This window comes from Megascapheus bottae, chromosome 7 (assembly GCF_031878675.1).
Source record: "Megascapheus bottae isolate mThoBot1 chromosome 7, mThoBot2.hap1, whole genome shotgun sequence".
Taxonomy (NCBI): domain Eukaryota; kingdom Metazoa; phylum Chordata; class Mammalia; order Rodentia; family Geomyidae; genus Megascapheus; species Megascapheus bottae.
In genome coordinates, this window is record NC_143515.1 from 77,684,559 (window position 1) to 77,756,198 (window position 71,640).

Here is a 71,640-nt window from a genome sequence, read left to right on the forward strand (position 1 = left end):
ATTTCAGCTCTCTGAGTGGCTAGGATTGCAGGCATAAACTGTCAACACCCAGCTGACAGTTTAGACTCTTAAGTCAAATGCAAAAAAAAATTTCAAGGAAAGACAGGCATCGTTTTCAACAAATGGCTTAGAAATAAGCAGAGAGCCACAAGCAAAGAAATCAATGTTAACCTAACCTAAAACCTTTATACCTTGTACAAAAATGAACTCACAATGAACCACAGGCTTAAACTTAAAACGTAAGACCATAAAACTTTATTTAAATAATGCAATGCTTTCACAGTCCAAGACAACTCAAAGAGCTTTTAAATTTGACATCAAAAGCACAATCCATAAGTTGATGGAGGAAGGAAGGAAGGAAGGAAGGAAGGAAGGAAGGAAGGAAGGAAGGAAGGAAGGAAGGCAGGCAGGCAGGCAGGCAGGCAGGCAGGCAGGCAGGCAGGCAGGCAGGAAGGCAGGCAGGCAGGCAGGCAGGCAAGAGGCAGGCAGGCAGGCATAAAGAGATATTTCCCAAACAAGATGAGCAGTTGGCAAATAAGCCATGAAAAGATGTTCAACTTTAATAACCAAATGGAAAAACCAAATGAGAAACATGGAGCTCAAGCGGTAGAGTACCTGCCTAGCACACTCAAAGCCCTGAGTTCAACCTCAGGGCCACCAAAAGAAAAAGATGCTAAGTACCTACACCTTGGCAGTGAACAGGGAGGTCCTGGCGCCCTCCATGGTGCCTGAGTCCCATGTGACAGGAGAGGTGTCACGGGAAAAAGTGAACACCCACAGTTAAAGGGAACTGAGCACCCCACGGCACAGGGAGCTTCCCACCTTCCTGTTCTCCACCAGACAAAAGCTATCACCGCGTAGATGAGGCTAAACTGTGACATTAGAAAACAGTCTTTAGATGGACACCAGTGGTTCACATCTGTAATCCTAGCTACTCAAGAGGCTGAGATCTCAAGCCCAGGCAAGAAAGTTTGTGAGACTTATCTCCAATGAACCACCAACAAGATGGAAGTGTACTTGTGGCTCAAATGGTAGAGTGCTAGCCTTGAGCAAAAGAAAAAAAAAACAACTCAGCATCAATGCTCAGGCTCTCAGTTCAAGCCCAGGACTAACAACAACAACAAAAAAGGAATCTTTATATTTTCTAGAAGGCAGAAAATGATCACATCAATTTACATACTGAGATTCTCCATCTTATCACTAAAACATAAGCAGGAATTACTCTTTTTCTTCACTGGTGAATTGAAGTACTTAGACTCCTACTGGTATATAGTACATACTCAATAAATGAGGTGAAGGCCAGGAGTTTGGCCTATGGTAGAGTGCTTACCTAGCATGCATGAAGACCCAGGTTCGATTCCTTGGTACCACACAGAAATAAATAAATGAGGATCAATAAATGGATCAATAAATGAGGTGAGCTGGGTACTGGTGAGTCATGCCTATAATCCTCACTACTCAGGATGCTAAGATCTGAAGATCACAGTTCAATGCCAGCCTAGGCAGGAAAGTCTCCAATAAACTACCAAAAAAGCTGGCAATGGGGCCAGGAGTGTGACCTCGTGGTAGAGTGCTTGCCTAGCATACACCAAGACCCAGGTTCGATTCCTCAGTACCATATACACAGAAAAAGCCAGAAGTGGTGCTGTGGTTCAAGTGGTAGAGCTCTAGCCTTGAGAAAGTCCAAGGACAGTGCTCAGGCCCTGAGTCTAAGCCCCAGGACTGGCAAAAACACAAATAAATAAAGCTGTCGGTGGAGCTGTGGTTCAAGTGGTAGAACAGTAGCCCTGAGTAACAAAGCCCAGGGACAGTGACTAGGCCCTGAGTTAAACCCCCAAATTGGTGTGCACGTGCATGCGTACATACACGGTAATGAGGGGACTTAGATGCTAGAACATTCCTTATCTTTAGAAACCTTCATGCCTGCAGATTTATAAATCTTGGCACCAACTTTCTAAGCCCATGTTAATTCTCTCCAAAAGACAATTATTTTGTTCATGATTATTTGATATCAAGGAATAGATTTCACTAGAATTCTACCACTTGAGCCACAGTTCTACTTCCAGCTTTTGTGGTTAACTGGAGACAAGAGTCTCACAAACTTTCCTCCCAGGGCTAGCTTTAGCCGGTGATCCTTAGAGCTCATAGGACAACAGGCACGCACGGCTGGTGCCTGCCTAAGGACAATTACTTTGGAATGGCATGTATTCACCTTCTCTTTGAACTTCTATTTTATTTATACTACATACAATTTCCTACAGGAATAGATAGATAGATAGGTAGATAGATGATAGATAGATAGACAATCATTTAGTTGGGGTGTCATCGTGGATAGGCTTGGGAGATCAATCATTTTTCGAGACAGCTGCTCTGGGCCATCTTCCCCCTTCCCAGCCGGCCCTCCTCACCCCCATCAGTCTTTCTTAGGCCTGGACTCTGCTTCCTGCAGTGATGCCCCCAGCTGCTTCAGACCTGTCATTCATTTTCAATCCTGTGCTACTGCTTTGCCAGGCCAGTTGGCTGTAGTCCCCACCACCCCCTTCACAGGCAGATAAGGAGCATCTCCCTTGCCAGAAGCCACCCAGCAGGATACCCTTGGAGAGTCCTGTTCACTTGATGGCCATTTGGAGTCACCTTCCCACTGCCATTTCCTTCCTAAGACTAGGCTGGGGGCAGTTATCCTGGTGGATCTCTACATTTCTCTCTTCCCCTTCTACACTCCTGCCTCTGTGTTCCTGAGTCAAGCCATAGTCCCACCCCCATCCAAGCTGCCTTGGGCTTCCGGACCCACCCAACGGGATCCTAGGGAATTCCATACCCGACTTCAAACTAATGACAGCAGGGGGTGAGCCTCTGCCTCAGCCTGTGGTGACACAGCTGTGGTCCTTTGGGGGTAGGTCCCTTCCTTTCTGTCAAGGAACATAGCTGACTGAGCTATCAACTGCCCACTAAGCAACTAACAGACCAATATACATAATAGGGCATATTAGGGTTTGGGAAAGAAAGAATTGTAGACATAGCTGGACACTGGTGGCTTATGTCTATAATCCTAGGAGATCTCAGGAGGCTGAGAGCTGAAGATCATGGTTCAAAGCTAGCCTAGGCAGGAAAGTTCATGAGATTCTTATCTCCAATTAACCAGCAAAAGGCCAGAAGTGCAGCTGTAAGTTGAGCAGTAGTAGAATACTACCCCTGAATGAAAAAGCTAAGGGACAGCACCCACGTCTGGAGTTCAAGTCCCAGAACCCGCACAAGAAAGAGAGAGATTTTAGCCCTAACCCAGTAGAGCCAAAGGTGACACTGCTGCTTGCCAGCTAGTGGGTCACTATGGAAAGCTACTTGGTCTGAGCACATCCACAAGGCTGATCAGTGCTACGAGAACCATCTCAGAACAAAGCTCCACCCTCACTGACAGGGAAGCAATGCATGAGCTCCAGGCCAGAGGCCACCAGATGTCTACAAGAGCAGCAGGGCACCCAGGGGTGGGCTCCCGAGGTCATTCAGGAGGTTGTCGCACAGAATCTGTCTCCTGAAGTAGGAACCAGGATGCAGGTACCAGAGAATACTTTCTGGCAGGCACAGGAAGGATGATGACCAGACTTTGGCTGCATACTGTACTGCATCAGAAGACTGGGCACTAGAAGGGTGACTAGCAGAGCTAAGCCTTGAAACACAGTCTAAACCTGTGCTCACACAAGTACGGCTAAAACAGAAAATCGGGTGCTGAGTCCTAGTTCCAGAGCTCTTCCAGCTTCATGCCCAAGAACTAGAACAGAAAGCAGCTTGCACTTCATTCATGTATAGCTACTACACACCAAGAACATCTTTTATGAGTTAAAAAAAATCCTTTTTGTTATTGTTGTTCTTTTGTGCTGGGGCTTGAACTCAGCGCCCTGTCTCTGAGCATTTTATACTCAAGGGTAGTGCTCTACTACTACTTGACTTACAGCAGAGTAATGGGAATGGAAAGAAGACTGTGAGCAAGCTCTGTACCCTTCCTCATGCTTGCCCCCACCGCCCAGGCACCAGAATTGGGTCCTTTGCAGACAAGGGCGCAGGGTGAGGCCAGTTTTCCTACGTGGTAAGAATCAGCTTTGATTTTTTCCCTTGGTAGCAGGTGTGACAGACTTGAGGAAGGTTTCAAGGCTTCTGAGAGGCAGCAGCTCTTCAGGACAGGGGCTGTCTAGTCCAGGGGGTCTGCGGATTTCTCATCTCTTCACAAAGATGCCAGGCAGTGACTCCTCTGAGCTTTACACTGTCACTCTAAATTCTCTAAATAATCCACTTATTGAAGCCCCCATACTGGACATAAGAAGGGAAATTCTACCGCCAAATAAAATGGTCACACTAGAATATCACCAGCAAGGTTGGAGGAACTCAGTAAACTACTGACTAAATGGAAAAAGGAAAAAAAAAAAAAAAAAAAAAAAAAAGCAGTCAACTTGTTTCTTTGTATAAAGAAACCTTCAGCAGAGAACCAGTGGCTCCTCTGGAGGCTGAAATCTGAGGATTACCATTGGAAGCCAGCTGAGGCAGGGAACCCATGAGCCCCTTATCTCCAACTAACTACCCAAAAGCCAGATGTTGAGCTATGTCTCAAGTGATAGTGTCAACCTTGAGCAAAAAAAGCACAGTTCCAGGAAGTGGGCTGCAGCTCAAGAGGTGAAGCCTTGAGCGGGACAACACCCAGACCCAGAGTTCAAGCCCCATGATTGGGGGGCGGAGTGGGAAGTGGGGGGAAGAAAAAAAGAAAAAAAAAGCCCTGAGTTCAAGTCCCAATACCAGCATACAGGAGGGGAGGAAGAACCTTGATGCAGATTATGAAACTCTTATCCCCTGTATTATTTGGAGATAAACTACAAATTACCTATCTAGTAAGAGCGTGCAAGGACTGGTCACTAATTTTCAACATTTCAAACCACAAATAAATCAGGGGCGCCATCACTCAAGGAACACACCCGACTCCATAGGAGGCCCAGGAGGAAAGGAAGACGCCGCACCCACTGCTCCGTTTGGAGACCACATGAGACCTCCCATGGCATTGCAAACCACACGAAGGGACCTGCGGGGGCGACACGAAGGGACCTGCGGGGGCGCGAACATCCCCTCGCTGCCGTCCCAGAGCTGAAACCTGATTTGTTTCCAAGAAGCACACTTTTCTGAGCAGGCTGCGCAGGCACAACCCGGTTAACCTCCATTCTGCAACTCCTCCCAGGCCATGAGGACATCCTGAGAGAGCCGAAGCAGGGGTCCCCGTCTTGAGAAGCGCTGCAGAGCGGACCACCTGGGCAGGGCGGACCCCACGAGCAGGGCGGACCCCCCGGGCAGGGTGGACCCCACGAGCAGGGCGGACCCCACGAGCAGGGCGGACCCCCGGGCAGGGCGGACTCCCCGGGAAGGGCGAACCCCCGAGCAGGGCGGACCCCTCGGGCAGGGTGGACCCCCCGGGCAGGGCGGACCCCACGAGCAGGGCGGATCCCCCGGGCAGGGCGGACTCCACGAGCAGGGCGGACCCCCCGGGCAGGGCGGACTCCCCGGGAAGGGCGAACCCCCGAGCAGGGCGGACCCCTCGGGCAGGGTGGACCCCTCGGGCAGGGTGGACCCCCCGGGCAGGGCGGACCCCACGGGCAGGGCGGATCCCCCGGGCAGGGCGGACCCCACGAGCAGGGCGGACCCCACGAGCAGGGCGGACCCGCCCGGGCAGGGCGGACCCCACGAGCAGGGCGGACCCCACGAGCAGGGCGGACCCCACGAGCAGGACGGACCCCCCGGGCAGGGCGGACTCCACGAGCAGGGCGGTCACGCGAAGGGCGCCTGGGACCCGCGTCCGCCCGGCCTGGAGTGGCGATGGGTCGTTTTGAACTCGCGAGCCCGGGGGCAGAGCGGAACGCCGGTAATGAGGCGGAGGAGAGGGTCCCGGCCTCCCCGGCCTCCCCGGCCGCCTCTCCACGCAGACGCCGTCCAGGGGCTGCGAGCCCGGCTCGGGATGGGGATGAGGATGGGGGGGACAGACGTGGGACGGACGGACGGACGGACACTCGGAAGAGGAAGGATCAGCTCCACCTCTCGCCCTCCAAGCGAGGACCTTCGGAGGGCTGGCCATGCGCCAGGCTGCGCGCCCGCCCGCCCGCCCGCCCGCCCGTCCGTCCGTCCGTCCGTCCGTCCGTCCGTCCGTCCCTCGGTCACACGCGCGCGCGCACGCCGGGGACCACGCGCCTCCAGGCTGGCCTGGAGCAGGACGCAGACGGCGCCCACGGGCGTCCGCGGAGCGCCCCGCGCGGACGGCGCCCTCCCCTCCGGGCGCCGCGCCCCCCGCGCCGCCCCCGCCGCCCCGCCGCCCCTCTCACCTCGGGCCCTTTGTCCTGCAGCCGCGCGGCCCCGCCGCCCCGCGCCCGCCGAGGCCGCCGCCGCCGTCGAGCCCAGCCCGGCCGCGGCGCCCGGCCGGGGAGGTGCGCAGCGCTCGGCAAAGCCCGGAGGTCCGGAGCCGCGGCCCGCGCGGAGCCGCGACCCCTGCCGCCGCCGCCCCGGAGTCCGCGCGTCCGGGTCTTCCGGGCGGCCGCGCGGGCCCGGGCTGGGGAAGGGGCGGCAGGGGGGACGAGAGGGCAGGGCGTGGTGAGGGGGCGGGGCGTGGTGAGGGGTGGGGTGCGGTGAGGGGGCGGGGCGTGGTGAGGGGTGGGGTGCGGTGAGGGGGCGGGGCGTGGTGAGGGGGGCGGGGTGGGGGCGGGGTGCGGTGAGGGGTGGACGTGGTGGGGGCGGTGGCGGTGAGGGGGCGGGGCGTGGTGATGGGCGGGGTGCGGTGAGGGGGGCGGGGTGGGGGCGGGGTGCGGTGAGGGGTGGGCGTGGTGGGGGCAGGGGCGGTGAGGGGCGGGGCGTGGTGAGTGGTGAGGGGCGTGGTGAGGGGCGGGGCTGCCAGGCCCCGCCCCCATCCCGGGGTCCCGGCCCTCCTTCCCTCCCTGTCTCCCTCCGTCCCTCCCTCCCTCCCTCCCTCCCTCCCCATGTGGAGGGGCGCAGGCCGCCGGATTGGAGGGGGAGGAGGGGGGCAGCGCCCTAACCGTGGAGGTAGCCCAGCCATCCCGGGAGCAGGGGGGAGCCTGCTGCCTGAGGGGAGGGACACCTGCGGGCAGGAGCCGGGCCGCCCCAGAAGATGGGGGGGGGAAGCAAGAGAGGGAGGGAGGAGGAGGAGGGAAGAGAGGGAAGGAGGGAGGGAGGGAGGGGAGAAGGCAGTTCTGTGCAGACCTCCTTGAGGATGCACTAGAGCCCCAGGCCAGGAGCCCAGGGAGAGTGATCTAAGGGGGACAGAGACACTGGAGATTCCTCCCTCCCTCCCCTCTCCCTCCCTCCCCCCCTCCCTCCCTCCCTTCCTCCCTTCCTTCCTCTCCCCTTCTTCCCCCTCCCTCCCTCTTCCTATTTATCTATCCCCCCCTTGCTGTTTCCTTCCTTCTTCCTCTTTTTCCTTCCTTCCTATTTTCTTTCTTCCTTCTTCCTCCCTTCCTGTATCTTTCCTTCCTTTCTTGCCTCTGTGTTTCCTGGAACCTGGCAGCAGAATTCCCTTCTGGGGACGTGCTCTGTAGGGCCCTGCCTCTCAGAGCCCCACCAAGCCTCTGGAAGACCACGGGAGACGCCGAGGGTTGAACACCAGTGGTTGGCTGCGGAGTGGGAGCTGGCAGCGCACACCAGCGCACAGACAGGGTAAAGATGCTGCTGGCTCATCCCGTCCCCCAGCCTCCTTCTTTCTGTACGCAGTATTTCAGGGACACACAAAATAAAATGAGGGACGGTATACTAATGACATATGTGCCGAGAATCAGTGCACGCTGACATCTTGATTCAGATGTTTGCCCGAGGAAATGGATGTAATACTGCGAAAGCCCCTGGACAGCCTGGCTCTGGCTCTTCCCTCCACCTAAACCCTCTCCATCCACAACACCTCACCCACGTGTTTAGGATACGGAACTGTTTTTTCCCAGCTTTTCAGTGTTCCCTGTGAGATCAGACTCAGATTTGTAACCTAGTCAGTGGCTATTTTGATTAAGATCATGCCTGTGAGATTGATCTGATCATACATACAGAGGTCTCTCCAACCCCAGTAGGATTCCTCTCTGTGACGACAGCCCAATGTCTGTTTACCTTCTTCTGTGGATAGATATTTGCATTGATCAAGTTTTTCAAGATTATAAACAAAACTGTGGTGATTCCTCTTAAACTGCATTTACATCCACTAAAAGTAAAAGTAAGAACTGGGAGCTTGGCCTAGTGGTAGAGTGCTTCCCTAGCATGCAGGAAGACTCGGGTTCAATTCCCCGGTACAACAGACATAGAAAAAGCAGGAAATGGTCCTGTGGCTCAAGTGGTAGAGCTCTAGCCTTGAGAAAAAGCCCAAGGACAGTGTCTAGGACCTGAGTTCAAGCCCCAAGCAGGACTGGTGGGAAAAAGGAAAAGTAGATTCAATCTGATGTATATTAACATTAACTAAAATGTTACACTAACCAAAATGTCCATTTTATCAGGGCACTGGTGGCTCATGCCTGTAATCTTAGCTACTCAGGGGGCTGAGATCTGAGGATTACGATTCAAAGGCACACCCAGCAGGAAAAGAAAGTCTGCAAGATTCTTTTCCCAAATAAACTACTCACGAAAAAAAAAAAAAAACCAAAAGGAGTAGAGCCTTGAGTAAAAGAAATTCAGGGACAGTGCCCAGGCCCTGAGTTCAAGCCCCAGGACAGGCAAAAAAAAAAAATCAAACAGCTGGGTGCAGTGGCTCACGCCTGCAATCCTAGCTACTCAGGAGGCTGAGATCTGATGATCAAGGTTCAAAGCCAGCCCAGGCACAAAAGGACCTGAGACTCTTATCTCCAATTAACCTGTAGAAAATGAGAAGTGGGGCTTGGCTCAATGGTAGGGCAGTAGCCTTGAGCTGAAGAGCTCAGGGACAGTGCCCAGGCTGAGTTCAAGCCCAATGACCCAAAAAAACAAAACAATACCACTGGTGTTTCATGGCTTGGGTAGCAACTGTAATTGCTAAACCATTCAGGGCTATAAGAAAAGTTCTTACATTTTTCCCCTTATATTTTGACAGTTTAGCTCCCACAAAGTAAATAAAAGTGTACAAAAAAAACAGGCCTGCAAACATTTTCTTAAAGAACAAGAAATAAATATTGTAGGCTTTGACAGCCAAGAGGCAAAATCAAAGCGAATTGCTTGTATGACTATATAAAATGTAACCTTTCAAAATTTTGTAAAGAGTCTAAGGATATAGCTTGTCTAACATTTAAAAGGATCTGGATCTCATCTCTGGCACTAAAAAAAAGAAAAAAAAGAAAAGGGAAAGAAGCCAGGCACAGGTGGCTCTGAGCTCTCAAGATTGTGGTTCAAAGCCAGCTCTGGCCAAAAAAAGAGTCCACAGACTCATCTCCACTTAACCATCAGAAAACTGAAAAATGTCACTATGCCTCGAAGTTAAACAGCTCAAGGACAACACCCAGGACCTACGTTCAAGCTCCATGACCAACAAAGATAAAAGCTAACTGGATGTCAGTGCCTGTGGGTCTTAGGTAATAAGGAGGCTAAGACCTCAAGATCACGGTTCAAAGCCACCCAAAACAGACAAGCCCATGAAGCTCTTATCCCCAATTAACCAGCAAAAAGCCAGGTGTAACTCAACTGGTAGAGCATCAGACTTAAGCAAATAAAGCTAAAGGGCAGAGTGAAACCCTGAGTTCAAGCCTCAGTACCAGTATAAGAAAAAAAAAAAAAACAGCTACTTAGTTCATAGGCTATATAAATAAGCAACTGGAAACTGAACAGAGCAGACTGTGGTTTTCCCACTCTACTGTAGAAGAAAGAAATGACAAAAATATTTCCTTCCACTAAAAAGGTGATCACTTTTAATAAACACAAAAAGATAATTTGTCTCAATGAAATCACTTAGGAAAAAAATTCTTCAAAAGATGACCTGCGTACCTCTTGCAGTAACTTTGGGAAAAATATTTACTCTGCCTATTTTATTTATTTATTTTTTTTGCCAGTCCTGGGGCTTGAACTCCGGGCCTGGGCACTGTCCTTGGACACTTTTTGCTCAAGGCTAAAATCTCTGCCACTTGAGCCACAGGGCCACTTCTGGCTTTTTCTATGTATGTGGTACTGAGGAACATGCTTTGTGCATGTTAGGCAAGCATTCTATCCCTAGGCTATGCTCCTGACCCAACTCTACCCGTTCTTAAAGATCTGTAATGCATTTTAGAAATGCACAGACTTCTACTGATTCACAATTAATTAGAACATAAATGAGATGCAATAGAAAAGTCATTTTGTTATTTTCTAGCTTCATGAATCATTCCCCGAACCTAGTTCATTCATTCAAACACCAGCACACACATACAACTGATTCAACATGTTTTTCTTGGAACTGAATCTGACCCATTTACTTTATGTCTTTATTGAACTCAACCCAAAACTTGAAAAATAGATTTCAAGATATATTCTTAAATGAACTGAATCAAACTGCTTTTTTTTTTTTTTAATGCTGACAAGAATGAGGCCAAAGTGGAAAAACTAGAGCCAACCTAAAACTCACAGAGGTGCTGTCAATCCCTTTGCCCATTCAGGAATCCCAGGCCTTTGCCAGGAGGTCACTGGGTCAGCAAGACAATTAGACATGGTTCCTGAGCATTAAGTCTCCCTACCCAGTGTTATCTTAAAGGAATCTCTTTCTCTTTCTCAGTCTCTCACACACATTCCTCTCTTTTTCACTACTCCACAAACCACATAGTGTTCCTAATCTAGTCTTGTGTTATACGACCACATAGCACACACGCTTGCTTGCACACGCACATAAATGCAAACTTACACGTGGCTCTTTTCTACACTCATCTGTTTCTCAACCTGCCTTTCTTCCCGTAAGTGTTTCCCCACCCCCACCCCCAGCCAGCTTACACGCGACAGCTGCCTCTGAGGATGTGGGCCCCAGAAGACAGGACCCGTCTAGTAGATCCCCTCAGGTGAAACATCACCACCTCGTGGACAATTGAGGAACGTGATTCACTTTAAATTCTCTGCAATTGAGGGCAACCCCAGCAGATGTGCAGCACCAAAAGGCTTCTTGGATTGATACTATTAGCGGGAACGCAAAGGTGAAGGACTCAGGGGGGAAAATATTTGGTGCAATAAATATTGTTCATAGAAGTAGTTCAGTGGAGGACATTTAAACAAAACACTTTTTTTTGAGAAATAACATAGTACATTAAGAACAACAATCATACATTGTTTCCATATCCTTTCATTTAGCCTCTTCCTATATGGCCTTATGTATCTAGATTTTGCCCCGCTGTAATCCTCTGCTAGGAAAGTCCAAGGTTTGTACTAATTATGACAAATGAAGGAAACCATGGAGCCTGTGGTCCTTTGAGTCTGGCTTACTTCACTTATGATTTTTTTCCCAAGTCTTTCCATTTCCTTACAAATGGGGCGATGTTGTTCCTTCTGATGGCAACATAGAATTCCGTTGTTTAAACAAGACACTTTTAACAATCAACAGGTTATTACCAAACTAAATTGTATAGGATTCGAGTGGAATAGAAAGCAGTAATTTAATGCCAGGCACCAGTGGCTCATACCTGTAATCCTAGCTACTCAGGAGACTGGGATCTGAGGTTGCAGTTTAGAGGCAGCCCAGGCAAAGAAGTCCTCCAATTAACAAACAAAAAAATCAGAGGTGGAGCTGTTGTTCAAGTGAAAGAGGGCCAGCCTTGAGAGAAAAAAAGGAAGAGACAGAGCACAGGCCCCCAAGTTCAAGGCCTAGTTAACCCCTTCCTCCCCCCTGCACACACACACACACACACACACACACACACACACACACACACACACACACAAAGCTTTCCATTGGTACAGTATCTGGCTGGCTTTGAACTGCAAACAAACAAAAAACAGATGGCCTCTGGAGTAGGTAGGATTATAGGCAGGAGACACTGGTGCCAGACAAGCAAAAGCTTTTCACAGGTAAATATTAGCAGGCCTGGGCCAGAAACAATAATACTAGAAGCTAGCTCATAATGAAGGAGGTGGCCAGGGAGTGCTGAGCACATGGACATGTCTCCTACCTGCAGAGTAAAGCGGGAGACAGACCCGCATAATTCCAAGTGCACTGGTAGATTTCAGGTGGAGGTGTGATAAGATCAGACTTGTGCTTAGAAAGATCTTTCTAGCCAAGTGGGGTTCACAGTGGTGCTGCGGAGGAGGGGAGAGGCTTTTGTCTAATTTGACAGTGGCAGTGTCCATAGATCTGGTTGTTGGTAAAGAGACTGGAGAAAAGGGAGGTGAGTTGGAGGCTGCTCTGATCATCCAGGCAGGCCAATGCTGGGAGGAGTCTGGATGCTTCCCTGAGAGGAACGGGCCTGCCCTGCGCTGCTGCCTCTGTTGCTTTCTCGCATGAGTTCCCTGACACTGTCAGCCCTAACTCTTCTTTCCAACAGCGCTTTGTCGGCAGCTTTGGGGTACCATTTGCCCTGTGGGTGTCTTTGAACTGCGGCTTTTCCTTTTGTGTAAAGCCTTTTTGCAAAACAGGAGGCAGATATTGTTGCTAAATGCATCTACTGAATTCAAGTCCTCTGAGCAATGAACCCTTCCCAGGGCTTGGATATTCTTTGGAGCACTGGGGAAAGCCTGTCAAGTTCTGAACAAAACTGCAGAACGAAGACTTCACCATAATCTCCTCTGCTCCATTCGCTGGTGTTTGTGAATGACTCAAGTCCCTGGAAGAAGGAACTTTGAGATTGAACTAGAAATAGTCCCTGTAAGCCAAGTACCAATGGTTCATGCCTGTAATCCTAGCTACTCAAATTCTACTTCTACTATTGCTTAGCTGGGATCATGGTCATTTTTATTTTTATTGTCAGTTTCAGGATCTGAACTCAGGGCCTTGTGCTTACTTGGCTTGCTTGATATTTACACTTGTTTGGAGTGGTTAGTTGGAGATGAAGCCTTTAGGACATTCCTACCTTGAGCAATTTGAACTTTGATTCTCTAGATCTCAGCCTCTACTGTAGTAAGGGTTACAGACAAAGCACCTGACTTAGCTTTCTTTCTTTTTGTTGGTTGTGAACTCTGGGTTCAGGCACAGTCCCTGAGCACTGTCCTTGGACTTTCTCAAGGCTTAGCACTCTACCACTTGAGCCTCAGTACCACTTCCAGCTTTTTTCAATGTATGTGGTACTGAGGAATTGAACCCGGGACTTTGTGCATGCTAGGCAAGCACTCTACCACTAGGCCAAACTCCTGGCCCCTGAACATGAGATTTTTATAAGCAGAAGTAAGCAGACTGTCAGGTACAGCAAACATTAAGTAAGTATCATAACTGTAACCCGGTCTAATCCTCAGAGCTGGCTCTTTGGGGATTGCCATTGACAATGTCTCTTCTTTCTGCTCTGGGAAATTCTCTACTATGTAACAAAATGCAGTGTCCTAGAGATCACCTCTCCTGGGTTACACTTTACTTCCATCAGCCCTTCAGCAAACATATACTGAGCACTTACTGTTTTCCAGGTTTCCCGCTAGAAGCCAGATTTACAGAGGTCAGAGAAGGCCTCTGACCCCCCCCCCCCCAGAAGTTTATGGTGTGGTAACAACTAATTTCTTCTGGAAGCCTTCTCTTCTTTCCATGTTGAACTGTTTAGTGAACTTACTCAATAACTCATTTATTCTTCACTAAACGCTAAGTACTCCCATTTTTACAGATTAGGAAACAGAGGCATATATAATATATATATATATATATAATATATATGCGTGCCCACACAGATGTCTGATGTAAGGTCTTTCATTTCTTTTTGGCTGACCCAGGGCCGGGGCTCTGTCCCTGACCTCTCTGTGCTGGAGGCTAACGCTCTGCTGCTACCTGAGCCCCAGCACCGCCTGCAGCTTTTTCTGAGTCGTTTCCTGGAGAGAAGAATCTTCTGGATCGCCCTGCCCCGGGGCTGGCTTCGCACCAGGATCCTCAGCTCTCAGCCTCCTGAGCAGCTGGGATTCCGGGCGTGAGCCCCCCCCACCCCAAGGTCTTCAATTTCTACGTTGAGGAAAACGGGACTGAAAACACAACTTTATGGCCCCAGCTTCATAGGGTTTGTGTATCTATCTTCTCCCCCCGGAATTCAAAACAGTGTCCCGCGCCTTCCCGGAACAAGTAGCTCCCGAGCCCTGCTTCTCACTCGGCCTCGTAGGCCATCCATGATCGCCTCCTCCAGGGAGGCAGAGGAGAAGGGCGCGTGGCTTCCCACCGTGTGCCTCGGGTGTTCTTTCCACGTGGTGCTGGTTGGGGGGGTGGGGTCTGGCTTGGGTCTCGCCGCGGAGTCCCGGCGGGGGGGGGGGGACCCGGGTCCCGACCACGCCCGCTGCCCCCCAGGCTCCCCAGACAGCCCCGAGCCGCGCGCGCGGGCGGGGGAGCGGGAGCGGGCGCGGGGAGGGAGCGAGCCTCAGCCAATCAGCGAGCAGGGGAGGGGAGCGGGGGCGGGGCAGGAGCGAGCCGCAGCCAATCAGCGCCCCGCGCGCTCCCAGACACCGCTTCCACCATTCCCAGGCCGGTTCTCCGTGCGCTCCGGCTCCGGGTTTTCCCCTCGGTCCTCTCCGCGCTCCGCGCTCCGGGTTTCCCGGGCCCGCGGGCCGGCGCCGCGCCTGCGCGGAGAGCGCCGTGCGCTGCGCAGGCGGGAACATGGCGGGCCCGGCGTCCTGAGCGCCGCGGGTCGCCCTCGTCCCCCTCGCGGCCCCTGGCGCCGGCGGCGGGAGCGATCGGGCTCGCGGGGCCGCCGCGGCGCGCGTCGTTCTGCAGAGAGTGGGGCGGTGTCTCGGGGCGGCCGTCGTGCAGCGGGTCCCGGCGGGAGCGGCGCCTGAGCCGGCCCGGGCCGGCGGGAGAGCGCGCGGGCGCGAGGCCCGGGCCGGCGGGCGGCAGCATGAGTCAGCCGGCGCGGAGGCTGCCCAGCCTGCTGGTGGACCCGGCGCAGGAGACGGTGCGGCGCCGCTGCCGGGATCCCATCAATGTGGAGAGCCTGCTGGTAAGGGGCGGCGGGGGCTGGCGCGGGCCGGGGTCCCCCCTCCCCGTCCCCCTCCCCGGCGCGCCCTCCTCCCCGGCGCCCCCGCGCCCGCCGCCGTCCCCCCCCCACCCCGGCTGACAGGAGAAGGACAGGGCGGGGACGGGGCGCCCGGGCCGGGGGTCAGCTACAGGCCGGCACCTGTCAGCTGGCTGCTCAGGAAGCCGCGATCTCGAAGCTAGCCCGGCCTGGGGAGCCCGGGAAACTCAACCTCCAGGGAGACATCCAGGGATGCTGGGCGTGGAGGTGTGGCTCAGGTGGTGGAAGGGGCCGAGGGGGAGAGCACCCGTGATACCCTCCTTGTCTAGCCCAAACCCCGTGCTCCGGGGGTTCCATCCACCCTTTTCTGTTACGACTCAGCACGGCCCGAGTCACGCCCAGTCCCCATGCCCGTTTTTATCGAAGTCCTCACTGCAGCCCTAAGAGACCATTTGTGTGTCACAGTTGCCAGACAGACCTGGACATATTAGTGGCTGGCACATGGTTAGGAAAGTCAGCAGAGGAGCCTGCCTTCAGATGCCAAGTCCTTGGTTCCTCAAATAGCAAGCTAAATCCATCTCTCTAATGTCACCTGTCCTCCCCTTTCCCAGCCAGACTTCTGGAAAAAGGTAGTTTGTGTCTTCGCTGCCGCCCTTGATCACCTCCTTATCACACCGTGCCTTGCTGGGATCTCTGACCAGTCACCTGCAGGCGGAGCCTGCACCCTTACTTTCTGTAGTTTTGGCCCCAGTGCCTGCTGGAGCCCTCTCATTTTCCCGTTCCCTTTTATCTTTCCTGGTGTTACCAGGGTCCTCTTCTGCCTTTCTTCCCGTAGGAAGGCGTGTCTTGTTAGGCAACCATTTGTTTTGTTTCTCTCCGGACACTTGGTCTCCTCTCCTGAGCCTTCCAGAGTTGAGCATGGTGTCTTGACCTTGTGTTCCTTGTTTGTTTGTTTTTTCTTGTTGTTGTGGTTGTTTGTTTTTTGCCAGTCCTGGGGCTTGAACTCTGTCCTTGGGCTTTCCTCCAAGCTACAGCTCAACCATTTGAGCCACAGCACCATTTCCATCTTTTCTATGTATGTGGTACCCAGGAATCAAATCCAGATCTTCCTGCATGCTAGGCAAGCACTCTACCATTAGGCCATATTCCTGTCACTGCGCCCCCCTTCTTTTTTGTCTCCAATAACCTAGTGCTGTCAACAGATTAGTTTCTGTTCCTTAATGAACTTGCATTTGTATTGCTATTCTCCACTATGGAACTGCAGTTTGGGAAATGTGGTCAGATAAGATTACAAGTTTGGGAATGTGACTTTTCTTACACCCATATTACTACCTCAGCATGCGAGAAAAGAAAACCCTGTATATTATGAAGTAAAATGCTCTTGATTTGCTTTGCTCTTAAATTGCTATTTAATTTTTTTATGTCTTCTTTTTTTCTAGCCATCCAAAATAAGGATTAATTTAGAAGACAATGTACAATATGTGTCCATGAGAAGTAAGTCAATTGCCAAATAGGTTTTAGGTTTTGTAGTTTGTTAAAAGCCCTAGATTTTGGATGCCAGACACACCTAGAATCCTAGCTAGTTAGGAAGCTGAGATTTGAGGATCACAGTTCAAAGCCAGCCTGGGCAGGAGAGTCTGTGAAACATTTTTATTTATTTATTTATTTATTTGGGTGGGTTTGGGACTTGAATTAGCCCTGGGCGCTGTCCCTGAGCTCTTCAGCCCAAGGCTATAGCCCTACCCTTGAGCCAAGGCCCACTTTGTTTTCTAGAGGTTAGAGATAAGAGTCTCAGGTCTTTTTGTGCCTGGGCTGGCTTTGGACCTTGATCCTCAGATCTAAGCCTCCTGAGTAGCCAGGATTACAGGCTTGAGCCACCATTGTGAAACTGTTTATCACCAATAAACTACTCAGAGAAAGGCAGAATTAGCACCATGGCTCAAGTGGTACAATGCTAGCTAGCCTTGAGCAAAAGAAGCTCAGGAATAGCCCCCCAAGTCCTGAGTTCAAGCCCCAGGACCAGCACCCAAAAAGAAAAAAAAATAGAAGTGTCATAAAGTCCCTATGATCTTGCTGATAGACTCTGGGAGGGCACAAGAGGCTGGAAGGAGTGGGGGGGTGGTAGATGAGGTTCTGTTGCATAGTATGGTGAGCGGCCAATGAGTTATTTTCAAATAGCTGGAAGATGGAATTTGACTTGTTTATACAGAGAAATGATGTATCTGAGGTCATGGAGCTGCAAATAATCTTGATTAGATTCCATGTAAACATTTAATATCACATGTGTAGAAGTATGTAGCACTTCATAATAGGATTATGGATTGTGATATCTTCATAACTGAGGACTGGGGGGGGTTAATAGATTGTCCAAAGTCAGAATTAAGTTCTGTTCACCCTGCCTGGAGATGCCACAGTCCTGACCCTGTTTGAGGCAGTGCTCTCAGTCCAAGTCTGACTCCCAGGCCAGGGTCCTGGGGTCCTTTTCTTCTACCTGGGCTCCCCCACTTCTCATCATCCTGCCAGTGCAATTTTCCCAGTGTAGGAGTGGGAAATTTAAAAGGTATTTGTCAATTTAAAAGGAATGATACATATGTAAGGATGTTTTTCTTTTTCTTTTTTTGCCAGTCCTGGGGCTTGAACCCAGGGACTGGGCACTGTCTTTGGGCTTTCTCAAGGCTAGCACTCTACCATTTGAACCATAGCACTACTTCTAGTTTTTTTCTGTGTATGTGGTACCCAGGAATCAAACTCAGGGCTTCGTGCATGCTAGGCAAGCACTCTTCTACTAGGCCATGTTCCCAACCCCTCTGTAATTCTTGTGAGAGGAATTCCTGGCTGTTGCCACCAGAATTGAAGGTAGCTGGGCTGTGGCATGGGGTTGGCCCCCTGCCTGCCTTCACCCTTCCTGACATGGCCTCTTGGAGGAACATGGATGGTGCTGGGAGACCTTTGTGATAGATTCCTCCCCCCATTTCCTGTTCATTTGGTCTTATTTTTACCAATTTGCAATGCAGAGATGACCAGATATAAATCATAAATGTCCACCGTGGTTGATCACCAAGTTCCATCACCTTTCCCTTTGCAAGGTTTCTTTCATCACGCTCACGCCACCCACCGAGCTACCGTGACAGCCAACACTTACTGCTCTCGTGCAGGGCTTGGCAGTGTGTTCACAACTTTGCATGAATGAGTGCAGCAGCACGTCATTATAGGATATCTTTATAACTGAACAAACTAAGGACTGGAGGGGTTGATAAATTGCCCAAAGTCAGAGTTAAGTTCTGTTTTCTCTGCCTAAAGAGGCCACAGTCCTGACCGTGTTTGAGGCAGTGCTCTCAGTCTAAGGTCTGACTCCCAGGCCAGGGTCCTGGGGTCCTTTTCTTCTACATGGGCTCCCGCACTTCTCATCCTGCCAGTGCAGTTTTCCCAGTGTAGATTTGCATCCTAAGTTCTTCAGGAAGCCGAGGCTCCTCAGATGTGGATTTATTTTCGGGGTGGAGGGATGAACACACAAGGCCTTGAGAGGTCTGCCCTGCTCACCGCAGTCTTGCCTCCGGGGCCCGGAGCCCTCTTCCCTTGCTGACCCCACACACGTGGCTTCCTAGGCCTACGGCGTGTTTAGTGTCGCTTCATCCGCTGCTTGCTACCTGTCATTCTGGAAGGAGGAAGAGAGCAGCCTTCACGCGAGAAGGAGTCTTCCCTCCATGTACAACTGAGCCCAGCAGCTCCACAGGCTACAGTTCCTTAAAATATTCCACATCCTGGAATTGACTTCCAGGGAAGAAATAAGGATCTATAGAATAATTTCATAGCAAGAAGTTCATTGAATTATAGTGCAAAATAGGAAAGTTGAGATGGTCTGAATTTTCAGTATTGGGATAACTTGAGCAAAGACTTCGAGATGTTAAGTAGGCAGCCACATGTTTGCATGTTGTACTAAAAGAATAGAATACAGGCTGGGCACTGGGAGCTCACATCTGTAATCCTAGCCACTCAGGAGGATCTGGGGATCACCATTCAAAGCCAGCTTGAGCAGGGAGGCTCATGAGACCGTTATCTCCAATTAACCGGCAAAAGCTGGAAGCAGAACCTGTGGCTCAAGTGGTAAAACATTGCCTTGAGCAGAAGAGTTAAGGAACAGTGTTCAGACCCTGAGTTCACAAACACACACAACAAAGAATATAAAATGTTATAATCCTATCTTTGCATTTTAAAATCTGTATGTATGAAGCCAGCATGGTACCCCATATCTGTAATCCCTGTATTGGAGATACTGAGACAGGAATATTGTAAATGCCTAATCTAGGCTATATAAGAAGACCCTGACTTAAAAAAATAAAGACTGGGGGCAGGCTAATATGTGAAGCCCGGAGCTCAATCTCTAGCACCAACCCCCCCCCCAAAAAAAAAAAAAACCAGCATCCCTAATGATACAGTGAGGTTCTAGGATGGTGTGGGCTAGCACCTCACACCATATGAAGGTAAGTATTGGATTTCCCCTCATGCATTAGTTGTTAATGCGGAAATAGTAGTGAACGTTTTGTTTTATTTTATTTTATTTTTTTTTTTTTGCCAGTCCTGGACTTGAGCTCTGGGCCTGAGCACTGTCCTTGGACTTTCTCAAGGCTAGAGCTCTACCACTTGAGCCTCAGCACCACTTCCAGCTTTTTTCTATGTATGTGGTACCAAGGAATCGAACCCAGGTCTTCGTGCATGCAAGGCAAGCACTTTAACCACTAGGCCAAACTCCCGGCCCAGTAGTGAACGTTTTAATAAATGGGCTAAACACTTTTCTTCAGATGTGTTGTAATTCCCTTAAAGGAAAATTAGTTCGGGCCATCTTTGCTGAACTGTGACATAGATAAAAACAAAATAGCAAATACCAAGTCCTGGCTATTGCTTTCTAATAGATTCTTTAACACCAATGGCAAAATTCAGTTTTAAAAAACATTCCTAGTTCTATACCCGACCAGGGATGTATATACAAACATAAGGGACAGTAGACTCAAAATGAATGTGTTCAACAGAAACTGATGTCATAGCTTCAACACTTTTACTGAAACTAAAGCCTTTGTGTAGACTGGGGATAGGCCACCACATTTTCTATCCAGTTAGAGGAATTTCCATAGGAACTTAGGTTTTCCAATCAGAAGAAATAAGCAGTTGCTTAAATGAAGTGAGACTGTTAACTTAAAATTTTATAAATGTGTTTATTTTGTTTCCCAGAAGCGCTAAAAGTGAAGAGACCTCGTTTTGATGTTTCACTGGTTTATTTAACTCGAAAATTTATGGATCTTGTCAGATCTGCTCCTGGGGGCATTCTTGACCTAAACAAGGTTGCAACCAAACTGGGTGTGCGGAAACGAAGAGTGTACGACATCACCAATGTCTTAGATGGAATCGATCTGGTTGAAAAAAAATCAAAGAACCATATTCGGTGGATGTAAGTTGGTCTCATTGCATGTCTCTTGACAGTTTTACTCTTGCCCAAAACTAGCAATGTAAGACAGTAAGATGCAGTTTTCTTTGTGTGTGTGCCCATACTGGGACTTGAACTCAGGGACTCATGCTCTCTCCTTAGCTTATTTGCTCAAGGCTGGTACTCTACCACTTGAGCTGGTGGCCTTTTGTGATTAATTGGAGGTAAAGATCTCATGGACTTTGCTTTCTGGGCTGTCTCCTCTCTCAGCCTCTTGAATAGCCAGGAATAGAAGCATGAGTGATCAGTACCCTATTACATTTGTTATAAGAGAACTAAGAAAATCAAGGTTTTCCTTTACTGTCCCATAAAGGACTTAAACTGTTCTTACTACTTAGGACCAGGAGATACTATAGGCATAGATTATCAGTCAGAAAAGCCAAATGGAGTAAAGTGATTAGGTTTAAATGTTTGTTTTTCAAAGTATTTCTTTAGTGATTGATGCAGAGAAAATCTGTGAAGGTTGAAAGCGGATTCTCCCAGGCACAGTGTAAGAACACCTAGAATGCCTCCCCTAGTAGAAATTCAGGTGCTTGGGGGCAGGGCAAGAATCTGCATTCCCAGCAAGTACCCTGAATGATTGTGACACTAGTGGGCTCCAGACATCACTTTGGAGTACACTGCCCTGAAGTAAATTAGAAACTCCCGAGTGTCAGTGTCCAACACTGTAATCCTAATTACTTAGGAGCCTGAGATCTGAGGATCACAGTTTGGAGCCAGCCTGAGCAGGAAAGTCTGTGACACCACCAAAAAGCCAGTTAACCAGAAGTGGACTTGTGGCTCAGGTGACAGAGTGCCAGCTTTGGGCAGATAAGAAGCTCAGGGACAGCGCCCAGACCTTGAGTTCAAGCTCCAGAACCAGCACACACACACACAAAAAAACGGTGTTCCTCATGAAGGCAACTGCTAAGGAGCTTGCACAATTGAGATCCCAGAGGAAGAGGCCCAAAGGTTGCGGCCTGAGTAGTCATGCAGAAGAGAAAAGCTGGGGGGTTTACAGCAGCCCAGTATTTGGGACCAGAAGAAGCAGTTGCTGCATACAAGCACCTAGAGATGTTTTCCAGGCAGGTGGAAAGATCATATAGTAAATAATTGACTATTAGAAGAAAAGGTTCATAAAGAAGCTACATTTTTCATAGTACAGACAGAAGCCAGGGCTGCTCTGGGTGCGTTCACTTGGGGGTCCACCCCAGCACTCTGAACCGCTAGTGGTAGGCTTGATGGTGGCCGAGGAAGGCCTGCAGACAAGGAGGACACTGTTGTGCATCAACAATGGAAAGAAAGTGGTTATTCTCAGTCATATCATGGTGGAATAGCCACTAATAATGAAAGAATAGATTTTTTTTTTTTAAGAACAGTAACCAGTGGGTACTGGCGGCTCATACCTGTAATCCTAGTTACTCGAGGCCAACATCTGAGGATTGAGGCTCTAAGCCAGGCAGGCAAGAAAGTCCATGAGACTTATTTTAGATCAAAAAAGCTGGAAGTGAAGCAGTGACTTCAATGGTAGAGCACCAGCCTGGAGCAAAAACAGCTATGGAACAATTCCTGGGCCCTGATTACAAGCTCTAGAACCAGCATTAAAAAAAAACTCCCCAAACCCATAAGCTAAAATAATTACATCCAGACACAATATATACAGTAAGAAATTCTGTTTTTATGAATTATAGCCATCACGCCTTGTTTCCATATGTAAAATTGCAGTTCTGATTTCCTAGCTATTAAGGGTGGATTTCTGTGCTTGTCTTTGCTTTTAAAGAGGGTCTGACCTTAACAACTTTGGAGCAGTGCCCCAACAGAAGAAGCTGCAGGAAGAACTCTCTGACCTGTCCGCAATGGAAGATGCCCTGGACGAGTTAATCAAGGACTGCGCTCAGCAGCTGTTCGAGTTAACCGACGACAAGGAGAATGAGAGATATCCTTTAAGTGGGTACCTTTAGAAAAGGTCTGCTTCTGAAGCAGATTCTGTGAAAGGATAGCTTAGGGATTTAATTTACAGCTTCAGCAAGGTAGGGATTTGTGGTGTGGACTTCACAGTTCATTATTATTTCCTATTACTATTAGTAGTAGTAGTAGTTAGTTGTGGGGCTTGAACTCTGTGCCTGGGCTCTGTCCCTGGGCTCTTCAGCTCAGTGCTAGTGCTACACCACTTTGAGCCATAGTGCTACTTCCAATTTTCTTTGTTTCTTTCTTTCTTTTTTGGTTGGCTGTGGAGCTCGAACTCTGGGCCTAGGCACTGTCCCTGAGCTCTTCAGCTCAAGGCTACCACTCTATCCCTGGAGCCACAGCACCATAGTTTTGTATGGTTAATTGGAAATAAGAGTCTCAAAGACTTTAGTACCTGGGCTGGCTTTGAACTGGGATCCTCAGATTTCAGCCTCCTGAGTAGCTAGGATTATAGGAGGGAGCCATCGGGCCCAGCTGCTTCCAGTTTTCTGATAGTTAATTGGAGATAAGAGTCTCATAAACTTTGGTATCTGGACTGGCTTTGAACTAGGATTCTCAAATCTCAGCCTTCTGAGTAGCTAGGATTACAAACATGAACCACACAGCTCACTATTGCCTAGAGTTTTTTTGTGGGACTACCTCAGTGGTTCACTGACAGTTCCATGCTGACATTGTACTGTCCATAGTTGTTGGTTTTATGAGTTATGTTTTCTACTCCTTTATTTGTTGGTCATGGGCTTGAACTCAAGGCCCAGGCGCTGTCCCTGAGGTTTTTCCACTCAAGGCCACTAATGCTCCACACTTTGAGCCACTCCTGGTTTTCTGGTGGTTAATTGGCGATAAGAGTCTCATTGACTTACCTGCCCTGGCTAGCTTTTAACTGCAGTCCTAGATCTCAGCCTCCTGAGTAACTAGAATTACAAGAATGAGCCACTTGTACCTGGCAGTGTTTTTTTCCAAACTTATAAACTAGAATTTATTTCTGGGAAATAAAGGGTATAGGAGCACAAAGTACAATCTATTTCTAAACTGAATGAACTACCACTGGAGCGATACCTAAAAGCACAAATTGTAGGTGATACAATGAAAATAGGATGCAAAAAAATCCACACAGTAAAATGAGGACTACTTTTAGAAGAGGGAAATGCAGGCCAGGAGAATGGCTTAGTGCTAGAGTGCTTGCCTAGTATGCATGAAGCCCCGAGTACGATTCCTTTGGTACCACATAGTCAGAAAAACCTGGAAGTAGTGCTGTGGCTCAAGTAGCAGAGCACTAGCCTAGAGCAAAAAGTGTCCAAGGACAGTGCTCAGGCCTTGAGTTCAAGCCCCAGGACTGGCACAAAAAAAAAGAAGAGGGGAAATGCATGAATAAACAATAGCCTTAAGAAACTTTTCCTAGCCGGTGGCTCATACTAATTCTAGCTACTCAGGAGGGATGAGATCTGAGGATCGTGGTTCAAAGCAAGCCCAGGCACTAAAGTCTGTGAGACTCTTTATCTCCAATTAACCACTAGAAAACCAGAAGTGGTGCTGTGACTCAAGTGGTAGAGCGGTAGCTTTGAGCTGAAGAGCTCAGGACAGTACCCAGGCCCAGAGTTCAAGCCCCACAACTGACCACCCCCTCGCCAAAAGAGAAACTTTATTTTTTTGTAGGTTTTATGGGTTTTATTATAGAGGATTCTCACCCAAAACACCAGTATTTTTTCTGAGTTCTCGTAGTAATGGAATCGATGAGAATTTGGCTATTGTGGAGTCCCCATCCTTATGGGTTTCCTTTTCCATGATTTTGGTTTCCCATAGTCAGAAATGTTAAATGGAAAATTCGAGGAGTCATTCATGTGTTAAATGAACTTCCATCACTTCCATGTGTTTTAATTGTTTGTTCCATTTTAAGTTACTATTAATAATTTACTGTGCTTATTAATTACTTAAAATGTCATTGTGTTTGTGTCTGTCTATCTGTCTATGTGCCAGCCCTGGGGCTAGAACTCAGAGTCTGGGCACTGAGCTTTTGTGCATAACCTAATGTAATGCTCTTATCACCTGAGCCACAGCTCTACTTCTGATTTCTTGGTGCTTAATCGGAGATAAAGAGTCTCATGGTCTTTTCTTGCCCAGGTTGGCTTCAAATCAGACCTAAGCCTCCTGGGTGGCTAGGATTACAGGCGTGAGTCACCAGTGCTGATCTTTAAAGAAGACTGTGCCATAGATGTGAATATATAGAAAATGCATAATGTCTATAGTGTATTGTGGAGTTCTAAACACCAACCAGCCCTATAACAGCCTGGAAAGAAAAGTAGGGATGGGTGCACCTTTATGACGTGTGTCTGTGAGGGACTCAGACTTTATTTTCCCCAGAAATTCATAATCACAGTAGGTGTCTTAGAGTTTATAAAACTGTAAAATCTTAAGCATTGTATCAGAAATAATCCTATATCTGTGGAATGATTATTTTGTAACTACTTTCATTAATCATGAGTTTGTATGCCCTACAAGCTAATGCTCCTCTAATACTTGCCTTTGTATTATATACAATAAATTAGCTGCCCAGTAGCTGTCCTCTGCTTAGAGTCCTTGACCACTCTCCACGCTGGCCTATGTCACCTATCAAGACATTCGCAGCATCCAGGCCTTCCACGAACAGATTGTCATTGCAGTGAAGGCGCCCGAGGAAACCAGGCTGGACGTGCCAGCTCCCAGAGAAGTAGGTAACCCAGCACTTACCCAGCGTTCAAGAGGGAGGTGGGCTGCCTGCTAAGGCTGCCTTATATTACTTCTTACTTCCTTTTTTCTTTCTTTCTTTCTTTTTTTTTTTTTTTTTTTTGCCAGTCCTGGGCTTGAGCTCAGGTCCTGAGCACTGTCCTTGGGCTTTCTTAAGGCTAGAGCTCTACCACTTGAGCCACAGCACCACTTCCAGCTTTTTTCTATGTATGTGGTACTGAGGAATCGAACCTAGGTCTTCTTGCATGCTAGGCAAGCACTCTACCACTAGGCCAAACTCCCAGCCCCTACATTTGTTTCTTTTTTTTTCCCTGTCAGTCCTGAGGCTTGACCTCTGTGCCTATGCTCTGTCCCTGAGCTCTTCAGCTTAAGGCCACTTCTGGTTTCCTGGTGGTTAATTGGAGATAAGAGTCTCATGGACTTTGGGGCTGGCTTTGAACCATGACCCTCAGATCTCAGCTTCCTGAGTAGCTAGGATTACAGGCATGAGCCACCAGCGCCCAGCATGTTTGTTTCTTAGTAGCACAAAATAGCAGAACCATATTCAAACACAGGCAATTTGGCTTCAGTTTTTTCATAGCACTGGGACTTGAACTCAGGTCCTTGGGCTTGCTAGGCCAAGGTGCTCTACCACATGAGGCGTACTTTTGACCCTTTTTGCTTTTGTTTTGTTTTGTTTTTTGGCCAGTCCTAGGGCTTGAACTCAGGGCCTGAACACTGTCCTTGGGCTTTCTCAAGGCTAGTGCTCTGCCACTTGAGCCACAATACCATTTCCGAGTTTTCTATGTATGTGGTACTGAGGAGTCAAACCCAGGTCTTTGTGCATGCTAGGCAAGCACTCTACCACTAGGCCAAATTCCTGGCCCTTTAGTTATATGGCTTAAACTCAGAGCCTAGGGGCCGCCCCTGAGCGTTTTTGCTCAGAAGTGATCTGCCACTTTAAATCACAGCCCCACTTCTGGCTCTCATGGACTTCCCTGCTGGGCTGACTTGAAACTTCAGTCCTCACATCTCATTCTCCTGGGTTGTTAGGATCACAGGCACGAGCCACCAGCACCTCACTGGCCTGGACTACAGTTCACCTAATTACATTTCCCACAGGTTTGGGTGGCGGGCACACATTACCACTGCCAACGTTATTTGTTGAAATGGAATCTTGTGAACTCTTCAGCTGAGATCACCAGATCTCTACTTCTTGGGTAGGTAGAGAAATGGTGGCGGGGAGAGGTTAGCTGTGTACACACACACACACACACACACACACACACACACACACACACACACACACACACACACACACACACACACACACACACACACACACACACACACACACACACACACACACACTACCAACCAGTGCTGGAACTTGAACTCAAGGACTGGGTGCTTGAGGTTTTTTGCTCAGGGCCCAGTGCTCTACCACTTGAGCTATAGCTCCGCTTCTGGCGTGCTGGTGGTTCATTGGAGTCACAGACTTTCCCGCCCAGGCTGGCTTTGAACCTCTACCCTCAGATCTCAGGCTCCTGGGTAACTAGAATTTCAGGTGTGAGCCACCTGCACTTGGCTGGCATGGCCTCGATCTTTAAGATCTCCAAGGAAGCTCCAGTTATGGGAGAGGCCTTAGGGCGTGAACTTCCTGCAGATCTGGAATGCAGATTTAGAATGGAAATGAGAGTGTGTGTTTGTTTTTTATCAGCTGCTAGCTTAGCTTTCTCCTTCAGGGAAGTTGTATTGAAAGTCCTTGCTGGGCTGGAGATGAAGCAAGCCCTTGTCCTCTGAAGCAGCTTGGTCAAGTCCTGACAGCCAGATAGACGTGGCTCTGCTCATAGCCAGCCTTCATTGCTGTGGAGAGGGACAGTCTCACCTCCCCGCTTCCTCCGTTCCCAGCGCGCCATTGCCCACGTGCGGCCCACGTGACCTGCCAGTGACTCCAGACTCCATTAGGAGCAGCCTACCTTCAGCTCAGCCACACGTGGGGACTTGATGGTGGTGGTGGTCCATAGTTGTAGCTGCTCTCCAACAAGGGCTATTGCACAGATGCTGAAACATTTGTGAGTGTCAGTAGTGGGCTTGAACTCGGGGTCTGGGCACTGTTCTTAGTTCTTCCCAGTCTAGTTTGGTGCTCCCCTGCCCACTTTGTGCTGGAGAGAAGTGTCTCAGGACCTTCCTGCCAGGGTGTTTGGGCAGTGTTGGGCACTTGAACTCTGGGATTGGGAGCTAGTCTTGAGCAAAAAAGCTCTATCAGGGACAGGAGTTTGGCCTAGTGGTAGAGTGCTTGCCTAGCATCCACAAAGACCTGGGTTCAATTCCTCGGTACCACATACATAGAAAAGGGCAGAAGTGGTGCTGAGGCTCAAGTGGTAGAGCTCTGGCCTTGAGAAAGTTCAAGGACAGTGCTCAGGCCCTGAGCTCAAGCCCAGGACTGGTGAAAAAAAGAAGAATCTCACAGACTAGTTTGGCATCCCAGTCCTCAGGCCTCAGTCTCACAGTAGCTAGGGTGATAGATGTGAACCACAGTACCCAGCAATGCCAGAACTTTTTATACAAATAAATCTTATTTGGGCCATAAAAAGCCACCCTCCTTTGACTTCCCAATTCTGTGAGCTGCTTCGGACAGTAATTGCCTGGTGTCGCTGAGCTCCTCTGAGCCAGTTTGGACAGCTGTGCAGGTTAGGCCCGCTGGCCAGTCATTATTGGCACTGGTGCTGGGATAGGTGGCCTCTGGCTCCCCATAGATCTGGGGAAAGGCTGGAGGGCATCAGGCAGGGTTGGCAGAGAGGCCTCCAGTCCAGCTCTGGCTTCCTTCTTATAGGTAGGACCCAGGTCTGTGTGGTTGAACACTACCTCTGTCTGCCTTCACACCCCAATGGCAGAATTCAGTAATTGGGACAGGGACAGTGTGCCAGCCACCCACCGCAAGGGGGACATGAGGCTGGGAGATCCTCTGAGAAGCCGTGTCACTCAGCTGCCATGGACCAGAGGTGAAAGGGAAGAAGTGTGCCTGCATAGAGCCGAACCAACTTCAGGGGAAACGACGATAAAGCAAGCCTCAGGAGCGGGCGTAGCTTCTGGTAGGAGCACCTAGTTTCCTGGCCAGAAGCACACTGAGTCCTTCCTCAGTGGCTCAGGGGAGCCAAAGCGGTAAAAAGTCATAGTTGATAGTCCCTGATAGTCTGTGCGTGTGTGTCTGAACAACATGAGGTGTATTTCTATTTGATCTTCTCTTAGTTCTTTTCATCCAGAGAGCAGTCCTCCCATTAGCCTCAATACCTCACCACTGGTGTAGAAGTCCAAATACAGCCCAGTCATGTTAGGCCACAGCGTTCCAGAGTTCTTTGTCATCAAAACACTGGAGTTTTGACTCTCCAGGGTGGATGCTGTCTAAAGGGTCAGCAGGTAGAGCAAGGCCTGCACCACTGCTGGAGTTAGACAGGTCGGTGGTTCAATGGACTTACATTAAGAAGTGCTTGGGGATTGGTTCCGGCCCCTGTGGTTTCCGGAGGTGAATGCATGCCGGGCAAGGCTCTGATCCTGTCTGTGGTGTGTGTCCCTGGCAGGACTCAATCACTGTGCACATCCGCAGCACCAAGGGGCCCATTGACGTGTACCTGTGTGAAGTGGAGCAGGCCCACCTGAAGGGCAAGGCCTCTGACGGAGCTGGGACCTCTTCCTCTAAGAGCAGACACTCACAAGGTTCTGGAAAAGGTAAGCCTGCCTTTTGTGCTTGTAGATATGTAAGAGTCTGGCAAGTTTTAAGTACTTACTAATACTAAAGCATATTTTAACCTTTCAGGGTTTTTTTTGTTTTTTTTTTTGTTTTTTGGTGCTGGGCTTGGTAATGTGCAGTTCCAGCACTCTGGAGGCAGAGGCAGAGGCAGGAGAATCTCAAGTTCAAGGGTAGCCTAGACTACATAATGAGTTCTGGTCCAGAATTGGGTCACATACTGGGATCTGTCTCAAAAAAAGACCAATCAAACCACAGTGTAAAGTGTCTTTCTACTCTTCCTATCCACAATAACTTTAAGTTAAAAAGAAAGGAAAAGAGAAGAAAATTGCAAACTATAATCTTAACTATAATCCAGTTACTGTGGAGACTGAGGTCTGAGAATTGCCAGCTGGAAGAAAAGTCTGTGAGACTCTTCAGTTAACCACCAAAAGCGAATGTGGAGCTGTAGGTAAAGTGATAGAGTGCTAGCCTTGAGCAAAAGATCAGAGCCCAGGCCCTGAACACTGCCACCAGGGGGGGGGGGGAAATTGTAGAATCGTTCTTACTGTGTGGTTTCGAATTTTTCTGACTTCCTAGTTTAGTTTTACATCATTCTGATAGCTAAAAGCAGCGCTCTAGCTGGCCCTGCAGTCAGGCCAGTGGGGGGTGGTATCTGAGCAATTAAGAGAGGCTCATTCTCACAGCTACTTCTCAGTTGCAACTTTGATTTGCTTTTGGTTCTTGAGACTGCAAGCAGGAGCTTTCTGCCGTTACCATACAATATGGGGTTTTGTTCGGTTTACCCAGCTTGAACTCCAGCACTATCCCCAAGCTTTCAAGGGCAGTACTCTCCCACTTGAGCCACTGCTCCACCTTGGCTTTTTGGTAGTTAATTGGAGATAAGCATCTCCCAGGCTTTCTTGCCTAGGCTGGCTTTGAATTATGGTCTCTTGGGTAGATAGGATTACAGGTATGAGGCTTTAATACCTGGCTATGGAGTATGGGTTCTTAATTAAGATTGTTTATTTTCTGGCAGTGCTAGGGTTTGAACTCTTCCTCATGTTTAGTAGGCAGGCTGTCTACAGCTGGGCCGTATTTCTGCCCTCTCACCATCCTCTAACTTTGATTTTCCAGATCTCTGCCTCTCCAGCAGCTAGGGATACTGTACCAGGTCTTTTGTGTGTGTGTGTGTGTGGTTGAATTGTATGCTCAGTTGCCTGCCTGCCTGCCTGCCTGCCTGCCTGCCTGCCTGCCTGCCTGCCTGCCTGCCTGCCTACCTGCCTACATTTTGAGCCATCACTTAGATTTTGTTTCTCTTCTGTGTCCTTTTTTCAGAAGAAAGTCCTCAGTAAAGGAAGAGGCCCCTGAAGTGAGCAGTGGATGGCATTTGCAAAATGGATCATGGTTCTCTGGAGCGTCCCACACAGATGAATTATGCATCGGTGTGATTCTCAGAGCAATAAATCACCCACGAAGTGCACCCCTGCGCAGGCAGCAGGCAGCAAGCAGCCTTGGGGGCAGGAGTGGCCTTGAGTGGCTCCCTTCTTAGATAACTGAAGAATTACACTTTGAGCATTGGAAAGCAGCTCTTGAATTATTCACTGCTTATTGTCAGTGAAGTAGATGCCTGGCCTCCTGAGATGACTTGATCATAAACACATGAGCCAGCCAGGCACGGACAGTTCCCCGTGGACTCTGCCCTTCCCCAAAGGATGCTGCGGTCCGTCACAAAGGAAATTGCCTTACACTGGTTCACGCGTGCAGTGAAGTGCTGCCCACGCGTCTCGATGTGATGCCTTTGTAGATACTTACTTGTATAATGTATAGGTCGCTGATGAAATGTGTCTGAGTGGCGCTTTTTACCCCTGTACAGCTCAAATCATGTGTGTATGGAAAGTGGCAGACAAGTGCTCTAGTTTCCTCGCTATCTAACTTATTAGAATCCTCAGGACGAGGGTTACAGGAGAGCATTTCCAAACTTCTACCTGGAGAAGTGTGCTGGTACCTGCCAGTCCATGGATTTCACCCACATATTTCAATGTGGCTCCCGTGCTGAAATTGAGGTCTGATCCTTCTTGATTTCCAGCTGCCTGTGAGTTACTGTGTCTCAGTAATTCGGTGGCCTGTCCTGACACTTTTAGGGGCAATAGAGAAATGTCCCAAGGGAACAGATTAATCCAGTGAATTTCAATCATGGTGCAGTTGGGCACAAGGTGAAGCTTTTTGCCCACAGATTTTGGAATGTGTGTGTGTGTGCAGCCTCGCTCCTCCAGCAGAAGGGTCCTCTTCTTGTGAATTGCCTCCTACCCTCTGTCTAGTTCTTGTCCCAAATTTGCAAGCACCTAGCTCTTTCTACCTCAGTGGGTCAGTCATTTACCACTCTGTGCCTCAGTTTACTCAGTAGTTTACCATTAGACTGTGAGCTCCTTGAGAGACTTGGTTGCAATGGTTGTTATATCAACGCCTGGCTCCGTGCCTAGCCCAGAAACAATGCTCAATAAATGTTTGACAAATCAGTGCATGAGTGATTGTAAAATAGGCCTCTTCAAACCTGGCTTGTCTATTCCCTAGGATGCTTTTTTTTAAACCTCACTTTGTAAGAAAGATTTGCAACAGCTTGAAACTCATGGCATGTAGAAAAAGATTTTACAAAGGGATCCATACTTAAAATGTTAGAAAAAAACACAGTTGTAGGGCTAGTAATCCATTGTAGCAGGTTTTACCCATCCTGCCTTTGCTTTCTGCTGGCCACCGGCTACTTCCTAGATGCCTGCCACTGCTGCTAACTAGCAGTGGGCCCCCAGGATGTACAAAGTTCACTTGCCCAGTCAGCCAAAGGGAACCTGCAGGGGGCGCTGTTGTCCCAGGGACTAGTGGCCGGGTGTGATGGATTCCACTGATGCTGAGTGAAGATGAGGAGTGCCTGGACAGGTTATCAGGTGATGTGGGGTGCCTTAAACCTTAGCAGAGGACAAAATCCTCTTGTGAAAAAGAGACCCCTGTGGGAACTAAAGCAGATAGTGTTCCCCAAGCCAAAGCCCTAAGAATCCCTGCCAAAGGTTGAGCCACAGTTCCCAGCTTGTGCCAGATGCTCTGCTATAGGGTAAAATGAAATTGTGTCTATAGAAATTGTACTTTTGGGGGCAGGGGGTTTGGCCTAGTGGTAGAGTGCTTGCGTAACATACACGAAGACCTGGGTTCAATTCCTCCGTACCACATATATATAGAAAAGCCGGAAGTGGTGCTGAGGCTCAAGTGGTAGAGCTCTAGCCTTGAGAAAGTTCAAAGACAATGCTCAGGCCCTGAGCTCAAGCCCAGGACTGGCAAAAGAAAAAAGAAGAAAGAAAGAAATTGTACTTTTGCTTTGTTTTGCCAGCCCTGGGGCTTGAACTCAGGGTTGGGGCACTGTCCTTGAGCTTTCTCAAGGCTAGTACTCTACTCACTTGAGCCATAGCACCACTTCCAACTTTTTCTGTGTATATGGTACTAGAATCAAACCCAGGGCTTCATGTCTGCTAGGCATGCACTCTTCTAGGCCACACTCCTGGCCCCAGAAATTGTACTTTATAAATGAATAGCTCCTCCACTCCATCTCTGGATGTTTGGTCTTGTGTTTGGAGAACTCGAGGAACCATGGGTAGCTCCTCAGCCCCCTCCTCCTCTCCACACCCCTTCATGTGGGCACTAATTTCATGGCTACTTCTGGTGATTGGGGCACCTTATTAGGGAGCAACCCAGGGCGGCTTGAGGCCAGGTACGGGTGGCTCACACCTGCAATCCTAGCAACTCAGGAGGCCGAGATCTGAGGATTGAGGATTGAGGATCATGGTTCAAAGCCAGCCTGGGCAGGACAGCTATGAGACTCTACCTCCAAGGAACCACTAGAAAACTGAAAATGGTGCTGTAGTTCAAAATGGTAGAACAGAAGCCTGGCACAAAAGAACTCAGGGACAGAGCCCAGGCCTTGAGTTCAAGTTCCATGACCAACAACAATAATAAGGGCAGACGGTAGGTGGTGGTTTCAGGCAGGCAGTGCGCATGCACACATTAGTGCCTGCCTTATGCTCCCTTTTTCCAAACACTGCACAACTCCTGGTGAACATATGGACTTAGAGTAGCAGCCAGATAAGTCTTGACTCTAATGTCTGTGTGTGTGTGTGTGTGTGTGTGTGTGTGTGTGTGTGTGCGCGTGTGTGTGTGTGTGTGTCCTTGAACTCAGCATCTCAAATGCTTGCTTGGCTTTTTTTTTTTTTGCTTCAAGCTGAGCTCTACTTTCTTGAGCCTCACCTCCATTTCTGGCTTTTTGTTGATTCATTGGTGATAAGAGTCTCAGATTTTTTCTGCTTAGGCTGGCTTTGAACCACAAACTTCAGATCTGGGCCTCCTAAGTAACTCTGATTACAGGTATGAGCCAGTGCCCAGGGACAAAAAATACTTTTTCCAGGACATTTCCCACCACACAGCCAGGCACTGCACTGCTGTCGAAGGAAAGAGCAGGTAGAGGGTACAGGGTAGCTCTCCCCTGCTACAGTAACCAAAGCCCTAGGTTTCCAGTTATTAACCACACGGCAGCAGAGCTTTGGGCAGTCTGAAGCCCTAACACTTAATGGAAGAGAACCTCTACCTGATCTTTCTGCAGTGTTTCTTCATGGTGGACTTAACAGTCAATTTGTTACTCACTAATCTCTAACACTGGCCAGTGAGTTAAAGAACTCAGTCCAGTCCAATATCTAGAACAGTCTCACGTGACACCAGTGTTTAAGCCTTTGACACACCTGAGACTCTTTTGATTATGATCAGAAAGTTGAGATGTTTAGATCACTCAATAAAAAGTCTGAATCTGTTTGCTACTAATATGATAATGCAAATTTATATAAGGTTGCCATCTAGTAGAGCACTAATTATTCAGATTTTTTATTCTCTGACCATGAAGTAAGTAGTTACTACTAGAGAAGACCATGGACTTTGAGCAGGTATTTTCAGATCCTATTCCTGTTAATAAAGTGAATTCACAATTTTCAGGTATAAAGACTGTGTGAAAAATTTTAAATTTCCTAAAACATGAGTTCAAAAGTGACTGAAACAAATTGGCTGATAACCTTAAACTGGTTTAAAAACAAACCTGTTTTTCCTCTGGTGTATCCTTCAGGATTGTTCCACTAAAGTTTATTTTTCAAAAAAATTACTTCCCGTTATCATACATAAAATGATCACTTTGTCAGTGTTCCAGATGTATCTTAGCTAATACTAGTGAATGCCCTAAATTAGATGGTTTTTGAAGCCTATACATTTGGTATTGTTTGTCCCTTGAGCTTTGCTCAGCAAAAAGCAAAGACCTTAGATGTGCTAGTATGACATTCCATTCAAGGTCTATTGAGAAAAATCATGGCCAGTATTACAACCAATGAATTAATGCAAGAATGAATCACTCAGAAGTTAGAAAGCTACAGCAGCAAAAAGTAGGCCTTGAAAGAATACCTTTTTTTGGGGGGGGGGGCAGACCTGGGCTTGAGCTCAGGGCCTGAGCACTGTCCTTGAACTTTTTCTCAAGGCTAGAGCTCTACCACTTGAGCCTCAGCACCACTTCTGGCTTTTTGCTTATGTATGTAGGGTGCCGAGGAATCGAACCCTGGTCTTCATGCATGCTAGGCAAGCACTCTACCACTAGGCCAAACTCCCAACCCCTGAAAGAATACCTTTAGACCATTCCTAGGCTAACCTGAGTCTGGAGAGTACCCACACTGCTGGCATGTAGAGCACAGGAGATGCTTCAGAAGTACTAGCGTCTCTGCTGGAAAAGAAGCCCCCCATCCCCACACCTGGTCAACCCTGGGGTGGAAGTCTGACATCACAGACCCCCCAGGGCTGGCCCTTTGGGGAATCACCATGGCAGTTCCGTCTCCCATCCACTCCTGCCTTCTATTCCCACTAGTGTCTGCTAGTTCCAGAGGCTCAGGACAGCAGGGAAAATTGTTCTTGTCCCTTTCTCTTGGGAATATAGTTTGCAGACCCCCACCCCAAAGTTCTAGGACAGAAAGCAGGGTGGGCTGGGGTAAACAACAGAACCTCCCAACACACACCCATCCTACTCAAGATGGCCCTGTGCTATGGCAGTCCAGCTCTTCGACATTAGATCAGTCTTTCTTTTTCTTTTTCACCAGTCTTGGGACTTGAACTCAGGGCCTTGGCACTGTCCTTGGACACATTTTTCTCAAGGCTAGTGCTCTGCCGCTTGAGCCATAGTGCCACTTCTGGCTTTTTCTGTGTATATGATACTGAGGAATCGAACACACAGCTTCATGCATGCTAGGTGAGCACTCTACCACTAGGCTACGATCCCAGCCCCAAGATGAGTCTTTCAGACAGAAATTGTTCATGTAGCTGGATGATGGTGGCTCACACTTGTAATTCTAGCTACTTGGGAGATTGAGATGTGAGGATTCTGGTTCAAAGGCAGCACAGGCAGAAAAATCCATTAGAACTTATCTCCGATTAATCACAGAAAAAGCCAGAAGTAGTACTGTGCCACTAGCGTACTAACCTTGAGCAAAAGAAACTCAGAAATAGTACCTAGGCCCAGAGTTCAAGTGCCAGGATGGAGAAAAAAATGTTCATCTACAATCATAAAGTTCTCCAAAGTTCTCATACTCCAGGATCTTGAATTGTTATCTGAGAAGATCCTGGGTACAGATCGACAATGGGATCTCAGTTGCTCCTTGGAGATTTAGGTTCTAACAGTGTTTTATACAAATGGAGCCATCTAAGAGCTTGGCCACCTTCCTTATCTGTCCTTTATTGTAACTAGTTTAACAATCACGACAGCTGTGTGCAGTATCTTGTAGTTCCTGAGGGATGTATTCTAGTTGTGCTTGTTTTTACAATACCAGATCTGAGACTTGAACTTGGGGCCACTTTTTACTCAAGGGTGGTACTCTGCCAGCTGAGCCACCACTGCACTTCCAGCGTTTTGGAGGAGATAAGAGGCGAGGCTGGCTGACTTGACCCACAATGCTTAGATCTCACCCTCCTGAGTAGATGGATTATAGGCACAAGCCACAGCTCCTTTCTCTTTCTGCTTTTTGTCAGCTCCCATGCTGATAGAAAAGCACTTCCTTTACTGTCTATTTATAGCCTGAAACTATAGCAAGAGGGGTTAAAACCCTGCCCTCTTTAGTGTAAGGCAGCTTCAGCTGTCTTGATGCCTGATGTTTTGTGTGAAGAACGCAAGCACACCGATCTTCAAGCCGGACGTGTCTCCACGCAACACCACGTGCTCGCAGAGGAAGTAGTGGGGGTTAAAAGCTGGGAAATATTCCCAAGCAGTGATAGAGCATTTTAGTCGGGATGCTCGCACCTATGATCTGGAGCAAAGAAAAGATTTGTAGGCCACTTACTTGGCACCTCTTCGAATTCTAGGTGTTCCCAAAGACAGCTGGGAAACTAAATGACTGAAGGAAATTTGAAAGAACACAGCAAAAATAACTGAAAGGGGAAAATATTTTTCACATTCAACCCAAGGTATATACGGCTTGTTTCCTTAAGTGTCCATTGTTGCTTGTGATCAGTTTATTTACAATTACTGGAGTTGAACTTCAGAATCTAAGTCTTATTTTTTTTTTAATATATTGCTGCTTTCGTCTATTTTTGTGTGGGGGGTGGGGGGGTCATGGAGCTTAAATTAGGCCTGGATGCTGTCCCTGAGCTCTTCAGTTCAAGGCTACCACCCTACCCTTGAGCCAAGCCCCACCTACTTCCCAGAACCGAAGTCTTACTCATCCTTTTGTTCTGCTTTATTCCCCACACACTTGCACCAAGAGTAGCTGCATCTCCTCTCATGTAAGGCACCCCCTGTCTGGCTTTTTCATGAAAAGGAGTAGTTGGGCGTTGGTAGCTAATGGCTCTTATCCTACTCAGGAGGCTGAGATCTGAGGATCATGGTTTGATGCCAGCCTAGGGGGAAAAAAGGCTATGAGACTCTTATCTCTAGTTAACCAGCCAGAAGTGGAGCTGTAGGTTAAGTAGTAGACAATGCCCAGGCCCTGAGTTTAGTCCCCAGTATTGGCATGCATGTGCTCTTTCTTGCTCTCTTGCTCACTTGCTGTCTACCCCCCATCTCTCTCTCCCTCCCCCCTCACTCTCACACACCCTGCCTAAACTGTTACACAACACATGCTTCTATTGACTGTTTCATTTAACAGCAACATTGACCTAAAGATAGAAACACTCACCCGCTACAGTGTGGAAAACCTATGACCAAGCTTCTAGAACTCTCCACTTACCTTTAGGAAAGGTTAGCCTTATATCTTGTCTCTTTTTGCCCTGCTATTACAGAAACTAGGTTATTGATAAGGAGCAGAGATCTGTTTCCTACCATTCTGGATTCCAGGAAGTCCAAGGGCCAGGGGCTGAGGCATGATAAAGGCCTTCCTACATCATTCCACGAGGGAAGAAGGGCAAGACAGCACAAGTAGAAAACAGATAGGTCGGTAGATGATAGACAGATTGACAGATAGATAGATAGATAGATAGATAGATAGATAGATAGATAGATAGATAGATAGATTTAAAACAAATACTGAACTGGCAAAGATCATAGGAGAGAGGTTCCAGTACAGGAGATGGCTGGTGCTGGCACAGTCAAGTTTGGAATCAGACATGGAACAGATGCTCTATTTGTAAAGCATTGTGGACTTAGCTATTTCTTAAATGACTTCTGCTTGACTTAGGATATTAATATTAGGATAAATAAAAAGGAATGTTACTGGTGAAAATAAACCAGACTCAAAGAAATATTAAAACGCTGCTTAGTTACCTCTTTTAAATGTGTTTCCATTGAGCGACCACAGAATCTAATGAATGAAATAAATGGCATTCTGACTTGCTGTTTCAAACAGAATGAGAGCTGGATTCTCACACCTATAATCCTAGCTACTCCAGAGGCGAAGCTATAAGGATCATAGTTTGAAGCCAGCCTGGGAAGAAAAGTCCATGAAACTCTTATCTCCAGTTAAGCACCAAAAAGACACACATATGAAGCTGTGGCTCAAGTGGTAGAGCCCTAGCCTTGAGAAAAAGACAACTCAGGGGACTCATCCAGGCTCTGAGTTCAAGCACTAGCATCAGCACAAAAAAACAACCAAACCAAAACCCAGCAAGGGATTGCTTGGTGTTCATCTGGACGTCCTGTCCAGTGCTCTCCAGATTCCCTTTAGATCCTCTAAGGATAGCTTTGGCAAAAATGTCATCTCGTACCAATTCAGTTCTATATCTGTACACAGGCTCTCATTTCAAGTGGACCTTTGAAAATATATCTATAGTCCTTTAGAAATCGATTTAGTGATAAAAGGCAGGAGAGAGCAGCTCATGACTATAACCCTAACTACCCAGGAGGCTAAGATCTGGAGGATCAGGATTCAAAGCCATTCTGAGCAGGCAAATCCAGCAGATTCTTAGCTCCAGTTAACCAGCAAAATGCCAGAAGTGGAGCTGTGGTTCAAGTGGTACAGCATCAATCTTTTTTTTTTTTTTTTTTTGGCCAGTCCTGGGCTTGAGCTCAGGGCCTGAGCACTGTCCTTGGACTTTCTTAAGGCTAGAGCTCTACCACTTGAGCCTCAGCACCACTCTGGCTTTTTTGTATGTATGTGGTACCGAGGAATCGAACCCGGGTCTTCATGCATGCTAGGCAAGCACTCAACCACTAGGCCAAACTCCCGGCCCCAGCACCAATCTTTTATTGCCAGTCCTGGGGCTTGAACTCAGAGCCTGGGCACTCACTGTCCCTGAGCCTTTGTGTGTTCAAGGCTAACACTCTCCCACTTGAACCCCAGCACCACCTCTAGTAGTGGTACTGAGGAATTGAACCCAGGGCTTCATGCATGCCAGGCAAGCACTCTACCACTGAGCCACATTCCCAGTCCCTAGAGCTCCAGTCGTGACCACAAAAGCTAAGCAAGAGCTCCAGCCCTTGAGCTCATTTCCTACTTCCAGCTCAGAGCTGTGCTGTCAAGCCCTAGCTCCAGCACCAAAAAAGGAAAAAAGTACAGTAATCTAGAATTATTTTCAGTTACGCAGCTCCTCTATCGCACAGTTGGACTTTCTTTGAAAGGGAAGGGGAAAGTAGAGCTAGAGGTGGGTATAGCTTAGTGGTAGAGCACTTTTTCTACCGCCTCTCATAGCAAGAACCTGGGTTCCATCTCCAACCCTAATGAGAGAGAGAGAGAGAGTCCCAGAGACTCCAGAAGGAATATTAGTTTGAGGTAAACATTGCACTATGTTTGAGCAGGGATTTATAGCCATTTCAAGCTAAGTCTGGCCCTGTTGTATTTTTGGTCAGTTGTGAGGCTTGAACTCAGTCTGGGCCACTGTCTTTGAGTTCAAGGCAAGCACTCTACCACTTGAGCCACAACTCCACTTCAAGTTTTTGAGTGGTTAATTGGAGGTGAAGTCTCATTGGGGACTTTTCTGCCCAGGCTGGCTTCGAGCTGTAATCCTCAGGTCTCAGCTTCCTGAGTAGCTGGGATTATAGGCATGAGCCACTGGTGTCTGGTGACCGATTGTACTTTTATCAGTCTTATTGTCTATTACTGTTATAATTACTATCAACAAATGCCTGTTATTACTGAATCCTTGTTATGTGCCAGCCACGGAACAGGAAATGAAATGTCTCCTGAGCTGAGGCTTGTGACATCCCTGCCAGCAATCTACAGCTGTGACAGAGAGCCAGGGTTCGGTTCTCAGAGAAGACAGTAGGATTCACAAGCCCACATGCCCTATAAAGATACCCTCTTATCAGGTTCTGTGAGCAAAGGTCCTCGAATTCTTTCAACGCATGCTATAGCCACTAGAGAAGGTCCTAATTTTTAGAGAGTTCTTCAGGAATTGGCATAGACAACTGGTCAGTTATGACAACCATGTCACATAGGCCCATTTCTCCTACCACTGACCACTTCTTTCTCTCCTTGGTTGGTATATAGATAGGAATGTGACTCCACGCCATGTAATGAGCTGAGGGAACAAAAAATAATTTCAGCCAATCCGAGTCTGGCTTCTGAGTTTGGTTTTGCAGGTCCCTAAGAAGGCTGTGTTTCTCATCGGTGAATACCTGGAATGGTAGTGAGGACATCGTATTAAATGAATCTTAAGACATGGATGGATGGATGGCGGATGGATGGATGGATGGCTGGATGGATGGATGTTGGATGGCTGGATAGATAATGAGTGGGTGATGGATAGATGCATGGGTGATGAGTGGATTGTGGATGGATGGATAGATAGGATAGATAAGATAGGACAGGACAAGATAAACAGATTTTGGAGTATCTTTAGATCTTACTGACTTCAGGAATCTGGACTATTCATGATGATATTTAACTAGGGAATTTTTGAGATATTTTAAGTGAGTCATGCCACACAAATTTAGAAAGTCATCATTAATGCTTAAAATAAGATCATTTTTATTTATACTTCACAATATATCCAACATCTTGTGAAAACATAATAAACAGAATTTTTTAAAAAGAGGAAAGGAAACTGGAGCCAAGAGGAATTCAGGACAGAAGAAGAGCAGGCATGGCTGGAATTAGTCCACACAGGGTATGCTGTGCAGAATGCATCATTTATTACAGATCATCTTAAAAATAACACAGCACAGCCACACTGCCGAAGACGTGGCTTCTTGACCAGGAATCTCCTCTCTCCTCCAAATTTTTCCTTCCTGACCTGTGTTAGGAAATAATTCCACTTCATGTTCTTCTTCATTTTTGTTTTTCTCTAACAAGCAACCTTCCACAGCATCTGAGACTATGAAAAATGAGTTTTGGTTTTTTGTTTGTTTTTTCCAATCCTCAGAGCCTGGGCACTGTCCTTGTGCTTTCTCAAGGCTAGCAATCCACCACTTGAGCCACAGCACCACTTCTGCCTTTTTCTGTGTATGTGGTACTGAGAAATCGAGCCCGGTTCTTTGTGCATGCTAGGCAAGTACTCTACCACCAGGCCAAACTCCTGGCCCCCAAATAAACTTTTTTAAGCAGATGGTGGTGAGGATTCATTTGTCAAGTTTGTCGGAGTGTCTTCCATGGTAAGTTCATGTTTCCAGTTTGGTCCTCAGCAGCTGTGCAACTATCTCTGTGTGACGTCAGCTGCATGGAGGTCTCTGTGTGATGTCAGCGCTGAGTTCTCCTCACTTGACATATGTTTATGCAACCACTGCTTGGCAGTGCTATCACAGCCTTTCTTCTAGAAACTGCTATTGCCACCATACAGCCTGCACAAATGGGCAGAGAAAATTTCATTTTTCCACTGGCTGCTTCTTCCCTGTGAACTCATGTGCTCCACCCTCCCAGACCAGAACTTCCGGCCTCATTCTTCCTGCAGCATTTCACATACAGGAGCCCAACTGTTTATTATTTATTTAGGTAGAATGGGGTATATGTTATTTTCATTTTGTGAAATCAACTGTGCTAAGCAGAGTTACAGAAGGAAAAGAGCCTAAAATAAAAAAAAAAAAAAAGGAAATAATTAAGGACCTCTAAACCTGGGTTTAAAATAGCTCCATTTGTTTGTTCTCTGTGTGGGTTTTTGGGTATGTAAGCCAATCCTGGGACTTGAAACTCAGGATTTGGGCTTTATTGTCCCTGAGCTTTATTGTTCAAGGCCATAGCTCTACTTCTGGCTTTTGGGGTGCTTAATTGGAGATAAGAGTCTTACAGACTTTCCTGCCTGAGCTGGCTTTGAATCATGATCCTCAGATCTCAGCCTCCCGAGTAAGCTAGGATGACAGGTAAGAGCCGGAGGTGCTGGGTCTCGGTGTAATCACAGGCTTGAAGTTAAGCATACAAATGAATGAATGAACAAACGAATAAGGTTCTGTCTGCCTGCAGTAAAGCCCTCAGGTCCAGTTTACCCCAGCCATCTCATTGGGGAGAAGACCAAGACCCAGGAGAGGGGCAGGGTCCCTCCTTAATATCGCATGGCACTCCTCTTTCAGTAAATAGTTGCTATGTGCAAGCATGTGCTAGATTCAGTGTGCAGCTGCCTGCTTCCCATCTCTGCAGAATGACTAATGTGTTTCTGAAGCTCAACTTGTCCGAGCACAACTCTGTCTGTACCCACCCACCCAAACCGGTTCTGCTCAGGGAGCACCTAAACCTAGTCCACTCATTGCCCAGGGGCCCAGGCCAAAGACCGGTCCCTCCCTCACTTTCTAGGTTTCAGTCACCACATTGTCCTAAAATGTCACTGGAACTTGCCTGCCTTTTGCCAAGTTAATGACTTAACACCCAGACACCTCTCCTCTGAGTTTTCCCCATTGCCTGCAGCTAGATTCTGGGCTGCATTCCTGCCAGGAACAATCTTTCCTGCACAAAGTTGCCAAAGGGGATGTTCTTTTATTTTGTTGCTTTTATTCATTTTGTGTGTGTGTGAGTGTGTGTGTGTATGTGAGAGAGAGAGAGAGAGAGAGAGAGAGAGAGAGAGAGAGAGAGAGAGAGAGAGAGAGAGAAACATTGACAGAGAGACACAGAGAGAAATAGAGAGAGAAAAGATTGAGAGAGTACGTGTATACTGGGGCTTGAACTCAAGGCTTCCGTGCGGTTCCTTAGCTTTGGTGCTCAAGGCTAGTGCTCTACCACTTGAGTCACACAACCCCACTTCTAGTTTTTTGCTAGGTAATTGGAGGTATGAATGTCATAGACTTTCCTGCCGGGGTTGGCTTCAGACCATGATCCTCAGATCTCAGCCCCTTGAGAATCTAGGATCATAGTCATGAGCTGTGGACACCTGGCTTTCAGAGGGAAGTTCTTAAAGCCCCAATCAGATCACACCACTCCTCCATTCCAAGTCTCCAATTTTCAAATCAACCTCAAATTTCACCATAGTAACTTCATTAAATTCCCAATAAGGTTAAAAAATAGTTACTAAGACTAATTATGTATACCCAACTCCCTGATTCCATGCTGCGGTAGAGAGGGACATTTTTGGACATGTTAGATGTTAGGTTCCATACTGGATGAGAGTCAGCAGCCAGGAGCCAGGGGCTCACACCTGTAATCCTAGCTACTCAGGAGGCTGAGCTCTGTGGATCCAGAGTTGAAGTTCCAGGTTCAAATTTGGATTGGATTTGAACGGACAAATCCCCCACACACACCAAAAAAATGTATCTATAATTGACCAGTAAAAGAGAAAAAGAAAAAAAAAAGCAAAGCACCAGCTTTGAGTCAAAAAAGCTAAGCAACAATTCAAGGCCCTGAGTTCCAACCCTAGTCACACACACACACACACACACACACACACACACACACATTCAGTGATGTGTGAGGACCCCAGTGCAAATCAAGCAATGGAATGGATGAGCAGGGCACAGCCAGATTGAGTACCTGTCCCTGAGAATGTTGGCCTGGGCTGGAGTTGACACGCAAACAATTCCAGACTTAGTTGCTTCTAAATTAAGCAACATTAATACAGTCAGTCCTTGACTACAGTAACTTGGTCTTGGACTCTAGTGCAAGCATCCATCAAAATCTCTTGGCTAAGTTGGTCTCGCTGGCTCACACCTATAATTGTAGATCTCAGGAGGCTGAGATCTGAGGATCGAGGTTCAAAGCCAACCTGGGCACTGAAGTCCATGAGACTCTTACCTCCAATTAACCACTAGAAAAACTGGAAGTGGTGCAGTGGCTCAAGAGATAGGTCAGCAGCCTTGAGCTGAAGAGCTCAGGGACAGTGCCCAGGCTGAGTTGAAGCCCCATAACTGACCAAAAACAAACAAAAATCTGCCTGATTCTCAAAAAGTTAAGTTTAAATCCAGGAATATGCAACTCAGCTGGGTGTGTGGGAGGGTGAAACCTAACAGGAAATGAGGGCTTCTTATAATAATGCATTGGTCAGTTCTGACAGGGCAGGGATTCAGACTAGAAAGGTTCATGGAACTCGCGGGGCTGAATCCTTGTCAGAGTAGGACAGGAAGCAATTCAAAGGACTCTTTAGAATGCATAAATGAAATTTTTAACTATACTACTAAAAGGGAAAATGATATGTTATTCATTAAAATCTGCCTTCTCTATCCACAGATTGATCCACACTCAGATAAAAAATATTAGGGGAACTGGTCACCCATGGCTCACATTGGTAATCCTAGCTACCCAGCAGGTAGAGATGTAGGATCACAGTTCAAAGGCAGGCCAGGTGGGAAAGTTCTTGAGATTTTCATCTCCTAACTACAAAAAAAAAGCCAGAAATGGAACTGTGGTAGCCTTTGAGCTTAGGGGTGCTGTCCCTCAGCAATGTTTCTCAAGACTGGAGCTCTACTACTTGAGCCACAGTGCACTTACAGCTTTTTATAGTTAATTGCAGCTGAGAGTCTTATGAACTTCCTTGTCCATGCTGGCTTCAAGCTATCATCTTAGATCTTAGCCTATTGAGTAGCTAGGATAATAGGCCCGAGCCCCTGGTGTGAGCTATACTCTGGTGGTTTTATTCTTCATTAAATGATTCGCATATTTCCAGCTTCTAACATCTCAGAGTAGGAGAAATCTATTTCCAGCTCTTCACAGTTGTTGTCCCATGTCGTCTTGGTCAACTTCCTCCTTCTGCATAAGGCACAGAGCAGGGAAAGCAGACCTGGATACTAAAACCAGGGCTTTTCAGCTTCCTCCAGCCTTCCCTACTGCCCATGGGGTGGGGTGGGGGTGGGGAGCCCCATAAGCTCCACCCTTCCAATCTGAATGGTGTGAGTATCAGACTGCGGCTTAGCAAGCCATTCACGGAGAGATACACAGGGAAAAATTTGAAAGCCAGGACTGCTTTATCTCGAAAGTCACTTAGGTTCAAATGGTCTGGAATTCATCCTGCTGCTTTTCATTGAATTGAATGGGCCTATTTTTTTTTTTTTTGTACTACCCGTTAAGGTACTGAATGAAGCAGAAAGTCAAATGGCTCAGCTGGGTCAGGAAAATTCTAGCTCAAGTCTGGGGTGTTAGCCTTAAGCTATATTTAAGATATGGGAGCTGTGTTCATGTCTGTAAGCCTAGCTACTTAAGAGGCTAAGATCTGAGAATCAAGGTGTGAAGCTAGCTGAGGCAGGAAAGTCCATAAGACTTGAATTAATCAGCAAAAAGCTAGAAGTGAAGATGTAGATCCAAGTGGTAGAGTACCAGCTGTGAGAAAAAAAAATGAACTATGCAACTTGTGGGCAGGGATGGGAGGGAAAAACTAGGAGAGAGCAAGGGAAGGGGTGGCATTGTTCAAGAAGAAATGTACTGCTGGGCGCCAGTGTCTCACACTTATAATCCCAACTAAGGAGGCTGAGATCTGAGGATCGAAGTTTATAGCCAACCCTGGCAGAAAAGTTCCTGTGAGGCTCTTATCTCCAATTAACCATTCAAAAACCCAAGTAGCATTTCCCCACAACTGACAAGAAAGGAAGAAAAAAGCAAGCAAGCAAGCAAGCAAGGTACTTATTACTTGATTTATATACCTGCAACCCCCTGTACATCACCTTATAATCGTTTCAAAAATTAAATTATGGGCTGGGAGTTTGGCCTAGTGGTAGACTGCTTGCTTGGCATGCACAAAGACCCAGGTTCAATTCCTTGGTACCACATACATAGAAAAGACTGAAGTGGTGCTCTGGTTCAAGTGGTAGAGCTCTAGTCTTGAGAAAACCCAAGGACAGTGCTTAGGCCCTGAGTACAAGCCCCAGGACAGGCAAAAATAACAAAAAGAATGGATGGATGGATGGATAGATGATGTTGTTTTTATCAATTTGTGTAAAGTAATGCTCCTTCTATCTAGTGAATATAACTGTAACCCCTTTATTAATTATAATAAAAAATATATGGAAAAAGCCAGAAGTAGTACTGTGGCTCAAGAGGCAGAGCTCTAGCCTTGAGAAAAAAACCCAAGGACAGTGCTCATGCCCTGAGCCCAAGCCCACGACTGGCCAAAAAAAAATTAATTAAATTATACAAATTTCCAATTCAGCCTCCTGAGTAGCTGGAATTACAGGTGTATATCATCATACTGGGCCAGATAGCTTTGCTAGTAAGTTGAAATAATGTCCCTCAAAATGCATGTCACCTGGACCCTCGGAAAAGAAATGGAAATAGGGTCTTTGCAACCTTAATTACCTCAGTTTGGTGAGATGAACTATATCTAGATTTAGAGTCGTCTGAAACCTATTGGGTGGTATCCACAGCAGAAGTAGGGGACAGCAGAGGCAGAGGCTAGAGCTAGGGTGCTGTAAGACCTGCAAACATCTTGATAATGAGCTTCTAGTTTCCAGAACTATAAGCGATTTCTTTTTAAGAAATTGTTATTGGGGGCCGGGAGTTTGGCCTAGTGGTTAAAGTGCTTGCCTTGCATGCATGAAGACCCGGGTTCGATTCCTCGGTACCACATACATAGAAAAAAGCCAGAGGTGGTGCTGAGGCTCAAGTGGTAGAGCTCTAGCCTTGAGAAAGCCCAGGAACAGTGCTCAGGCTCTGAGCTCGAGCCCAGGACTAGCAAAAAAAAAAAAAAAAATTGTTATTGTTATTGGCAATAGTGGAGTTCGAACTTGGAGCCTTGTATCTCTTTCTGTAGAACAGGAGGACAGGCACACAGCACTACACTCAGCCTGTTGGTTGAGAAGGAGTCTCACTAACTTCTGTCCCAGGATTGTCCCTTCAGCCAAGATCTTCCTGATCTCCACCTCCCAAGTTGCTGGAATTAAGGATGTGTGCTACCATGCCTGACTTAATTGTTGTCTTAAGCCAACTACTTTGTGACCATTGTTATGACAGCCTTAAGACACTAACAATTTTTCTGCAGTTCCACCAGAACCTTCTGTCTTTGGCCAACATTTGCTCTGAAGCTTTGACTCTGATGCCTGGGAAGAGATCTGAAAGAAGAGGAAGAAGAACCTTCCACACCCCACAACCCTGCCTGCAATCTTAAGCCCACATTCCCAGGGCATTCTCGGCATTCACGGTGATCTGACCCAGGCCAGCCTGCAGGCTTGGCTTACTTACACAGAGGCTATCTCTGTTCCAGTCACCGGGCTATCCCTGTGTTTTCCCACGACACTAGTCAGAAACTCACTCATCCTCCATTTCATCTTCTAGGCCACCATCTAGGAAGTACACGCCCGTCCATTCTGGATCAGCTAAGCATGGTTTCCACTGGAAGTTCAGAAATTCCTAATTCAACCAGGTACTTCTGGCTCGTGCCATAATTCTAGTTACTCAGGAGGCTGAGATCTGAGGACCACAGTTGGAAGCCAGATCAGGCAGGAAAGTCAGTGAGACTTTTCCCTCCAGTTAAGCACAAAAAGCTCGAAGTAGAGCTGTGGCTCAAATGGCAGCACACCATTTGAGGGATGGGCTGGGAATGTGACTTAGAGGCAGTGCATGCATGAAGCCCTGTATTCAATTCTTCAGTATCGCATACATAGAAAAGGCCAGAAATGGCACTGTGGCTCAAGGGGTAGAGTGCTAGCTTTTGAACAAAAGAAGCACAGGGACAGTGCCCAGGCCCTGAGTTCAAGCCCCAGTACTGGCAAAAAAAAAAAAAGAAAAGAAAAGAAAGAAACCCTAAGGGGGCAGGACCCAGGCCCTGAGATCAAACCCCAGTACACACACACACACACACACACACACACACACACACACACACACACACAGAGTTGTTTTCATACTTTCAAATTCCCAAAGGATCCTTTTACTCTCCCCCCCCCCCGCCCCCCATTGATTAATCCTCTCTCCGGTAAGTAAGGCTAATCACTGGCAGCATAAGGCAGTCACGTGCTGTAACTTGATACGTTCAGAACATTCTAGACATTTTAAAGCTGAGTCCAATGTCCCCTGCATTTTTGTGTGTGTGAATGTGCACAGAGTTATAAACAGAAATGGAAAAACACTAAGGCTGGGTGAGCTCATTTGGCAGGGGTCCTGAATTTGCCCCCAAATATAGCCTGCTGATAATTTGTTACAATTTTTTCTCCTTTAAAATTCCACTTAGTGCATCATTTCAATCTTTTTGAGCAACTATCCTGAATATTTGTTCAACAGTACATTTTTTTTCCCACTTTTTTTGGCTAAATGTTTGCCATTTTTTCTAAAAAGAGATGAGAATCTCAGGCACACACACACACACACACACACACACACACACGCATACACACCCTGATGCATGGCAATAATGCAAATCCCTATAAGCGATTCCGTCTCCTGTCTCTGGGACTGGTTTAAATTTGGAAACTTCTGGAAGGCCTTGGTCTCATGTTCCTTTTCCCATAGCTTGAGCCAGTGACAGGAGCCCCAGGGAGCGCAGGAAGTGCCATGCAGACAGACAGAGATGCTTGGTGAGGTGACTACCACAGACCAAAGCTGGCCAGTTCTAGAACTTTTCCACATTTTTGTGCTACAGTTCCACCTACATGTCCCTCCCTTCCTCCCCTTCTTTTCAACCCCACTTGATTTTCAAAGTCCAGGCCCCTGCTCAATGAGATGTGACAAATCTGATTATAGTCGATGCAGCCATTTGCTGAGGTATGGTTGGCTATGCCTAAAATGTCAACTGCTTCTCCAAGTTTAAGATCAAAAGAGACAGCATACATTGATGGTTCACGCCTGCCATCCTAGCAATTCAGGAGGCTGGGATATGAGAATCACAACCTGAAGCCAGCCAGGACAGGGACGTCGGTCAGACACTTATCCCAATTTAATCATAACAACGCTGGAAGTGGAGCTATGGTTCAAGTGCGAATCTTGAGTGGAAAAGCTAAGGAGCAGAGCCTGGGCTCTGAGTTCAAGCCCCAGTAGTGACACACATAATGAACGGACTATTACAGAATTGTGTGCAGGGTTAAGGGTAATAGAGTATTTGAAGGAGTTTGAGGGACGTTGACAGCCATAAAAGCAGAAGAGCTAAAACAGGGAGCTATAGATGGAATTCCTCTAAGTGCTCTGCCTGTAAGAGAGGACGACCAGGCTGGAGGTTCAACCACAACCACAACTAACGACAACCTTTGTCAGGTGAAGGAATGGATGTCCCCATCCTATCTCCTGTCACTGGCCAATGCCAATCAGAAACCATGGGTAAATCTCCTCATCACAACGTGGACTATGAGGTCAGCTTCCCACCGCCAGGAGCTGTGGAGAAAGAGTGGAGCCCATCTGGAGGAAATGGAAAATGTCCAGTTGTGATGTGTTAGGCACTCGTTATACGGCAGACGCTATGCTAGGAGGTTTGCGTGGAGAGCTCCTGTTACCATGGCCTTACACAATGAGGAGGAGTCTCAGATGGCCAGCTCAGGCATATCAGAGATGAAGCCGTATTTTCCTACACTTGCATTTAATTTCTATACCGAGCCTCTGGTCCGATGGGTGACGGAACGGACCTCAGACCATATATGTGTTTCAAGTTTTCTCAGGGACTTTGTGTTTCTCCACATGGCTTCCGCATGCCAAGGCAACAGTACTTTGATTTTGGTGTTTCTCAAGGTATCCTTGTTGCCGCCCAGTTTCTTGTCACTGTGTCAGATTCTGAGGGCCAGTCCCGATGGCCTGGCCTCTTTCCGTGCTCTACCAAGAACTCGGGAGGAATCTGGCTTTTTCTCCTTTTGCGGTGAAGGTGGTGGTGATGGCGGTAATGGTGGTAAAGGTGACAATGCCGTGGAAGTAGTCGTAGTGTGATGGTGGTGGATGTGATGGTGCCGGTGGTGGGTATGGTGCTGGTGGTTTTAATGATGCCGGTACTGGTGACGGCAGATATGGTGCGGACGGTATGGTAATGGTGGAGATGTGATGACTGGTGGTTGTGATGGAGGTAATGTATGCAGTGATGGTGGTACAGTGACGTTAGTGGTCCTGGTGACGGGTATGACAGTGATACGGTGGTGGTGATAGGATCATTCAGATCCACTTCCACCCAGAAATATCCACAACTGTGCTTGTCTCATGTAGACCTGTGATAAAACTAAATGATACTGACCACTTCAGGCTATTTTTTTTGTCAGTTGTGGGGCTTGAACTCTGGGCCTGGGCATTGTCCCCGAGCTCTTCAGCTTAAGGCTACAGCCCTATCCGTTGAGCCACAGCACCACTTTGGTTTTCTGGTGGTTAATTAGAGATAAAGAGTCTCACGGACTTTAGTGCCTGGGCTGGCTTTGAACCACAACCCTCAGATCTCAGCCTCCTGAGTAGCTAGGATTACAGGCGTGAGCTACCGTGCCCAGGAAAAGCGCCCAGTGCACTGTCCTTGGACTTTCTCAAGGCTAGGGCTCTACCACTTGAACCACAGCACCACTTCTGGCTTTTTCTATGTATGTGGTACCAAGGAATTGAGCCTGGGCCTTCATACATGCTGGGCAAGCACTCGACCACTAGGCCAAACTCCCTACCTGGACATTTCAGGATTTTGTAAAAGGCTAAAATCAGATTCTAATATCAATCTGGAGATTTCCGTTGTTCCCATTCCCCTGGGGCTTGGCCAAGACCCTTCTCTTAGGGTCTCTTGGCAATGTCCACCTGACCTTCCTGTGTCTTAACCACTGCCCTCCTCCCAGGCCATTGGCCCCAGCCTGTGGAAGGAAGGAAGGAAGGAAGGAAGGAAGGAAGGAAGGAAGGAAGGAAGGAACGAAGGAACGAAGGAAGGAGGAAATGGAGGAAGGAGGGGAGGAAAAAAAGAAGGAAGGAAGGAAGGAAGGAAGGAAGGAAGGAAGGAGGATTCACTCCATAGGCTTGTTATAGTACTGTGAAGTTGCATTTCTGCCTTTCTGCCCTGAACACACTCTGATGAGCTTTGAGATCTGAAGGTTTTCCCTGACCAGTCTGATTTCAACTTCTTTATCTATTACAAATGTTACTGTCAGCAACCCTCTTGTTTCCCTCTTACTTCTGCTTATGGAGCACTGAAGTGACACTCACACTCACATGGCCTGGCGTTCCTTGGCCCCGATGACATCAGTGGTGCCAGCAGGTTTCCAAGGATCTTTGTCCGGATGGCATCTAGCACACGGACCCCCGCTCTTCTATGTAAACTCCCAGGTGAGAGGGCCAGGAGATGGTAAAAGCCTGGAGCCACACACACACACACACACACACACACACACACACACACACACACACACACTGCAGAAGTGCCAGGGTGCAAAGTCAGCGTTCCCCACCTCGCACATCCTCACAGGGAATTCTGAGGATTCCGAGAATTCTAAATTTGAATCTGGTCTTTCGGAGTGTCAAGGTAGGTGGAAGGAACATTACATAACCATGTGTTCGCCTGACTGAGAACTGGCAAGATTTATTTCAGGCGTTTAGAACATAGATTGACATTTATAGGCTTGACTTGGGCTATGTGAATGTTTGGAGTAGACTTAGTGAATTCATTTTATTATATATATAGTATATAATATATATAATAAAATATATGATATCTATCTATCTATCTATCTATCTATCTATCTATCTATCTCCAGGGAAGGGTTTCATGTTTTCTCTTCTCAGTCCTGAAAGAGTCCAGTGCTGTACCACCCTCAAAGGCAACAGATATGTGTGTGGTGCTGGGGCTTGAACTTAGGATCTGAGTGCTGTTCATTTGCTTTTCATTGTTGTTGGTAGTTGTGGGGTCTGAGCACTGCTCTTGAGCTCTTTTGCAAGACGAGTGCTCTACCACTTGGTACCACAGTTCTACTTCCAGTTTTTGTGTGGCTAATTGAAGATAGCCTCCAGGGACTTTCCTGCCCAGGTTGGCTTTGAACTGTGATCCTCAGATCTGAACCTGTGAGTAGCTAGATTCCAGGTGTGAGCCACTGGCGCCCAACAAAGAGCTTGGCTGCACCGGATGCATGGGGTGTGGTGGTGGCTGTCAGAAGTGCTGCTGTCTCTACCATGAAGAAGGAATGATTTCTTAGAGGCCTTCCTGAGGCCTGCTGGCTGGCTCACAAGGCATGGTGGCCGGAAGTGCAGGACTCAACTTTGCACCAGAATGGAAGCTTTCAGGGACTGCAGAGAAGGAACAATTCAGATGAGTCCATGGAAGACCCTTCCAGTCAATAACACAGAATTGCTATTGCAGGGGCCGGGAGTTTGGCCTAGTGGTAGAGTGCTTGCCTAGCATGCATGAAGACCCGGGTTCAATTCCTCAGTACCCCACATACATAGCAAAAAGTCGAAAGTGGTGCTGAGGCTCAAGTGGTAGAGCTCTAGCCTTGAGAAAGCCCAAGGACAATGCTTAAGCCCTGATCCCAAGCCCAGGACTGGCAAAAAAAAAAAAAAAAAAAAGAATTGTTATTGCAAGCAAAAGACAGAAGGAAGGAAGGAAAGAAGGAAGAAAAAACAAATGTTGGTCAACCATGGCAGAGAAGAGGCTAAATTAATGTCATCATTCTTTTTTTTTTTTTTTTTTTGCCAGTCCTGGGCTTGGGCTCAGGGCCTGAGCACTGTCCTTGGATTTTCTCAAGGCTAGAGCTCTACCACTTGAGCCTCAGCACCACTTCCAGCTTTTTTCTATGTATGTGGTACCTACGAATTGAACCCGGGTCTTCGTGCATGCTAGGCAAGCACTTTAACCACTAGGCCAATTTCCTGGCCCAATGTCATCATTCTTTTACAGAAAATTCTTTCATGTTTTTGTTACACAAAGGGGCTATCAGTAGGAAAAAGACATCCTGGAAGTAGCTAAGACAATTAATGATATAATATGCCATTTTTCTTGATTTTGTAAGGTTTGCAGTATTCAATTTTGCTCTTTAATTACAATTTTCTAATTTCATGTTGTATTGAAAATCTGTTCTCTCCTCCACCCCTCACCCCCCGCCTCCCTTTCCTGTCTTACTTACCCTTGCTTGGCTTTTGGTGTTCTGTCACCTGAGCCACGTCTGACAGCTTGCACTTGACGTTCCTACGTTCTTGACAGAGGCGGAGATGCAGCCAAGGAAGGAGTTGCTGTCAGCTTTTCTCAGCTCCTGGAACAGCCCAGCTCTGTAGACCCAGAGCTGCACCCAAGCTGGGAGGACCTGAAGGGACCTGACTTAGCACTTCCACCTCTGGCCAGGGGCCTGTGGACACACCTTTTGCCAAGCAGCGTTATTAAGAGTCACAAAAGCAGCTGGATGCTGGTCACTTGTGCTCGTAATCCCTTTCTTCCTGGCTGTTCAGGAGGTTGACAGCTGGAAGATCTCTGCTTGTTATGAGCACAAAGATGTGAAGGTAGAACAGGGGATAATGATGTGAAAATGCTAGCAATATGAATATGAAGTGAAAATAATAACGTAATGAATACGATGTGAAAATACTAGAATAATGAATATGATATGAACATACTAATACAATGAATATGATTAAAATTAAAAAACAATGGGAAAAAATACAGCTAAAATGCTTAAAGAAGTATATTGTCAATGCCAACTTGTATCTAAAAAAACAAATCCAAGCCAGGAGCAGGGGCTCTCACCTATAATCCAGTTACTCAGGAAGCTGAGATTTGATGATATCAATTCAAAGCCAGCCCAGGCACAAAAGACCATGAGACTCTTATCTCCAATTAGTCACCAGAAAACCAGAAGTGGCACTGTGGCTCCAGGGATAGGGTAGTAGCCTTGAGCTGAAGAGCTCAGGGATAGTGCCCAGGCCCAGAGTTCAAGTTCCAGGACCAACAAAATAAATAAATAAATAAATAAATAAATAAATACATGTCTGGCAATGCTAGGTTGGACTTCATGTGGCCTAGAAGTCTGGAGGCCATTGACACCACTCATCAGACTTCCTGTGCAGTGACAGGGGTAGGAGGGAGGAGGGAGGCACCTGAGTTACTCAATGTCATCAGGAAAGTTGGAAGTAAGGTCAAAGAGAAGACCTAGACTAATGAACTTTGGGTATCTGCTAGACACAGACATTTAAGGGGATTTCCATTGGTTTGAACAATGGCTGACTAAAGGAAAGACAGCCTCTAGGAATCAATCCAGAAAACAATAATGACCTACCTTCCCCTGGGATATCCTGCCTTTGACAATTCACTTCTGTGCTGCCTGGAATGTCACCACATTCCTCCACAGAGCCGGAATTTCCAGTCTTTAAGCTGAGAGCCTGCGGGCACAGCATCACCAATCCCCACTCTGGGATCCAAGACTGCTTTCCTGTTGGTTGTCTCCATGGTGAAGGTGAGAGAGTTCAGATGGTTTCCATGACGTCTACAGAGAAGAGGTTGTTACCTCGGTGATAGTGGAAAGGCAGAAACAATTGGACCCAGAAGATCTGTCTATGTCTCTGCTCTCCCCCCTGTACAGGCCACACCGTGGTCCTCTTGGACCAGGATCTGGTAAAGACAAAGTCATACAGATAGATGGATGCAAAGCTGGCCAGGACAACATTGCCCTCTTGGAGCTCTTTGCCCATGTGGTCTCCGTCTGGGACACGTTATCTCACCATTTAGGTTCTCAGCTAATAATTGGACTGAGGGACTTGGATTGTGAAGAAAGAGATGTAAAAATACAAAGGAAGGCAAGTCAGATTTCATACCCGGAAGCTGGGGGCTGGGGAACCACAGTGGTCTCCTCGTGTGAAGAGCTGGTACTGGGGCATTGGTTCAAGATCTCAGGGATACTTGTACTGTAGACAAAGTAACCTGGCCAGGACACCTTTGTTTCCAGAGGCCGCAGAGCAAAGCTCCTACCTCCACTTCTTCCTACAGGCACTCGTGGTTTGCACCACAAGTCTAGACCAAGTCTACGGAAACTTCTAAATGTTTCTCAAAACAAAGGAAGAGTGAATTAATCTAGTGAAATCTTTCATCCATAAATTGCCAGAAATCCATCTGGACTGTAGTCAAGGCCTCTGGGAGATTGGCAGATGTTTTTACTGTGTCTGCTAGTGGTGTAGGGCTCGTGAGCCTTGTATAGACTGGATGAATCAGATGACTTATTATGAATTATTAAGGTTTAGTTTGTCAGGTCCTGCTGGTGGCTCATGCTTGTAATCCATCTTTTAGGAGGCTGAGATCTGAGGATCATACTTCAAAGCCAACCTAGGCACAGAAGTGGAGATGTTGTTCAAGTGTGAGAGCTCTCGACTTTCTCAAGCTAAATGATAATGTGGGGTCCTGAGTTGAAGCTTCAGTACTAAAAGAAAAGAAAAAGGGTTGCTTATGCTATTTGTTACCTAGAAGGTGAGACATCATTCTAGGACAACTATCAGCTTTAGAACTAAACGAAGGCTTGGTATAAAATCATGGGGAGTTTACATAAGTTAACCTCCTTAAGCCGCAGTTTTCTGATCTATAAAATGAGTACACAATAATAAGTCTCAAGAGAGCTGTACAGTTTAGAGATGATATAAAACACACCTGAAGAGCTAGGCACTGGTGGTGCACGCTTGTAATCCTAGCTACTCAGGAGGCTGAGATCTGAGGATCATGGTTCAAAACCAGCCATGGCAGGTAAAGTTTAGGCCAGAAAATCTTATCTCCTATAACCATTCAAAAACCAGAAATAGTGCGGTAGCTCAAGTGGTAGAGAGCTAGCCTTGAGCAAAAAGGCTCAGGGTCAACACCCAGACCCTGAGTTCAAGCCCTGCCTCCCCTCCTTCAAAAAACAAAAAACTCACAACTGGTACACAGAAATCATTCACAGCAGGCTTTCTCTGAACACAGAAGCTCTGTGTCATCACATCCTTGCAAATGATTATAAAGCAACAGAAAGCCAGATGCTGGTACAGAAGCCCATGTTGACAAGCAGCGGGTCCTTCGCTTCGTGGGATCATGAACCGGGAGCCATCAGGCTGTGACAGTTCCAGAGCCTCTGGTTCTTGCAGAAGCAAACCAAACCCCAACTCCATGTAAACTATAAAAGGACAAGAGCTTCGCCAATCAGAAGTCAACTAAGGAGAGGTTTTCCATTTGAGCCAATCATGTGTCCTCTTGGTCTTACCTTGGTGAGTACTTTATAAAAGTTTCACCACGCCCTGTGCGAGGATCCCTGAGCCACTGCAGCCTGGTGTTGCCTGATTCATGCACTGCCAAAGGTTCATATAAACTCTTTAAAGGTGTGATGTTCCCAGGATTTCTTTTAACACTCTGAAGACCAGGCATGGTGCTTTAACCCTAGCTACCTGACAGAAAGAGATTGGGAGGATCAAAATCTGAAGCTGGGCCAGGTTAAAAAAAAAAAAAAAATTCAAGCCGGGAGTGTGGCCTAGTGGTAGAGTGTTTGCCTAGCAGGCATGAAGCCCTGGGTTCAATTCGTGGTAGAGCAAGTGGTAGAGAACTTGCCTAGCAATCACGAGGACCTGAGTTCAAGCCCCAGCATTATAGGAAAAAGAAGCACAAAGAAGAGGAACTGGAGGAGAGGAGGTGATCTTAGGATGCCAGCACTTTGCCCAACTCCAGTGCAGCTGTTTCAGTCTGGCAGTTCCAAAACAGAAGCAGAAGGTTGCGTGCCATAATATGCAAGGCATCTACCAGTAGAGATGTGAGACTTGAGGGTTTAACTGCACTAAGAAATAAAATTTTAACGAGTAAAACAGTCATCCAAATTGGTTAGGTGATTTTGTTTTTTTTTTTTTAAATCCTGGTGTAGTGACTTTGATTTTCTTAAAAATCCTGGATTTGACTCCAGGCTTCCGTGGCTATGTGGTCTTGGTAAAGCTCTCTAAGCCTCTCTGAGCTAAATCTGAACCTGACAAATCATAGTAGCTAACTTCCAGGATGGATGTGAGACTCAAAACTGAACATATATGCCTGGCCCTGTCAAGCCACAAGGGTGCAGAGAGAGGGTTAGCTCTCTGGCTTTCTTCCTAGGATAACCACTCCCCGTGGTGGATATTGTAAAAGTTATTGTTCCAACCGATGGGGCCATAAACTCTGGTTTTTATGGCCTAATGAAGGCCAGATGCCAAGCAGAGAGCCACAGAACCAACATTCAGTCCTGAAACCTTTGGAACACACCAGCTGCTCAGGATCTAATGGTTTTCATTACCTGTGGTTTAGGGCTAGGCACGAGCTACAGACACTATTTTGGGTTCTGGTTCAAATCTTGCCCGAGTCTGTCCAGCTCAATCATTGTGAAGGATCTGGCCAGACGTACATGTCCATGTGCATGTGCACAGGTGAACACACACACACACACACACACACACACACACACACACACACACACGGGCACGTGCATGCACAGGATATCTCAGTCTTACCACAGACAGGCTCATAGATAAGATCTACAAAAGAGACAAAGAATTTTTAAAAAAAGGAAAACATCTTGAGATCGAGCCATGTGTGGCTCAGAAAATTAGGAGAACTGAAGTCAGTTCTGCCACCCAAGTTTGCTGGAAGTGGGAGGCAAGTAGAATATTTTTATTCCTGGTGACCTAAAAATGCTGTTATAAACAGAGCAATTGGAAGATTCCAAGCAACAGCCTTCCTTGTTTTACAGCTGAGGAAACTGAAGCAGAGAGAGTTTTAAGTTATCAAGGACACCCAGACCATCTGCCCCCGATGATGACCTCCAGCCAGACTCTTCCGAGTGTGGTTTGGAAATACTTCCAAGTAGGCCCAGTCCTCACTGGGCAGAGCCTGCTGTCCTGGACCGTTTCTGGCTTGCAAGCAGTGAGGAGATGGAGATGGAGGGCCTGGAGGGAGATGGCAGAATGGGAGTGGAAGTGATTTATTTCACTACTTATCACAAGGTACTACCCGGAAGCGGGGACTTAGGAAGAGAGTAGTGGAGTTTTCTCACAGCTCCAAGGCTGGGAGTCTACAGTCTTCAGCATCAGCGACTTGGTTCCTTCTGAAGGGAGAAAGGATGGCTGAGCTCCAGGCCTCCCTCTTGCGCTGGTGAGATGGCCATCCGTGCGTTCACACAGTGTTCTCTACATGGGTAATTATGCACAAATGTCCTCCCTTCTATTGGGACAGCAGGCCATTCTGCGCTAGGCTGCTCTCAACTAATTCCATTGCAATAACTCTGCTTCCAAATAAGGCCACATCTGGGGTAAGAAGTACAGAATAGGAAGTTGCAGTCTTATAGGGACCCAATTCAAGGAGTAGCAGACATCTTCTCCTGTGCAAATTGGTCCAGAGAGATAAATAGAACCACCAGCTTCTGAGGCCACACATGGAGCCATTTATATTTGAAAATATGGTGCATGATATTAAGGGTCAAGAAAAAAATGACTTAATCAATAAAGAATCTATATGACCCCGGTAATTCCAGCCTAGGTATGCTCAGTTAACTCCAGAAATGGGAGGTGTGGTAACCTTGTGTGTAATACCAACAATTTATGTACAGGAAAAATACGTGTAGTGTAAAGCAATAGGTTGAATTGTGTTCCCTATAATTAACATTCTGAAATTCTAGCCTATATTATCACAGCACATGTCTATATTTAAAGATAATGCCTTTTAAAAAGTAATGAAGCGGGGGCCGGGAGTTTGGCCTAGTGGTTAAAGTGCTTGCCTAGCATGCATGAAGATCCAGGTTCGATTCCTCGGTACCACATATAGAAAAAAAAAAGCCGGAAGTGGTGCTGAGGCTCAAGTGGTAGAGCTCTAGCCTTGAGAAAGTCCAAGGACAGTGCTCAGGCCCTGAGCTCAAGCCCAGGACTGACAAAAAAAAAAAAAAGTAATGAAGTGCCAGTGATTGTATATAGAGATTCCCTTCTTGAATACTTGTTTATTAAACATGTCATTTGAAATATGATGTAAAAATCAATGTTAATAAATTCTTGAATAAAAAAGTAATGAAGGGGGGCTGGGAATGTAGCTTCATGGTAGAGGGCTTGCCTGGCATGCGTGGAGTCCTGGGTTCGAGTCCTCAGTACCATATAAACAGGAAAAGCTTGAAGTATCACTGTGGTTCAAGTGGTACAGAGTGCTAACCTTGAGTAAAAGAAGCTCAGGGACGGTGCCCAGGCCCTGAGTTCAAACCCCAGGCCTGGCACACATTTATAACACTAGCACTCAGGAGGTGAGACAAGAAATTCAAGAGTTTGAGGCCAGCCAAAGTAGAGGAACTTTGTCTAGAAAAGGATAAAATGAGATCATTCAGGTAGGCTGTAATCCAGCATAACTAGAGTCCTTACTTCTTTTTCTTTTTGGTCTTTTAGTCAGTTGTGGGGCTTGAACTCAGGGCCTGGGCACTGTCTCTTAGCTTTTTTGCTCAAGGTTAGTGCTCTACCACTTGATTCACAGCACCACTCCTGGTTTACTGGTGGTTAATTGGCGATGTCTCACAGATTTTCCTACCTAGGCTGGCTCAAACGTTGACCTTCAGGTTTCAACCTCCTAAGTAGCTAGTATGTGTGGGCATGAGCCACTAGCCCCTGGCTAATTTCTTCTTATAGGGATGCTAGTTGGCACTGTCTATGCATAGAACTTTGCACATGTACATATATGCATGTTCATGCACATCCATGTATAGGTGCCTATCTGAGTGTGGGTTCTCAGAATAATTCATCAGCCATCTTTGGGCCCTCTGAGGGCCCCGCTGTGAGTGGCATCCCTTAGTCTCTTCCTATATGCTTATTCCAACAGCGTGGGGGCCATCACATGCAGAAATGCCTGCCTGGAGTTACAGTGTTTCCTGTGACCTCTGCCTTTTTGGAAATGGCCAACCAGCACCCCTGTTGGAACATTCACCATCTGTGGGTCTTTTGCAATACAGCTGCAGAAGCTACCGGCTGTCTCATAACCCAGTGTTTCTTTTACAGAGACACTCAGAAAACGTTTTGGCAGGCGCTCCAGTTCTAGAAAAATGCCAAGCTCTTACACATCTATTAGTATGCATTCCTTTGTCAGAAGAAGAAAATTGGGTGATTCAATATGTCCCTCCCTTTGTTTTAGCTGTCAGGAAAACACAAACCCAAACTCTGAATTCATTCAGTCATTCCTTTAGTGTCCACACTGGGGCTTGAACTCAGGGCCTGAGCGCTGTCCCTACCTCTTTTTGCTCAAGGCTGGTGCTCTGTCACTTGAGCCACAACATCACTTTTGGCTTTTTGCTGGTTAATTGGAGAGAAGAGTTTCATAAACTTTCCTGCTTGGTCTGGCTTCAAACCTGGATCCTTAGATCTCAGCCTCCTGCGTAGTTAGAATTACATTGCGCCTGGCTCAAGACGCCTTTCCAGTAATGAGCTTTGGGGATTGCTGAGCTCTGAAATGTCACAGCCAGAAGATCCTTCTCGGCACATAGGCTCTCAGAGATGCACACAAAGCAATTGAGGCTGACTCCCAAAAGGCCAGTGGCTTTCTCAGATGACAGGCATATTCCTAAATGCCTCTCCTTACCTCACACATATTGAGAAGCTCCTGGAATTCTTGCCATGTGACCTAGAACATGAGCTACCATGCTTCAGAGTTGAACAATGCCAAGTACAGTCTTCTCCCTAACTAAGCGCTGAGGAGGTAGAAGCCGGGGGCGGGGGGTGGAGGGGGGAGAGGCTGATGGACTTTCTGCTGGTCACCATGGATATGGAGCAGGAACACCATATTTGGTCAGACAAGGAAGGTACAAGCCAACAGAGTAGCTCTTGGGCTCTGGCTTTGTACCACTACCCAGAACTTGTGAGCCATTACCTGTCTTCTAAGCCACAATTCCCAAATGCCAGTCCAGGGGGTAAGGACAGGATATAGAAGTGGCTTTTTGAGCTGGGCACTGGTGACTCACACCTTAAATCTTACCTAGTTGAGGCTGATACCTGAGGAACAGAGTTCAAAGCCAGCCTGGATAGGAAATCCATGTGATTCATATCTCCAATAACTACCAAGGTGTGGGGGGAGGGAAAGAGGTGAAGACAGAAGTAGAGCTGCTGTTTAACTGGTAGAGCACTAGACTTGAGCACAGAAACTCAGGACTGGTACCATAAAACAAACACACAAAAACTTTTTTTAAATCTAAAACAAACGAAGAAGGATGATATAGAAAGCTTTTCAAAAAATAAACAATAAAAACCCATTTACTCCTTTTTGTTCTCATTTAGTCTTTTTATTTTACAAAGCAGGAAGCATTGAACCTAGGGCTTGCCACACAGTAGGCCTCTGCTCTAACACAGAGCCACATGTCCAGCTTTTACCTGGTGGTTTCAAAATTCCCTCTAGGCTGGGTAGCGCTGTCTCACACCTGTCATGCTAGTTATTCAGGAGGCTAAGATCTGAGGACCTATGTTCAAAGCCAGCCTCAGCTGATAAATCTGATTCTTATCTCCAATTAACCAGCAAAAAGCCAGCATGCAGCTATAGTGCAGGGCTTGAGAGAAAAAGCCAGGTGAAAGCATGAGACCCTAGTACTAGGGTTTGAACACACACACACACACACACACACACACACACACACACACACACCAGAACAGAGACTTTAATGCAATGGTACACTAGAAATGCATCGCTCTTTTAAGGCCACATAAAAATAGTACCAATGTCATGCCACCCTCTGCAGTTTTGCTATATTATAATGCTTGATGATTTGTGATACAGTGCAGATTGTGTGGACCATTGTTCCAAAGGCCTCTGACTACAGGATTACCTGTATCACAGGCCTAGAGCAGATGAGTTGGCAGTATCTAAAGCTCTGGGGCCTCAGCCTGTCTGCTGGTGCCTCGCGCTCTAATGAGCTGGGTCACTCCCTCTCCTTATCACTTGGACACTCCTCACTCCTTGCTTTTGGATGGAGCTCTTCTAGCTCTGGACTTCATACTTTTCTTTCCTTTTCCTTTTTTGTTTTGTCAGTCTTGAGGCTTGAACTCAGGGCTAGGCACTGTCCTTGAGCTTCTTTTGCTCAAGGACATTTGAGCCATAGTCTCACTTCCGGCCTTTTCTGTGTATGTGGTACTGAGGAATCGAACCGAGTGCATGCTAGGCAAGCACTGTATCACTAAGCCACCTTCCCAGCTCTCGTACTTCTGAGGCCAGCATCAGCATTGCTGAAATGGGCTGGCAAGGTTCACAACTCACATGTGAGCCAGGGACCCCAAAGCCTCTGGAAAACTTAGCTCACACAAGACATTCTGGAAGTTTCTGGGGGCCATCAAGCCCCTCTCCCTGCAATCCATGGCATGTTGGATTCATAGCACACACAGATCTGCCGGTGGCTTCAATGTCTATGGTAATCTGTGTGCCCAAGGGCAGCGGGGATGTTCTTTTTCACCTTGTACTCCTGTGGCTTCATGAAGCCTTGTGGGTAAAGCACATCCACAGGGAATGTGTACTAGGCAAAGAAGAAGGAGAGAGAGGCCATGGGTCTGGCTCAGGAGGTAAGGATGAGGCAAGGCATGGGATGGGCAGTCACCTCCCTCAGCCCTGGGGAGTGGCAGTGGGTGCCAGGGAGCAGACTCAGAGCAGACAAGAGCCAGCTGGTTCCCAGCCTGGGCAAGGAGGGGAATAATAAAGGGTGACTATTTTTTTTTTTTGTCAGTCCCGAGGCTTGAACACAGGGCCTGGACACTGCCCTTGGGATTTCTCAAAACTAGTGCTCTGCCACTTGAGCCACAGCATCATTTCTGGCTTTTTCTGTGTATGTGGTACTGGGGGAATCGAACCCAGGGCTTCATGCATGCTAGGCAAACACCGTATCACAAAGCCACACTCCTCGCCCAGGGTGACCGTTTATTAAAAGTCTTACCTGGAGCCAGATGCCAGAGGCACACAGCTGTAATCTCAGCTACCCAGGAGGCCAAAGTCTGAGGATCAAGGATGGAAGCCAGCAGAGGCAGAAGGGTCCCTGAGACTCTTATCTCCAATCAACTTGCCACAAGCCTGAAGTGGAGCTGTGGCTCAAGTGATGGAGAGCTAGCTTGCACAAAAAAAAAAAAGCCAAATGAGAATGCAAGCCCCAGTATTGGCACCAAATAAGTAAATAAATCAATTTGATCTGGCTAGGCACCTTTAATATCCTCATATAGTTCATACAGGATTTTATTGAGTCTTCATGAGTTAGAAGGCCAGAGCTCAGAGCAGTTAACAGCTTGCTTGGCTTGAGGGCTTAACAGTGGCTTTGCAGGAGGCCTGACTCTGAAGCCCACTCTCAGCTAACTTCCCAGGAGGAAGAGAAACCAGTGGTCCCTTGTCCAAAGTACACAGGCTTCTGGAGTGTTTCTCCCTCACGAGAGAATGGAAAGGAATATTCTCAGAAGATGGGGTGCCCACTGTCGGGGAGAGGACCATTCTTTACCACGGGCAACATAACCACGCACTATTAAAACAAGCACAGCCATTTCAAATACAGAGAAGCTAAAAAGAGACAAGAAAGGAAGCCCAGACAGTTCAGCTCAGCCTGGGTTTATTTTTGTGACTAGAATGATAGCCATAGATATGTCACCAAGAGTCCAGAAGATGTTGGAAAGAGAAATATTTGTGCTTTATCGCCAGACCCAGAAACCCTGGCAGAGTCCTAATCTCTGATGGATTCTATCTGTTCAGGCAAAATAATAATAAAAACAAGAAAGAAGAGGGTAGGGAGCTTTTGAACACATGACACATTAACGCCCTCCCCCCAATTCGAGTTAACACCCACACCAAGCATAAGGCCTTTCTGGGTGGCTTTGAACGCTGAGCCCAGTTAAATGGGTCATAAATATTTGTAACCTGGGAACAAAGGAGGGGAACACATCGTTCTCCAGGAAGAAAATGAGCCCAGCTTGAACAGGCCAGGGTTTCATACCTCACCAAATGCTCTCATTGCCTTAAATGTTCTTTTTTTTTCTAAGAACTCTAAGTGTGGCCAAAACTCGTGCATTCAGTAAATATTACTAAGCCTCAGCCAAGGAAGCAGGGGAGAGAAGACGGCCTGGGCGGTCAGAGGAAATTCTTGGACCTTGTGAGTCTGAGGGAGGAATAATTCTTCAGGTTGACATGCAGCAATTGGGGGTTCAGGGTCTCAGGAGCTAGAGTATCTTTTTTCCTTTATTGGGCTTGGGTAGTTACATGCATAATCATTTTTATGTTAACACTGATAAGGATCATCATTCTGATTTACAAAGCTTATGAGTAATATAAAATACAAAAAAAAACCCCTCAAGTTTTACATAGGGAAACTTAACTCTTAACTCTTTGAACATTATTGATGAAATTATTTCTTTCTGATTGGGTGATATGTACCTTTCCTTTCTGTTTGGAATATTTTTTGTTCTGTGTTTTTTTTTTTTTTTGCCAGTCCTGGGGCTTGAATTCAGGGTCTAGACACTGTCTTTGGGCTTTTCTCAAGGCTAGAGCTCTACCACTTGAACCACAGCACCACTCTGTCTTTTTCTATGTGTGTGGTACCGAGGAATCAAACCCAGGTCTTCATGCATGCTAGGCAAGCACTCTATTACTTGGCCAAACTCCCAGCCCTAGAATCTTTTTTTAAAAGAGACTATTGGCCGGGAGTTTGGCCTAGTGGTAGAGTGCTTGGTAGAGTGCTTGCCTAGCATGCACAAAGACCCGGGTTCAATTCCTTGGTACCACATACTTAGAAAAAGCCAGAAGTGGTGCTGAGGCTCAAGTGGTAGAGTTCTAGCCTTGAGAAAAATCCAAGGACAGTGCTCAGGCCCTGAGCTTAAGCCCAAGACTGGCAAAAAAAAAATGAAATAAATAAATAAATAAATAAATAAATAAAAGACACTTTTGAGCCAGTGCCTGTGGCTCATGCCTAGAATCATGCCTAGAATCCAGATACTCAGGAGGCTAAGGTCTGAGGCTCATAGTTTGAAGCCAACCCAGTCAGGAAATTCTATGAGACCCTTATTTGCAACTAACCAACAAAAACCACAAGTGGAGCTGTTGCTCAAGTGGTAGAGCACCAGCCTTGAGTAGGAGAAACTAAGGCACAGTGTGCAGGTCCTGACTTCAAGCCCCAGGACCAAACAATAATAATAACAAAGATTTTTAAAAAATATGATCTGTAGCATCCAGCTACCTTCAAGTGTCACTATAAAGTAATGTAAGAATTACTTGCTTCAGCTGGGCAACAGTAGTTCACACATTTAATCCTAGCTATTCAGGAGGCTAAGATCTGAGAATGGCGGTTCAAAGCCCCCAGGTCAAGAAAGTCTGTAAGACTCTTATCTCCAATAAATTATTTTTTTTTTTAAAAAAAAAGCTCAAGTAGTAGAGCACTAGCCTTGAGCAAAAGAAACTCAGGGACAATGCAGAGGCCCTGAAGTCAAGCCCCCATGCTGGCAATAATAACAATAATAATAACAATAATAATAAATATCTGCTTCATTTCAGTGAAGCAGTTGCCAGAGGAAGTTGTATAGGAGGGAGGGAGGGAGGAAAGAAGAAGAAGGGAATGGAGGGAGGGGGACTGAGAGGAGGCATGTAGTGAAGGAGCTGGAAAAGGGTTGGGGGTGCTTTTTGACCATGGTTCCACTTGCATCCTTAAGAGTCAGCGCAAAGGAGAAACTTCCTGTATAGTCTCTGAGATAAAACTGAATTTCACTGAGGCTTTTTGTTCTCAGTTTTTCTGCACCACTGTTTGTGTTTTCTTCAATAAAAGCTTTATTGACATATAATGCAATAGCATAAAACAGACCCTTTTCAACTGCACGATTCAGCAGTTGGGGGGGAGTTATATAACCATCACCATTGTATATCATGGCAGAATCCTTCTCCCCGCCCCCAGGTCCTGGGGTTGAGCTCAGGGCCTGAGCACTGTCCTTGAGCTTTCACTTGAGCCACAGCAACGCCTGTGGCTGTTTCTGGGTGTGTGGGACCAAGGAATGGAACTCGGGTCTTCATGCTTGGCAAGCTCTCCCCCACTAGGCCGAACTCCAGGCCCGGCAGTGCTTTGATTACTCTGCAAAGACATCCCATGTGGACGCTCCCCTTCCTGGACCATCTTCTCCGGGGAAGCAGCCGAGCCGGGGGTTTCCTGGCTTGTAAACCCGGCGTGGGTGCGGCCCGGTGTCGAGGTCGCCCGGAGCTGGTGGCTGGAAGGCCGAGCTTCCTGCACGGGGGCCGGGACTGCTGCGGAGGAGTGGGGGTCGGGTGTGCACCAAGGTCCTGAAAACTGTGTCAGCAGAGTCGGATTCGGAACTCAGATGGGTTTCTTCAGCTCCCCTCCAGCTCCCAGGACGCGCACACGCGTGGGAACCACGGGATGCTGGGTCCCCACTGACACGGGTCCCCCACTGACACGGGGTCCTCACACTGATACGGGGTCCCCACACTGACACGGGGTCCCCACTGACACGGGTCCCACACTGACACGGGTCCCCCACTGACACGGGGTCCCCACACTGACACGGGGTCCCCCACTGACACGGGGTGTCCACACTGACACAGGGTCCCCCACTGACACGGGTCCCCCACTGACACGGGGTGTCCACACTGACACGGGGTCCCCACACTGACACGGGTCCCCACACTGACACGGGGTGTCCACACTGACACGGGTCCCCCACTGACACGGGTCCCCACACTGACACGGGGTCCCCACACTGACACGGGGTGTCCACACTGACACGGGTCCCCACACTGACACGGGTCCCCACACTGACACGGGGTGTCCACACTGACACGGGTCCCCCACTGACACGGGTCCCCACACTGACACGGGGTCCCCACACTGACACGGGGTGTCCACACTGACACGGGTCCCCACACTGACACGGGGTCCCCACACTGACACGGGGTGTCCACACTGACACGGGTCCCCACACTGACACGGGGTCCCCACTGACACGGGTCCCCACACTGACACGGGGTCCCCCACTGACACGGGGTGTCCACACTGACACAGGGTCCCCCACTGACACGGGTCCCCCACTGACACGGGGTGTCCACACTGACACGGGGTCCCCACACTGACACGGGTCCCCACACTGACACGGGGTGTCCACACTGACACGGGGTCCCCACACTGACACGGGGTCCCCCACTGACACGGGTCCCCACACTGACACGGGGTCCCCACACTGACACGGGGTCCCCCACTGACACGGGGTGTCCACACTGACACGGGGTGTCCACACTGACACGGGTCCCCCACTGACACGGGTCCCCACTGACACGGGGTCCCCACACTGACACGGGGTCCCCACTGACACGGGTCCCACACTGACACGGGTGTCCACACTGACACGGGTCCCCACACTGACACGGGGTGTCCCACAGTGACACGGGTCCCACACTGACACGGGTGTCCACACTGACACGGGTCCCCACACAGACACGGGGTCCCCCACTGACACGGGTCCCCACACTGACACGGGGTCCCCAAACTGACACGGGGTCCCCCACTGACACGGGGTGTCCACACTGACACAGGGTCCCCCACTGACACGGGTCCCCACACTGACACGGGGTCCCCAAACTGACACGGGGTCCCCCACTGACACGGGGTGTCCACACTGACACGGGTCCCACACTGACACGGGTGTCCACACTGACACGGGGTCCCCACACTGACACGGGTCCCCACACTGACACGGGGTGTCCACACTGACACGGGGTCCCCACACTGACACGGGGTCCCCCACTGACACGGGTCCCCACACTGACACGGGGTCCCCACACTGACACGGGGTCCCCCACTGACACGGGGTGTCAACACTGACACGGGTCCCCCACTGACACGGGTCCCCAATGACACGGGGTTCCCCACTGACACAGGTCCCCCACTGACACGGGGTGTCCCACACTGACACGGGTCCCCCACTGACACGGGTCCCCACTGACACGGGGTCCCCACACTGACACGGGGTCCCCACTGACACGGGTCCCACACTGACACGGGGTGTCCACACTGACACGGGTCCCCACACTGACACGGGGTGTCCCACACTGACACGGGTGCCCCACTGACACGGGGTGTCCACACTGACACGGGGTCCCCCACTGACACGGGGTGTCCACACGGACATGGGGTGTCCACACTGACACGGGTCCCCACACTGACACGGGGTCCCCACACTGACACGGGGTCCCCCACTGACACGGGTCCCCACACTGACACGGGGTCCCCAAACTGACACGGGGTCCCCCACTGACACGGGGTATCCACACTGACACGGGGTCCCCCACTGACACAGGTCCCCCACTGACACGGGGTGTCCACACTGACACGGGGTCCCCACACTGACACGGGTCCCCACACTGACACGGGGTGTCCACACTGACACGGGGTCCCCCACTGACACGGGGGCCCCCACTGACACGGGTCCCCCACTGACACGGGTCCCCACTGACACGTGGTCCCCACACTGACACGGGGTGTCCCACACTGACACGGGTCCCACACTGACACGGGGTGTCCACACTGACACGGGGTCCCCCACTGACACGGGGTGTCCACACTGACACGGGTCCCCCACTGACACGGGTCCCCCACTGACACGGGGTCCCCCACTGACACGGGTCCCCCACTGACACGGGGTGTCCCACACTGACACGGGTCCCCCACTGACACGGTTGTCCACACTGACACGGGGTCCCCACACTGACACGGGGTCCCCACACTGACATGGGGTGTCCACACTGACATGGGGTCCCCACACTGACACGGGGTCCCCACTGACACGGGTGTCCACACTGACACGGGTCCCCCACTGACACGGGGTGTCCACACTGACACGGGTCCCCCACTGACACGGGGTGTCCACACTGACACGGGGTCCTCCACTGACACGGGTGTCCACACTGACACGGGGTCCACACTGACACGGGTCCCCACACTGACACGGGGTGTCCCACACTGACACGGGTCCCCCACTGACACGGGGTGTCCACACTGACATGGGGTCCCCCACTGACACGGGGTGTCCACACTGACACGGGTCCCCCACTGACACGGGGTGTCCACACTGACACGGGGTCCCCCACTGACACGGGGTGTCCACACTGACACGGGTCCCCACACTGACACGGGGTGTCCCACACTGACACGGGTCCCCCACTGACACGGGGTGTCCACACTGACACGGGGTCCCCCACTGACACGGGGTCTCCACACTGACACGGGTCCCACACTGACACGGGTCCCCCACTGACACGGGGTCCCCCACTGACACGGGTCCCCCACTGACACGGGGTGTCCCACACTGACACGGGTCCCCCACTGACACGGGGTGTCCACACTGACACGGGGTCCCCACACTGACACGGGGTATCCACACTGACATGGGGTCCCCACACTGACACGGGGTCCCCACTGACACGGGTCCGCACACTGACACGGGTCCCCACACTGACATGGGGTCCCCCACTGACACGGGGTCCCCTTTGCCCTCTGTCCGCAGAGGCTGGCCCAGGCGTGGAAGGAGACAGGAACCTTGGGCAGATCTGGATCAAGACTCGGCCTCCTCCGGCCTTTGTGCCTTGAGCAGTTGTGCAGGGTGCTGGCTGTGTGACTGGGAGTGTGCCACTTCCGAGCCGAAAGCCAGCTCTAAGATGGCAATAAGTGCGTTATGAAGCTGTGAAGATTTCGCTTCCATGTCCAGAAACCTGGGGATGGGAAGGCTAGGAAGGACAGCCCAGCTCCAGTGCCTTGGCTCAGCACATCCTCAGAGAGGAAGCTTCCAGAAGCTACCCTAGGAGGCCACACGTGACACATGGCAGCTAACCGTGCTGTTTCTCTCCCTGGGCACGACAGCCTTCAGGGGCTCCACTGGCTTCCTCCGACATGGTTTGGCAGGATCACCCTGTTTTACCTCAACCGTCTTCCCGACCCTGAATACATTTGGGAAGCAGGAGTGGCCTAAGGGTCCTTTTCCTCCAGGGAAATCTCTGGGTCACTCACACATGCACTCCCCTTCCCAGAGCTCTGCAGACCCATCCAGAAGAGCACAAGCTTGTCTGCGTTCACCATTTGCACAAGTGAAACTGCCCAGAGTCTGGCCCTGGCCTGCAGTGACTTTTTGTCTTTGTGTCTCCACATAGCACTGGTACATGTTTCCACTAAAATAAAATTCTATGGTGGCTCACGCCTGTAATCCTAGCTACTCAGGAGACTGAGATCCGAGGATCATTCAAAGACAGCCCTCAATTAAAAAGTCCTTGAGACTCTTATCTGCAATGAATCACTAGAAAAAGGGACATGGGATTGTAGTTCAAGAGTAGGGCAGTCCCTTGAGCTGAAGAGCTCAGGGACAGGGTCCAGGCCCAGAGTTTAAGTCCCAAAACTGACCCCAAAAATTATTTTCAAAATTCAAATAAGGTATTATGTTACATAAATTTAAGCCCTAAGAGAGCATTCTGTTTTACACACACCACACACACACACACACACACACACACACACACATACACACACACACACACACACATGCACACGGGGGGGGGGGGAGAGAGAGAGAGAGAGGGATTGCAGTCTATCAGGGACCAAAGGGCTTCTAAGAGTGACTGGAACAAGAAACAGGGAAGCTGTCAAAACCATGACTGGGGTCTGGGGAACATCGAATGCTCTGTAGACAAGCGTCCATAGATTCTATTTGCATCCAGCAAGTTCAACTCAGCTGGCCATGGCCTGGCTTACCAGCAACCCCATTCAACAGCCTGGTAGAGAAACAAGTCAAGAATCGTAATTCAGTAGTGACGATCTGATTGGCTTGTTTGGCTTATTGGCTCCTCTCTGGTCCAGTTCACTGAAACTAGAATGAGATGAGATCCCCTTAACAGGAACAGAAATGTGGGTGGGGCTTAGTTATCAGAGCAACAGGGAGGCAGACATCCTATATGCATTGCCACTGTTATTATGCTTTAAAATTTAGATACTATTATCAGTGCCAATCATGCCTGTCTGCAATCCTAGCTACTTAGGAAATAGAGAGCTGAGAATTGCAGTTTGAAGCTAGTCAGGCCAGGAAAGTCTGTGAGTCTTTTTTTTTTTTTTTTAATCAGTCATAGAGTTTGAATTCAGGGCTTGAGTGCTGTCTGCCAGCTCTTTTGCTCAAGGCTAGTACTTTTTTTTTTTTACCACATTGAGCCACACACTTCCACATCCAGTTTTCTGGTGGTTAAGTGGAGATCCGAGTCTCATGAATTTTCCTGCCTGTGCTAGCTTCGAATCATGATTCTCAGACCTCAGCCTCTGGATTTACAGGCATGTAAACCCAGTGCCCAGCTTCTGTGATACTCTTATCTACAATTAACCACAAAAATATTGGAAATGGAGCTGTGATCCAAATGCTAGAGTGCCTGCCTTGAGCCAAAAAGCTAAGGGACAACATCCTGAGTTTAAGCCCCCAGTATGTGTACGCATGCACGCGCGCGCGCGCGCACACGCGCACACACACACACACACACACACACACACACACACACACTTCCATAGGAGCATTTGCTCCCTGCTTCCCCGAAGAGAGACTCGTTTGTTATGAGCTCCTTTGGAGCTGGTTTCAAATCTCCTATGGAGGCAGAACACTGTTTCTAGCCTGGAGCCATTCAGGGCCCAGAATGCTGGGGTGGAGAGAGGTAAGCTCTGTACCCAGCTGTTCCCAGGGCCTCTCCCTAGCTCTGAAGCCAAGTACAAGGGGTGCCAACTCCACATCTACACCTTGGAGGGGCTCCAGGCAATTCACAGGTCGTCTCTGAAACACTCACAGTCATAAATACTCAGCTATGAGATGCGTGTCCTGGCCCAGGCAAGCGTAAATAGGGCTCTTTATTTCCCTGCTTTCACACTAAGCAGAGAGCACAGCAAAACTGGGAGGAAGGACATTCCAGAAATGCCAAAGAGACCTCAGAGAGCCTGGGCTGTGTCTGCCAGAGGAAGCACTTCAGAGAGACAGAACTGCAGGAAAAGGCCCAGGCCCTAGTGCCAGCCCGCTGCCCCATGGGGGAAGGGCCTGCCC

At 48.2% G+C, this 71,640-nt stretch overlaps 1 protein-coding gene across 3 annotated transcripts; it reads left to right on the forward strand.

Annotated features, from left to right (window-relative positions):
- Positions 1-14,700: 14,700 nt before the first annotated feature.
- E2f6 (E2F transcription factor 6) lies at positions 14,701-31,428 on the forward strand. 3 transcript variants are annotated; one of them, XM_090337437.1, is made up of 7 exons: positions 14,701-15,041; positions 16,496-16,550; positions 20,283-20,499; positions 22,295-22,450; positions 25,072-25,186; positions 28,764-28,911; positions 30,248-31,428. In XM_090337437.1, exons 1-7 carry the CDS (start codon positions 14,940-14,942, stop codon positions 30,262-30,264), a joined length of 810 nt encoding a protein of 269 aa, XP_090193563.1. In that variant the 5' UTR covers positions 14,701-14,939; the 3' UTR covers positions 30,265-31,428. The 3 variants fall into 3 exon arrangements, with proteins under 3 accessions (XP_090193563.1, XP_090193565.1, XP_090193564.1); XM_090337439.1 differs by having other exon boundaries at positions 30,251-31,428; XM_090337438.1 differs by having other exon boundaries at positions 20,286-20,499.
- The last annotated feature ends 40,212 nt before the right edge of the window (positions 31,429-71,640 follow it).

Coding starts and splice junctions, on each gene's coding strand:
- E2f6 (XM_090337437.1), top strand. CDS start 14,940: ATGAGTCAGCCGGCGCGGAGGCTGCCCAGCCTGCTGGTGGACCCGGCG. Junction 15,042..16,495: donor TCAATGTGGAGAGCCTGCTG/GTAAGGGGCGGC, acceptor CTTTTTTTCTAG/CCATCCAAAATAAGGATTAA. Junction 20,500..22,294: donor AAGAACCATATTCGGTGGAT/GTAAGTTGGTCT, acceptor TTGCTTTTAAAG/AGGGTCTGACCTTAACAACT.